The sequence below is a fragment of the Wolffia australiana genome, chromosome 18 (assembly GCF_029677425.1).
Source record: "Wolffia australiana isolate 7733 chromosome 18, ASM2967742v1".
In the NCBI taxonomy this organism is placed as follows: Eukaryota; Viridiplantae; Streptophyta; class Magnoliopsida; order Alismatales; family Araceae; genus Wolffia; species Wolffia australiana.
This window is the reverse complement of record NC_135852.1, coordinates 288,194-360,282: the sequence shown is the minus strand read 5'-3', so window position 1 is coordinate 360,282 and position 72,089 is coordinate 288,194. Positions and strand designations below refer to the sequence as shown.

Here is a 72,089-nt window from a genome sequence, read left to right as displayed (position 1 = left end):
ACAGCTTCTGGCGACTGCAGGCCAGAATTGAAACCCTTACTCCTTGCACAGTGGCTTGCTTGGCTATGGCAAGGTCGATGCCCTTGGACTAGGGTGATGAAAGCGTGCCAGGCCTTGATTGGTTGCCTCTGTTTGATCTTCTTGGATCACCGTAGTAAGTGGAGAAGGGAAAGAATGTAGAACTTGAGAAGAAAAGAGAAGATATAGAAGAGAAAGAAAAGAAAGAAGAGACACAAAGATAGATCAAGATCGTTGTATTAACCCGCAAGTCTTGTGTGCAACATTGGTTGAATATTTATAAGTGTAGGTAGTTATCGTATGTATATATTTGTTGTAACAGTTTACAATGGATATACAAATTTAAAAGTTTGTTTTAATTCTGATTCTTACAACATATACGGTGCACCAATCACAGCCATTGATCGGTGCCTTGTACCCATCTTTTATAACAAAATGTTATAACTAATCTTGTACGCTATAACATCTCGGGTGCACCGATCACAGCCATTGATCGGTGCTATGGTCCCATCGTGTACAAGGGATATATCAAGACTTAATCCTGACTGTTATAACCCCTTATGATTTAATCCTGACTATCTAAAGTTTGATCCTATCTATATTGAATCCTACTCTATGTTTAAACCTATATTGAATCTTATTTTCTAAACTCTAACGAGTATATATTATTTATTTGATTTTTCTAACTAATCTTTTTAAGTACCTATCAAAGATCGGCGAGTTGACTTCCACAGCTATGACACTGTGTTCTTGAGAGGATTGCTTGAGACGCCGAGTTAGCTGACTCCGATAACTCAACGGATGAAGAGACCACTGCTTGATACTCGGCGGAGGCGAGTAGAACTCCTCAATAGCCTCGCTCCTTCAGGCATAATAACATGGTCAAGAACGACGAGAAAGAGGAACACGACAGCCACCACAGGGACAAGCGAGATTGGCAGGAGTGGGATGGTCTCCATCTTCCTCGTTCGCGTCGTCTTCGGCTGCTGTGGCTAATGTATTCGCTTCAATCTTTGGGCCCGTTTGAGTGGCCGGTCTTCCTATTTATGAGATTCTCATATTTAATGCACCAAATATAATAGATATTTCTATATATTTATTTAATGTTCATGACTCTACGGGAGTATTTTTGAAGAAAAGACATTGGATGGACAACATCCTTGCACCGATTTTAAGTTGACCCACGATTTAGAGCAACTCATCTTGTGAGATCAGATTTACTATGACAGTCATCCCATCGTCTTCACTTTCGCATGCTCCTTGGTGTTCCATTGGGCTATGGTTTTGTACCATCCTGCGACTACAAAGAGGACACCAAGGCGAACCATGCCAGCCAAGGTGACCTCGCAGAGGGTGATAACAAGAGACGTCGCCGGACTTCCGCCGGGCCCGGCCAGATCGAGGGCAAACCCTTCCCAGCTACAGTTTACGAGAAACTGCCCCGACTTGACGCCATTTAGTGTTCTCCTAGCCACTTCCTCCACGTCCATGTGAGACGACAACGATATCAGCGCCCTTGTAAGCGCCGGAAACTTATCAAGCCCTGCAACGCGAGAAGATCATGCTGAATTATTAAATGGACAATTGTTCACATTACAATAGATTTATGCCATCAGTTAATCCCTGAATAAAGAGATCCATTTATGAGGACGTCAGAATCAAGATATTTCATCAAGTGTGGGGGCTAATCAGGGAAGACTAAACAAGATTAAGCTTAGGTGAAGATTGCTTTCTGACTAAGGTATGTTTTCTCAACCCTGTCATTTATATTTCTGAATCCCCGTTATGCTCTCTCTAATTACTTCTTAAAAATTGGTTGCACGAAGATCCCTCATGTATTGATCAGATCAAGCTAAGATAACAATAGAAAGAGGAAAGGAACGTACGGTCGAGAGACCCAGGGGTGTCTACGCCCGGGGGGCAGACGAGGCAGACGCGGATGTTGTGGGAGATGACTTCTTGCTGCAAAGCCTCAGCCAAGCCTCGGAGTGCAAACTTGCTGGCGCAATAATGAGTGTACCCGTAGATTCCGATCTAACCGAGGAAGGGAAATTAGGTAAAGAATAAATTGAACTAAGGAACCAAGCCAAAAAGTACTTGCCGGGTCTGGGACGACATGATGGCGATGGAGCACGTGGTAGAACTGGCAGTCTGCTGCATGGCCGGAAGCGCGTGGCGTATCAAGTTGAACGTGCCGACGAGGTTGACGTCTAGCGTGTAATTCACCTCTTCCATGTCCATTTGAACCAACTCCCGCGCGAGGAAGAAGCCATGGTTGCAGACGAGCACGTCTACGGTACCTGCCTCTTGCAAGGCCTTCCTCACGCCGTCCTCGTCTCTCACGTCGATGCTGTAGATTGAAATGTCGATGTCTGTGTCTCGACGGATCTCATCTCGGGCTTCTTCCAGCTTCTTGCGACCGCACGCTAAAAGAGAAACTCTAGCTCCTTGTGCAGCTGCCTGCTTGGCTATGGCAAGGCCGATGCCCATGGACCCTCCGCTGACAAAGACGTGGCGGCCTTTGATCGGTACCTTCGCTCCTCCAGGCTTGATAACATGGCTGAGGATAGCGAGGAAGATGAGCACGGCGGCCAACGCAGAGCCGAGCGAGAGCAGGATAAGTGAAAATAGCTCCATCTTCGTTGTTTGGGTTGTCTCCGGCGCTGGTGATTTATATACCAACTTGGGATATGATGTTTGATTGATGTATTAAACCTTGACATTAGGAAAATGTGACACGTGCTGAACATTTATTTCAAGTAAGTCAAATTCATTAGTGCACCGCCCTTATCATTAAAATCACCGGAGCAATTTTGAAGAGGCCTCCAACGTGTCAGAGAAACGTGTCAGGCCTTATCATCAGGGAAACTGTCATTAAAGTTTTTAAATAGGTTGCTATGTGTGAATGTTTGGCTGGTAGATCTATGCAAGTATTAGCTAGTGTATTTCAATGTCCAATAAGAATTAGACCTTTCTTTTCCTGTTATCTTCCCTAGAGCCTCGCTCACAATATGGCGCTGCTAATAATCTTGTCTACCTACGCTGCACTATTGAACGATCACAACTTATAAAACAATTCGCCTCCCAGAGAGAGCCTCCCAAGGGTTAGGAAGTTTAACACCCTTAACTGGACCACCTATAACTGATTTATCTTCAATCTATCCCTAAATCCCCTTCACATTAAGCCTTTCTTAAAGTCTCACTTAACTAACATTCAATTATTGAATCAGCAGTTTTTAAATGGAATCTAAGAAAGCCTATGATCACTAAAATATCTCAAACAAATCTATCTATAGTATTCTAACGCTATGTTATTGGAAAATATATTATCCTAATAATATGCACTTCTGTTTCAAGCCCAACCTATCTTCATGAAAATGAGCTTCGTACTAACTTCATTGATTTCCTTGGTAACGGAACTTTTCATCAAAAGAGGCGCACCAAGCTACTTAACATGCATTTTTTTTCCTGAAAATGAGATGACCAAAGTTCTGGAAATCAATATGGACATCCCAAATGCTTGAGTGATAAAGACTTACTAGATCACTCAAAAAAATCATCATACTCATTAAATTGCACTACATTGATTCTCCTCCTCTACATTCACTATAAAGTGAATTATCCTAGTCATGGAATTCCAAACTGGTTCAGCTTTGATGCAGGAAAAAGGTTCATTAGGGGGATGGAAGGGTCAATTGGGATCATCTATCCTTAGATAAAGCTAGACATCTTAGGAGAAGAGAAAGAGGAATTGGCCAATATGGGATCATCTATCCTCGCTGAGAACGATTTGATGAAGTCCTTGCCAAGGTAGCATCCCAAAGGAGACAATGTTCTCCGATGATTTCTTGATGCAACTGTATTAACTAGACAACTTATTAGGGCCTAATAATTGACTATACCCTAAGTTACCGTTCTAAGTTAAAGAGGAATAATGATTATACATGCATGGTAATTAATGACGGCAAGGCAGGGCTCTACAAAATAATTATCATATTCCGTTGTATCTAATAAGGCACAAGATGTAGCTTGGCATCATAAAGGTGATAATTTAAACCAATTTATTGCGTGTGTATTGACATTTGATTATGTTGATATATGTAATTAATAAGATTGGCCAATAAAAGTTACTGGACCATTAAAGCCATTAATTAAACTGATCCAGGGCCCACATGGTGAAACGCCAACAAATTTCTTTCAAAAGCTTTGTTATTAACGTACTTTGAAAACATGCATCCAAGCACTAAAAATGTGAATGGCATGTCCGCGATGAATAGAATGCAGTTGTTACTTCCTCCTATCCTTCTCACTATTTTGTCTCTATTGTTCGATGTGTGGAAAAAAGGAGAAAAGCCTTGTTTTTCCAACACTCCAGAAAATGAAACACATAAGTTAGGGCTGTCTCTGCTCGCCAACTACAGAAATTATTATCGCCACAAAATAAGCCCGCGTTTTACTGTCAATTTTATTTCCGCAACTTGATATTATTGCCTGTACCCCAGCGCCGACTCTTTCCCCGCACCAAACTTTTTCGTATTTCATTTTAATATCTGTGCTTATCAAATAGGGTGTGCCTACGGCTACAAGAAGACCACTGCACCGCAATTATCAGTGAGCACGCTGGAAGAATGATAAATATCAACCCAACCTCCGGTAAACGCCAAAAGAACACTGAGTGCCCGGGATGAGACGACAACCAGAGGGTCCTGCGCAACGAAAGAGAAATGAGCTACGCAAGCAGGGATTTGAATAACATAAAAGAGGCCATTACAACACCTACTCGCCGTAATGGCTGACGGGAGAGAGAGATATGTTGTCTGATAAGTTATCTCTGTATCTTCTTTTTCTTAAGTCCCTCGGCATTATTCCATTTGGCTATCGTCTTGCACCATCCAGCGAGAGTAAAAATAAGGCCGAGTCGACTCGCGCCGACCACGGCCATTTCAAAGAGGGGTGTCAAAGGTGAGGTGGCCGGACTTGCGCCGGAGACAGCGTGAGAAAGAGGGAAGCCCAGAAAATTACAGGGAACGAAGATCTGCCCAGCCTTGATCCCGTTGAGCGTTCCTCTGGCCACGTTATCTTCGTCAACTTTAGGCAAAGACCTCTGCAGAATCCTTGTAAGCTTCGTTAACTTTTCAATGCCTGCCACCCGTTAAGATAAGGATTATAATGAAGACATTGTAAACTATTGCTTAAGATATTATGTAGGGAGAGATTAGGGAGCGAGCGAGAGACAGAGAGGAAGATATATATATATATATATATATATATAGAGAGAGAGAGAGAGAGAGAGAGAGAGAGAGAGAGAGAGAGAGAGAGGGCAGAGAGGAAGATATAAAGAGACAGAACGAGAGAGAGAGAAACGGAAAGGAAGATATAAAGAGACAGAAAGAGAGAGAGAGAAACAGAGAGGAAGATATAAAGAGACAGAAAGAGAGAGAGAGAAACAGAGAGGAAGACAAAAGAGACAGAAAGAGAGAGAAAAACAGAAAGGAAGATAGAAAGAGACAGAAAGAGAGAGAGAGAAACAGAGAGGAAGACAAAAGAGACAGAAAGAGAGAGAAAAACAGAAAGGAAGATAGAAAGAGACAGAAAGAGAGAGAGAAACAGAAAGGAAGATATAAAGAGACAGACAGAGAGAGAGAGAGAGAGATTGATGAAAAATGTTTAACATTTTCTTTTTTCACTCTCTCTCCCTTCTCTTTATCTGTGTCTTTCCCTTGTCTTTTTCCTTTCTCCTTTTTCTCTCACCCTCTTTTTCTTTCTCTCTTCTCGCACAGGCCCTTTTTGACTTTTTAATCACTTTCCTGGGCTATTCTACCGTTCTTTTCCCTCACTTATTATTTTTTCTCTCTTCTCTATAACATCCAAATTTTACTTCTCTCACAACCTCTCTCACTTACCTTTCTCTAACATTTCTCTTCCACGGAAACTACCAATACCACCCTTTCTTTAAAACACTTTCCTTGAGCCATCACAGTTTATTTGCTTTGTAATTGCATGTTTTCTTATCCTTTAAAAGGATATGAGCCTGTCTGCATGAAAAATTTTGCATGAGAACTATCATGAAGTTTGTTATCAGAGAAGTGTGATGTTCTGGTGATAATAGTAAAAGAAAAGGCTATTGTGGCATCTGAAATTCAACATACATCAGCTTCTCTTGGGTTCCGCTCTCCCTTTATTCCATGCCTTGTCTTCCTCCATCATCTTCATAACATCTAAATCTTGACCTTATTGACTACACATCTTCGTATCCCCCCCATAATCTCCATCTCGGCTCTCATTTTCTCCCTTCGTCATATCTTCATCCATTACCACGCCTTATCATATGTACCCTGTGAGTTCATTTTGCACACTTCATCTCCATCCTTCTCAGGCTACACGTCAACATTTTATTTCACCAAAAAAATGTTTCACTTCCATTATATCCACTTCCCACACCTTCTCCTCTTACAATCCACACCCGTCTGTGGAGTTGCAGAGCAGTCTCAATCAATGCCATTCAACATCAGTATAGCCAAGCAATTGGCTCTCTTCTCCAAGTTACCTTGCAACACCTTAAGATTGAGATAGTTGTTGGTTCATGACAGTTGTTGATTTCCTCTGAGTGGTTGTTAACTTTGATTGGGTATTTCAAATCTTATATTTCCATTAAGTTAGAAATATCATGTTTTTCCCTAATTGTCCTTATTAAATCCTGCTTCACCAACTCAGTTCCCATTGATAGGATTAAAGCTCCTCATATCACCCTCAGTGAATATTTTGTTAAATTCCAATATTGTGCCCACATCGGAGAGAGAACAAGATGAGAGTGAAAGAAAGGAAGAGAGATAATGAGACAAAAAAGAGAGAGAAGTAAAGTAAGAGAGGGAAAAGAAGCAAAGAGAAGGGAACTCTGAAGATAACCTGGCATCTCTATATGATGGGCCCAATCTAAGCGGACAGGGATAGTTATGGGCTATGAATTCTTGCTGCAAAGCCTCTGGTAAGCCTCAAAGAGCAAACTTGCTGGCACAGTAGTGAGTGTATCCATAGATTCCCAACTAAGTGATCAAACAAACAAAGATGAAGTTAGCGTTGGCCATCATAAAAACTGATTACAAGTCATCCTCTTCCACACCATTTTCCCTCCTCAACATGACAACATAGACAACAAAAGTCTCATGGCCCTCACTGTTACTCCTAAACAGGAAAGTATAAATGATGACAATGAAGAGACACAAATCTTCATTGTCTCTTTATAAGTCTCATCGATATTCTTCAAATAAAGATAACGATAATGATAAGGAAACAGTCTGCCCACACTAGATAAAAAAACACACACATTTGGCCAGAAGATTGAGTGATTGGATCAGGATAAAAATACCAGGCAGACCTGAGAGGAGACAAAGTCATGGATCGTGGTTGAGTGTTGAGGAAGCAAGACATGATCCTTGACTCACTATAAATGACGGCTTCAAGCCCAGAGCCCATGTGGATCAAACAAGAGACAAAACAATATCAACCAATAGAATACATAACAGATCAGAAAGTAAGTAAAGGTCACATACCCCATTTCCAATAGATAAAAATGTAATAAAATGAAGGACTCTGCTACACGGGCAACCGGTTGCCCCGACGGAATCTCGGGCAACCGGGACACGTGGGAAAAAAACCACGTGTCCTGCCCTCATTGGAGGTTCTTAATCCTCTCTTTCTCTCTTGGGCAACCGGTTGCCCCCCGCGGGAAAAAAATTTGGTGTCTCTTTCTCGCCCCGTCTGGCTTCTTTTCAAAAAAAAATTGCCGCCCCTTTCACCTTGTCAAGCTCTCTTCCGTGCGGCCCTCCGGCGAGCCCTCCGCGCTCTCGTTCGTCAGTTGTTGAAGGATCGGAGGGCGACGAATAAGGAGGCCTTTTCGAAGAAGAAATTGGTGAGTTCATCAGTTGTTGAACTATGACTTTATCTTCTCTCCAGCGATCATAGAGTTCGTCAGTTCTTGAAGGATCCTGCGGCCCTCCGGCGAGCCCTCCGCGCTCGCTTCCGTGCATTTTCGGCACACTCTTTCATTGCTGATTTAAAAGCGGGAACGAAGAAAGCTTCCACGATCTCTCTCGTTCGTCAGTTGTTGAAGGATCGGAGGGCGACGGAAGAAGAAATCGGTGACTATGAACTCGATCCGAATGTATTTTGATTGAAAATCAGTCTACGTTAATTCCGTGAACGACACTCATTTCCAAAAATTACTCTTCGCCGATGTCCATATCGTTCAATATCATTCTGGTTTCACCGAGTCGTGCACATTTTCTACGAAAAGGCCTCCTTATCATGCTTTTTCCTCTGCAAATCGTATGGAAATTCATTTGGTCTTACTGAACATATTCTTTAGTTCTCTTTCTGTCTATTATTATCGGTTCGACTTGGTTCAGTAGAACATGCGCTCCGGCGTATTCTCTGCTTAACACTTGTTTTAAGGGGAGGTTGAAGAAGCTGCCTGCGCCGGCGTTGAGAATTTCGTTCGAAAATACTATCCGTCGCATATAAATTTGCTTTCCAAACCATGTAAAGCTGCTATTGGTGACTCTGAAATTGCCATGGATCTTCCTACTAGGGAGGTCTATCAAGAATGTATAATTTTTTTTTTTTTGAGGAAAGTATCCAGAATGTATATTGTCATACAAGTCACACAGGAATGGTTTACAACTATTGGTCAACTGGAAGAACCTACCAAACTACGAGGAGGTTACATGGGGGATGATGATATTATTGAAAGGCAATTCCCAAAATTTCCCATTAGATACTAACTGGTCTTTGAGCAGGACAACACTAATTAGGTTCCCCCTAGAAGCTATCATGAAAAGAAGAGAAGAATGTGCCATTCAGCAGGTGTGAATGATCAGTCACGTGCTGATTCACATGCTAAGCTGGCTGGAGTTGATCAGCAATCAAACACTTTCTTGATTTTTTTTTCAAAAAAAAAAATCAAATTCTTTCTTGTTTTCTTAATCAGAGCTGTGGCTTGTTTGATCTGCTGTAAGAGAATCTCTTCAGATGGATGACTAACACTTCAGGCAGTCTCCACAAATCTAGTTTTTTGCTTGCTTGCCTCTGTTCTTTGCATCTCTGGCAGTACCACATTTCTTCGGGGACAAGGGGCTATTCCTTCAGGAACGCCTCTAGAGATGCATACAACGAAAGGGGCTCGCTACGGGACTTCTTAGCAACAGGCCCATACTTAAGAACTTCATGTAAATTTTCCAGAACTGATGTATCATAGTTATGGAGATCCTTCCAAGACCAATCAATGAAAATGCGCATAGAAGACAAAGAAGAAGGTGCCCTGACTATTTTTTCCTCTCAAATTGATAGATCAATGTAAACATTGTTCTCACCAATCATGTGGAGAGGTAATTTAGAAGGAATTTCTGGACTTGGTGTCTGGTGATCTTCACTTGACGAATCACTCATACTTGCATAGTCTAAGCATGATCCACTGGGTCTTATTCCTTTTGTTCTGGATACTGGTTTCACTTTTGTGGTATTTTTTTGTGAACGCACGATCGGCGACAGCATTTTCTGAACAATCGACTGGATATCTCCCCTTGTGATTGCATCATTTCTTATGATTGATGTGACAAGTGGCGTGCCGTAGGGTCTCCAAAAAACAGAGCCAGTAGTACTTCCCAATTCCCACTCTTCATGTCGATGTATCAACTGAAGATAAACAGCATCGGCCGTCTTTTTAGGAAGCCTATAAGCAGCAAGATGGTCATCATCTTTTATGGTGGATAACAAGACTAATGGATCTTCCAAGAAATGGTGGATCAAGTGCCCACGTATCTCAGCAAGCAATATCCTTTCTCCATTCTTCACAGGGCAAGCAGTGCTTATAGCTTGAGTTAGTTCTTTACACTGGCCTTGTTTAGGCACACTCACAGTGCACAGAGTAGGAGGTGCACTTCCATCACTAGCGAAGACTGTGACAGTCATCGACCGACTATGCACCGACTATAACGGCAACGACAGGTACATGAATGGATCAAATGTAACTGAGACCTTGTCACAAACAAGACACACCAGCGTTGACTTGAATTGACCCTGACACACATCAACAATAATTGAATCATTGAGTGAAATATGATTTGCCCAGAACTCATCAGCGACCTCTTCGTCTGGTCACCCATCAACATCAATAGTTTTTATATACGGCTTATGCTTCACGCGATTAAGATCCTCGTGAAGTCCATCAAGAAGAAATGCTAGAAACTCCTGTGAAGCAAACTGACTATAGCCACTAAATTGAGGTGCAAACCGAGCAAGTTTGGTCTCGAATGGCTGAGGAGAAACAGGTGTGCAGCCAGGAGCCCATAGTTTAGTAAGCCAGTAAGACCAATAGAAGCTCCACGTGTTCCCATGCCGTTGGTTCCCAGGGAATTATCCATGTCACTGCCAGGAGACGCCAGGTACTGGCCTTGATGTAGCTCTGAACTGCAGCTTCTCGAGAAATTTTTGCTAGCAGATAAACCTCCAGCAACTGATAAGCTTGACTTACTGGGCTCTAGAAGCATGTGAGTGGCATCTTTATCTACAAACCCATTATCCTGCACAGAACTCATACATCTGCTGTGTGTTGATCCATCGTTGTACTCTTCCACAAGAATCTCTTGGTCCATCTGTATATTTGAATCGTCAAGTGTTTTATCCATGTTGTCCATTAGGGTATGCTTGTGCTGACCATAATAGTCCCAAATGGAGACCTGTTCTGATAATAAATCAAAAATCTCACAAGCTTTTCTATGAAGTTCGCCCACAGTTTCCTTTTTAATGATTCTAATAACTGCACGATTCCCCTTTGGCATCATAAGCAATTGAAGACGCAAAGGGTAGACTTCAATGGCCAGCTCAGGTTGTTAAGAACCAGAACTTATAGTTTTTCGTGCTAATATGGGACCACCTACATACCATCCATATAATTGCTTCCAAACTCCTTGAGGCAGCAGTATATAATCACGACCTTCGACAAGTGCGTCATGAAGCTCTATTCCCACATTAGAAACTTCAGGTGTGGACTCATTAATAAGATCCGAGTTATCAATGACTGACGGCCTCTTGTGCGCAGCTGAAGAACCCTCAAGATAGTGAGATCCGTACGCGGAAGATCCATTATTCACTGAACTTCCTACTTCCTGGTTTAAGTAATCTTGCTGATGTTCCTTGCGTCAAACAAAGACATAGACCAGAGCGATTAGAGAAAATATCTTTAGCATTCGGAAGGTGCTTATCAATACTTCTCCTCCTGCTATTTCGTTCTATTTTCTGATCTTAATTTCATTCTATTTTCTGAGCTTATAAATATCTGTTTCGTACCCTTTTTTGTATCTTCTTTTCTGTTAGCGAATATTTATTCTTGTTCAGCAATAATGATTTTTTTTTTAAGTTATTTTTCACTGATAAGAATCATTTCAGTGTGACTGATTTCCGTCGATGCCATGCTACATGATCTGTATTGATAGTCAGGAAGTTTTGTAACATATAGAACATGGATCAACGTTGTTCCGTTTGGCCTGCATCATCCAGTGGTGTTCCAAGAAGTTTGAACAGCAATAGTGACTTGATTTTGGCTTCGGTAGAAACTCAGGCAGTATCTGTTGGAGATGTCTTTGACACACTCGAGCAAGCACGTGAGAAGTGTGCCGAGTATGCCAAATGCCCCTTTGGTCAGAAGAGTTCCAAGCACCTGAAATTCATTAGGTTTCTTTGTCTTCGCGGTGGTCAGGCACCGACGAAACAATCCTCAGTTTCTATAGAGTTTCAAAGAGAGAGGAGGACATTGAAATGTCAGTGTCCACTCGTAATTAAGCTGCGTTTAAATATAGCATTGGGTGTCTATGAAGTGTATCAGATAAATAATCAGCACAATCACGATCTTTTTACTGAAGTTGAATTGGCCCATATGCAACAAAGTCGCTTCATTCCGGAGAAAGTTAAAACGATAATGCTAGAGTTAAACGAACTTGGCATGCTCAATTGCTCTCAAATCAAGACGTTGATAGAGCATGAGCATTTCCCAGATGTCGCAGTTACTTGGACAAGCAGAGACATTCAGAATTTGTTGCAAAAATCTTCTAGTAGAGCTCACGAGACTAACGAATTTGTCAAATTATTGAAAGAGAAGTCCAATCACGGTTGGTCCTTCAATTTCCAATTGAACGATGACACACTTCGCCTGGAGAGAATTTTCTGGATTTCACGTAATGGCAAAGAGAAGTATGTGCAGTTCAACGATGTTTTAGAAATCGATGCTACATACAAGACGAATCGCTTTGGCATGCCTTTGGTGTTGTTCACAGTGATCGATAACCACGGTTTAACAGTGTTGACTGCTGGTTGTCTTTTGTCCAATGAGCAATTTGAGTCATACTCTTGGGCTCTTCAACAATCTCGATCATATACGAATCTCGATCCCATCGTCTTGTTTACAGATGGCGATGCGGAATTGGCCCGAGCTACTAAGGACATTTGGCCAAGTGCAATCCACCTACTGTGCAGATTCCACATTTCCCAAAATATCACTCGTGCTATAACTAGCTCTTTGAGGGACGATCTCAGCAGATTCTTGAATGATTTCTGGAGGGTCGGCTCCATTGAAGACGTTGATGAGTTTGAGATGGAATTTTCAACATTGAAGTCGAAATGGCAAGCGACAGAATCGTATCTTCGAGTTCTCGAGGGAAAAAAGAAGCAGTGGGCATTTGCATACACACTTGACCACTTCGTCGCAGGTGTGTCTTCTACGCAACGCCAGGAGATGGTGAAATGTCAAATCAAATCTGCGTTACTGTCGAATTCGTCTCTATTACGCATTATTGATGGATTCGATGTAGTCGAAAAAAGGTCGCGAGAGAAGTTGTCCCAAGCTAGGCTTTCCACCAAGTTCTCCCCATCATCAATGGATCCTCTAATTAATGACGTCCTTCCTTCACTGAAAAATTATGCCCAGGCTCTTCTAAAAACTGAATCAGGAATGTCGCTTTCATATACCTGCGTTGTAGATGATTCCAACGGTGAGGGATACTTCTTTATCAGTCACAAAGATTTTCCAAAAAAATTTCGTGTTGTGAGGATATCCATTGGCTCCGTTGAGCAAAGTACGTGCTCTTGTAGGAAGGCGATTTGGCTCAGTATAGTATGCAGGCACATGCTGTGTTGTTTTCTCCACAATAACATATTATCATGCCCTGTATCAATGTTTAATCATCGCTGGAAATCTGTCTGTGAAATAGTGGATGTTCAGTCTGCGTTCATCGATACTGCACTTGCTACGCGACCCAGCACTGAAGTCAGGGGTACACAAGGAATGTCCGAAGATCAACGTCTGTCTGAACTAACGGCTCTGACGAAGCCCGTTTTACACCGTTCAATTGGAACCGAGAGCACATTTCAGCTTTACAAGGCATCAATGATTGTTTTGGGTGAAACTATTGAAAATAACCTACATATGTCACATAGTGCGTCATTTGATTTAGAGGAAGATATTGTTAGAAATCCGTTGAGGGCTCAGTGCAAGGGACGACCCAAAATAGGGAACAAGCGCTACATAAGCATGGCAGAGCAGCTGCAAAGCAAAACGAAGCAGAGGGGTATCACTTGCTCTAGCTGCGGGCAAAAAGGGCACAACACCAGAACGTGTACAAGAGTATGATTGTCTAGTAGTCAACTCCGTCATCACCTATTACGCAGGTACTGTTTGTTATTCTTCTATTTCTTCATCCATCTTATTTCATAAATGCTGTGAAAAACTTGGAGTTCTGTGTGATTCGTCGTTTTCAAGCGATTTTGTATTGAGAAACAGCTAGCCAAATCTTGGGTTTTTATTGCAATGTTCATAAGTTTCACAGATTTTTGCCTTCACTTGCTCATATATATGTTTACGGTGATGACGGTCTTTTGACGGGCGCGATCACCGAAACGTCAGATTTCAGATGATATATTTGTCCTGGACGCTAAGTTTATTTTTGTTTCAATAAAATTGTGGACTTCTTTGCGGTTCGTCATTTTCAAGCAATTTTATATCAGGAAACAACAAACTTAATCTTAGGTTTCTCTTGGAGTGTACATCTTTCTTGCAGTTTTTTTCCCTCACTGTCTTTCACTTTAAATGTGCCTGCAGTACGCCACATTCCTCTCCTACATGCCGTCGGTTTTCGACTCCACCATCTCTCAATTAAGTCTGCAAGCGTTCCGATCTTTATAAATGATAGATAATTCGTAATTTCAATATAATTGCCCAGTTTTTTTTACATTACGGTCTAACCCTTTATTAACATATTGCGCAGGCTCAACATTTTCATGTTTTCAAGCCGAGAATCATAGTCTAGAAGAATTTGACAACCATCAGAAACTATGCGATCGCAAGCCCAACTTTGTCGCGACAATGCTAGCAGCACGCAAAGTCGGCTTGGCGGTGTCGATCGAGGACACCGAGTCTCTACGTCGCCAAAGGAAGAGGAGCCAAGATAGCACATCTAGTCTCCTTCTCCCACTAACTCGACCACCATTATTGTAATAACTGTATGTTCCGTATGTTCGCGTGTTATAATATCAATTACTGATTTCTCTTTCTCATTTTGAGTGGGACTAGTTGGGGGGAGAGCGGAGACTTCTTTAAAGAATAATTATTTATAGAGATAACAAGGTTAGCCCCACGGGCCGGCATCGAATTACATAAATAAAGTGAGCCTTTGTCTCTATCAGCTCTGCTTCAAAACAAGTAAACGACGCTTCCACCCTTGCTCGGCCTGCCGCCGCCTCCTCCTCAGCGCCCGTCGCCTTCACCCTCGCCTTCGCCTTCGCCTTCGCCTTCGCCTTGTCTTAAGTCTTTCATCTATGGACACATGCACCTTTAATTAAATTCTGTTGACCGCTTGACAGTAGCTTCAATTGTTTTTAACATCAGGAAACCAATCATACCTGAAGAAAGAAATCCAAGTCACTTTTGAACACTCCAACCCCAAAATCAAATTTTTTTGTTAGAAACTCCACGAAGATTTCCCCTGCACATGAAAACTCTCCAATATTAAACACATCTACGTTACATAATTACCCTGCATTATTAAGTTCAACAAATATTAACGTGGAATTCCATGTGATATAAAACTTTGTACCCACCATCCAAAGTGTTCGCATATGAGTTCGTTGAAATTCAACATAATAAAAAGGACTCACTACCCAGCATTCAACCAGAGAGGGGCACATTTTTAGCCAAAGTCATCAATTGTAAATAAAACATACCATTACAGCCGGGTTGTGTAAGCATCTTCGAAGGTAGCTGGATTGGGAGCAGAAGAGATCAGGATTGAGTGTAGAACGAGAGGGAAGGGAGTAGAGAGAAGGAAGAAAGGGGGTTTGAACAAAGAAGGGAATTTGAATCAAGACAATAAGAGATAGAGAGAGAGATTTTTGCATCATTCAACTTTGGAATCCGTTGCACATATTGTGCAACTGATACACAGAATTGTGCAACTTTAACCAGTAAATAACAATGTGAACCTATTAGAAGCACAAAGAGCTAAAGAAATCTCACTTTTTTGCCAGATGTTACGCTCCCTGATGCAGCCAGCTTCTCTCGAAATTTCCTGGACTTACCTGCAATGATTTTGTTTAGTATCCTCCTCCTAACAACTTGTTTTAAAATATATAGATTATTTTTTTTGTACTGAATTGTTTTCACAATGCTACTCCCTCATATTACAAGAAGAAAACTACCAGGACGATGCAAATCCAGAGGTAAAAAAGAGGAATGCGCTACAATCCCGCTGAGGATATATCAGACCTACAAGACACTAGCAAGAGAAAGAGAGAACAAAATGAGTCAGAGGAGTAACCACCCCCACCCATTAAAGAAACAGTTCGTAAGTTTTTCCTACTCACAAAGGACTCTTTAGAATGATACTGAGACTTGGCTCCAACAATCAGTTCTCCAATAAGAGAGAAAACCCATGAAGTATTTGACTCCACTAAGAATACTCCATACGCTTACCACCAAGTTTATTGTAAGCTTCATCAGAAATGGTATACTTCTGTACATGGGATGTGTCCTCCAGCCACCCTCCAGAGGTTAAAGACGATGGATCAAGATCCACAATGTGTAGCCGATACCTGCCATCAGACCAAAACCGGGAGTAGATGAAACCACGACAGATCAAGGAGCAGGAAGAATCAAAAGAGGTATAGAAAGAGAAAAGCAGCACCCATCTGGAGGAGAGAAGAACCCTAGAGGTCTCGAGTCGTCAGAGAGATCAGAGATCTTGATCCCTGAGTGATCATAGAGTTCTAGCCGCATGGATTCAACAAAAGTGCCGCATTTCTTCCATAGCTTGACTTTCACAGCGGCAATTGTTGTCTGTGGAAAAGAGGAACTTCAAATGACGTCAAAAAAATAACAGATCATGCCATGCAGATCATCAATTGTGCTGCCATTTGAGAAACTATGGAAGGAATCACAGGAGGAGGGTTACATCTCCCCAGAAGCGGACTTCGTCGGAGAAGGTCTTCAGATTGAAGTGGGTAATGTGGAGGATGACGGAATCATTTGCAGGTATGTGGAGTCGAGAACCCATTTGAATGGGAATGGCACTCCTTGCTGCAGATCTGAACAAGCAAACAGAAAAGCCAAAAATAATTCAGTACAGAATAAACACTAGAAGGGCTTAAGAACGTGGTCACGGGGGAGAGATCGGAATTGGCCGTCTTTGGATTGTTCTTTGCCATCTGACATGAGCCTGCGACGAAGTTTCTTGATGGGCAGTTGGAGCTGGATTCTGATGGGTATGTTGTGACGAAGCCTGGAATGACGAAGACCAGCGTTTGTACGAAAGACCAGGCAAGACTCGAGGAAAAAAAATCCTTCTATTTTCCTCGAAACCAAGAAAAAAATCGAAAAACCCAACGCAGAAGTAACGAAAATGGAAGCAAAATGAGTTGTATTCGGATGCTAACCTGTCTCCCCGCGATGTTCTCTACGAGCGCCGAAGCAAAATTGCCAAATAGAAGATAAATCAAAGAAAACACCACGCCTATGCCAGAATCCACGCATAAACCCTAGATATACCGTTCGGATCTGATAGATCGGACGAAATACTGAGATGAAGAATCGAACGCGGTACGAACAGCGCGAGATCTACGAACAAAGCGCAAGCTCGCTCGATCGTTCTTCCTCAGATCTATCAAATTCTTGGCGTAGAAACAACTGACGAACGAGAGCGCGGAGGGCTCGCCGGAGGGCCGCACGGAAGAGAGCTCGACAAGGTGAAAGGGGTGGCAAATTTTTTTTGAAAAGAAGCCGGACGGGGCGAGAAAGAGACACCATTTTATCCCGCGGGGGCAACCGGTTTCCCAAGAGAGAAAGAGAGGATTAAGAACCTCCAATGAGGGCAGGACACGTGGTTTTTTTGCCACGTGTCCCAGTTTCCCGAGATTCCATCGGGGCAACCGGTTGCCCGTGTAGCAGAGTCCTAAAATGAAATAGGAAAACAGCCAATGAGAGATCACTAAACGAATAACCAATAGTTGATGAACACATGCCCCATAAAAAGAAATGTTAAAAACTGAAATGAAACAGTCATAAAACTAAAAAAATGTTGCAATGGCTAGAGCAAATGGTGCCCATTACATCTTAATGAGCACATGTTGCCTTCTATAGCGTAACAGTAGCTGTTTCCCATTATTGCCTTAACAGCATGGATATCTACATAACCATGCCTATAAAATGCAATCCTCTGTACACTTTTGAACATGTTTTCAATATACTGATTCTTATCTCTAGTTCTCTATCTTGTTTCTATGTTTCTTCCTCCTGTTCTTCTTGTTATTTTCACATGGTATCAGAACTATCTGCCATAGAGCACCACCATGACACTAAGATGCTTAAGTCGATGTCCAAAGCTGGAGTCCCAAAAGCTCCATAGAATGCTGTCATGGAGCGCACAACTACGTCAAAGATGCTCCCTTTTTGTATGTCAATTCCTTTAATGCTGAGACTGAACATATATGGCTGTGGAAAATACTCTTTATTTCATTGATCAAGAACTTGGGGCTTAAGAAAATCAGTGACCAAGATCCTCCCTGTATTGTTTCTAGATGAGAAGGGGAATATCCACCTAAATCCAGATCATGAAACGTGGAGTCGTATAGATCTGCATGTCGTCATGTTGATATCCACATCACTCTCAAAATCTATGCTGCCATATATTGTAATAGGGTGTTACTAATGATATCTGTTATCGGATATCACGATATCCATCATCTGAAAAAGTACAAAATGAGTCTAATAATGATAACCAATAACAGTTTAGGGAAGAAAATGGATAATGATAACAGATATCGTTAAGCAGATTACGATATCGCAGATATCGTTGAGTTAGATAATGATATCAATTATGAAATGATATAAGTTTAGGACAACCAATAACATGAAGCCCCTGTCTATCTCTCCTTTCTCTCTCTCTCTCTATCTCTCCCTCTCTCTCAGTCTCTCGCTCTCCTTACAGTTCTCTTGCTTACCCTCCTGCTCTCCCTCTCTTCCACTCTATCGCTTTCTCGCATTCTCTCTCCCACTATCAATCTCTCTCCCTCTCTCTCTCTCTCGCATTCTCCCTGTCCCTCTTTCACCATCGCTCTCTCTCTCTCTCATTCTCCCCGTCCCTCTTTCACCATCGCTCTCTCTCGTTCTCCCTGTTCCTCTTTCACCATCACTCTCTCTCTCTCATTCTCCCAGTATCTCTCTCTCTCTCTCTCTCTCTCTCTCTCTCGCATTCTCCCGTGTTGAGACGATCCATGCTCTCGAACAGACAAGAAGAAGAAGAAGAAAGATTTTGAAAGAAAGAGTGGAAGGAGAAGAGAGAACACGAGAACAAGACTAATCTTTAGATCGTATATTATTATCCGCAAGTTTAAGTGTTTACATGAGTTGTTTATATAGTTAATACGTAATGTAAAAATAGTAAAGAGCCGTTAATTTACATATCCGTTGTAACGATCCCAACGGATATATAAATTCAAACGAGGCTCAATCGTTGCTGTTATAATGCATAAGGGTCCATCGATCTTAGCCATTGAATCGATGGACCATTGCGAAAGCTTATAACGGTCACGAGTAATCGTGACCCTTATAACACTTCTGAGACCACCGATCTCGTCCGTCGGATCGGTGTGCCACAGCGACAGTTAGTCCTATCTATCTTCATCCTGTCTATCTTTTAATCCTATCTATCTTGAATCCTAACAGCTATCTTTAATCCTATTCTATGTTGAAACTTATATTGGATCCTAATTGCTATCTCTAACGAGTATACAATAGTTAATTATTACTATCTAATCTTAGTTAAATCCCTATCAAGCCATCCTCTGACATTGGCGAGTAAAACTCCTCTTATCATCCCGGTCCCTCTTTCACCATCGCTCTCTCTCTCTCTCTCGCATTCTCCTGGTCCCTCTTTCACCATCGCTCTCTCTCTCTCTCTGTCTTATTCTCCCAATCCCTCTTTCACCATCGCTCTCTCTCTCTCTTATTCTCCCGATCCCTCTTTCACCATCGCTCTCTCTCTCTCTCGCATTCTCCTGGTCCCTCTTTCACCATCATTCTCTCTCTCTTATTCTCCTGATCCCTCTTTCACCATCGCTCCCTCTCTCATATTGAGGAGTTTTACTCGCTTCCGCCGAGTCATAGCTGTGGAGTCAGCTCCGGAGGCAGCTCAAGTAGTCGTCATTTCATCCGCCAAGTAAAGATGTGGAGTCGGCTCAGCGATCTTCCGATAGGGACTTAAGAAGATTAGTAAAATCAAATAAATAATATATACTCCTTAGAGATTAGAAAATAGGATTTGATATAGGTTTAAACATAGAATAGGATTCAATATTAGATAGGATCAAAATATAGACGGCCAGGATTAAATAATACGGAGTTATAACGGTCAGTATTAAGTCTAGATATATCCGTTATACACGATGGGTACATAGCACCGACCAACGGTTGTGATCAGTGCACCCGATATGTTATAACGGTCAAAGATTAGATAACAAGTTTGTTATAAAAGATGGGTATAAGGCACCAATCAACGGATGTGATCGGTGCACACGATCTGTTATTACAATCACGATTAAAACAACATTTTAAGCTTGTATATCCATTCTAAACTGTTACAACGGATATATATATGATAACTACTTATACTTAAGTGAAAATGCAGGTTAATAGAACGATCTTGATCTACATCTGAGTCTCTTTCTCTCTTCTTCCTTTTATATCTCTTTTCTTTCTTCTTAGTTCTACATTCTTTCCCTTTGTCTCTTGATATGGTGATTCGAGAAGATCAAACATCTCGTTCTCCCAGCCCCCCCCCTCTCTCGCATTCTCCCGGTCCCTCTTTCACCATCGCTCTCTCACTCTCTCTCGTTCTCCCGGTCCCTCTTTCACCATCGCTCTCTCACTCTCTCTCGTTCTCCCGGTCCCTCTTTCACCATCGCTCTCGCTCTCTCTCGTTCTCCCAGTCCCTCTTTCACCATCGCTCTCTCTCTCTCTCCTTCTCCCGGTCACTCTCTCACTCTCTCTCCCTCTCTCTCATTCTTCCCACTCTCTCTCTCTCCCTCTCTCTTTCTCATCCTCCACGCCTCTCCCTCCCTCTCGCTCGTTCTCACGTGCTCTCCTCTCGCGATCTCTATCTTTTGCTCCCTCTCTCTTACTCTCTGCTTCTGGCTCTCCCTCCCTCTCTCTCACTCTCTTTTGCTCTCCCGCTCTCTCTCTCTTTCTCTCGCTCCAGCTCTCTCTCCCTCTCTCCCTCCCCCTCTCTTTGCCTCTCTCTCGCTCTACTCCCCCAATCTCTCTCTCTCCCGCTCGTCTGTCTGTCTAACTGTTGCTTGTTCTTGTTAAATCTGTTAAGAACTCGAATCTCTGAGGCGAGTAGAATAGAGGATGGAGGAGAAGAAGAGAAGAGAAGAAGAAGAAGCAGAAGAAGCAGAAGTAGTAGAAGATCGTGATTATTTTCCCTCAAAATTAAAGGATGACATTGGTTGAGTATTTATAGTACGTATAGATAGTTTGATAAAAGAAAGTGTCCGTTGAAGGATGTATCCGTTGTAACTGTATCTTCATCCTTCACGATCGCCGAGTTTGCTTCGCTGACTCCTTCCTTAACAAAATCTGACCATTACCGAGAGTGCAATCAACGGGAACATTTTAAAAATATGAGAAGACAGTCGACGGGATACCAAGAAACTTTTCTGTTACTTAGAATGCTATAAAATATCCCCCTTTGGGCAATCTTTATATCCCACTCTCTGAATAATATGGTCAGTAATTTAAGTTGTCTTCTTTCTCCTTCTTTGTCTACGCTGTTCTGAGTCAATCGAGTCTTCTTGTCCTTCCTCAATGTTGTGAAATCACAACAGTTCTCCCGATCTCCTTCTCTCTTGCGATAGCGAGACGTACTCTTATTCGATAAGTGAATACTAGTACTCTATAATAAGGAATACTGATATGTTATAAAAATACTATTATTTGATATCCGATGTCCGTTCACGATATCGGAGATCGAAACAGAAGAATCTCCAAACTTGAGAAATGCTCCCAGATAACAGTTATGATAACAGCTAACGTACGAAAAAATTTCATTATCTCTTACCGTAATCCGATAATAGATGACGGATATCGAATACAAAATTATCGATAAAGAATGAAAGCAAGACGAAACAACATCCGATGTTGTTACCCAACGTCCAGTTTCGTATTCGTTATCTGAATGATAGCATCCTATTTTGTAAGATGAAACATATCAAAAGAGGCATGGAAAGACATTTGCAATAATGTTGCAATGAGAAACAATTCCAAGATTATGCATTGATATAGCAAACTCGATAGCATTACAAAGGGGACAATGGCAACAGATGATTATGTTCAACAAGTTAGAGGTATGAACGATGAACTATTAGTGGCAGGTCAAATAGAAGATGAGTCAGTTCTGATTGTAAATTTTTTTTATAGGATTGCGATGCGAATAAATCACATCTGTTTCAGGTTTAATCACTCATGTTGATGGCATGTGCCTCAAATATGTCATTTCCAAGATAAAAGAAGAAGATGAGATGATGTAGCAAAGCAATATAAATGTTGACCATAACTTTCTACATGTGGAAAAACCAAGCTTGATTCAATGTGTCTGCTGATCGAGGATGGGATAGAGGAAGAATCGACCAAGAGGGCACCAAAAGTGATATGCACCAAGATGTCAACTCTGTTGACAATTTGGCGGTAGAGTATATGACTGCAGAGAGTGCTTCAACTGAAAATTTTAAGGATGGCATGTTCAATCTTATACCCAAATTTTCCAAGGGTCACACAACCCTAGAGGTTGGGGGTATGAAACCTCTCAAAGGCACCCCTACTCTGATCAAGTATACATAGCTAATGCTCCGACCTCAAATGCAATCAGATCATAAGTTAATTCAACATATTTTCCTCTTTAAATGAAAAACATCTCATATGTTCCAGAATTAACAAAGAGTTTACTTTTTGTTTAAAAACAAACATCATATAATAGTAATTTTTTTGAGTTTCACGTGTCACCTTACTTGGTGGACAAGGTGACAGGCCAAGTGCTACTCACATGGCTTCTAAAAGATGGTCTCTACCACTTGACAACTTCATCAACTTCACTAACTGCGCTGATAGGTGTGAAGCTGTCATTTAAGTCAAGGATTATACCTTGCTTCTTCAACTGGGAAATATCTTGAAGAGCTTCAACTTGATCCCAAGCCAACCCTCTATTACCACCTGATTATGGATTCCTGAAAACCTTTCGTCACTTTGTTACCCTAACCTATGACCATATGCTCTTCATAAAACTACATATAGGTCAGAACGATGTGTATTGGTGAAAAATCTTTGTTGTTTTAATCAGATTAAAGTCTCATCTATAGAAATTTTATTTTTGCTGAAAATATATTTTCATATTCGCATTCTAAAATAAATGTATGTGACTGTTAACCATCAAACTCAGTATCCGCCTATAGAATAGTAGGTACTTACCAGATTCCAGTGCAATTTTTCCTAAACGTCTCACAAATTAGTTCTTCAAAAATCCAATTAATAAGTCCCCTCATTACAATATGCACCAGCCAGAAAATTCTGAAGTCTCATCCTCGATTCAACCTGAATCTTCAGAAAAATTTGAGCCACCCAAACATATTTATGCTGATCTTGCAATTGATCTTACTGCATTACCAGAATCTTATAACATGTATTATTGACATAAACCACGAAAGGCTAAAACACAACCAATTAACTAGTTATCCCCTATGTATCTCGACCATACTTGGTCCAAAGACAACCAACTAACTATAAAGTTGCATCACAAAATTCACTTTGGGTTAAAGCCGTAGAATCGAAGTTCATGACTTTAATAAAAAATAATACCTGGGATATAGCTTCTAGATCTCCTAAAATCAATTTGTTAGGATGTAAATGAATTTACAAGCTTAAACTTCATGCCAATGGGCAACTTGATAAGCATAACGCTAAAGGTTTCAATCAAGAGGAAAATTTGACTATTTTGAAACATTTCTGAACAATTTTGAGACTTCTTCTAGCTGTAGCTATCATAAAAAATTGGGCAATTCATCAATTGGATGTATCTTATGCCTTCTTACACTGATCTTTAAATGAAACCGTACATATGGAACATCCCCCCTGTATTTGTTCATTCTAATTTTCCGAATCATGTTTGTTAGCTCTTCAAAGCTCCATAAGCCTTGAAGTAAGCCCCACAAGAGTGGTTTAATATATTAACATCTGTCCTCTCCCAACTAGCATTTAGTGGATCTAAAACATACACTTCATGATTCTTCAGAACAGTATCCTCTTCTCCCATTTTTATTCTAACATATGTTGATCATATTGTGATTACTAGTCCATTTCAGAAAATATACAAGTCATCTAGTCTCTCTCTAATACCTTTGGAAACAGGGATCTAGGAAAAGAACAGTATTTTGTTTGGGATGGAACGTATTCTTGATTCTCATGGTTGTAAATGTCGGGTTCTGTGCCTTGGTTCGTCCATAAAAAACACGTTCCATGGATGCGAAAGCGTGTCAATTGATTCACAATCGATCTTTAAAATAAAACATTTAAATTACCTTTTGGGGAACTTATTCCACCCTTGACCAGTCCAGCCTCTAGAAGTATCCTCGCAATAACTCGGCGCTTGGATCTCCACGTTTTCTTCTTCAACTCTTCTTGAAAATCTTAATGATCTCCTCACCATGAAGACACTCTTCCTTGGATGAGTGGAGAAGAGAGTGGAGAAAGGGAGGGGATCTCAAATCAGGCTTGCATGTGTGCTTAAAATGATACCCCTTTCCCTCTTTATATTTCACTTGAGGTTTTTCTCAAAAACCCTCTAAATTAAAATATATCCACGAATCCCCTTATGACCTTGTGCGTGTGACCCTCTAGGCCCATGTATCGTTCTAGTTAGTAACTTTAATGGCCCAATAACGTTTATTGACCAACCTTATTAGTTAACTATATCAACATATAGATTAATTAAATAAGGATCAATTTAACCCAATCGATTAAGTTTCCAGCCCGTGGGGGCCCAAGCTACACCTCGTGCTCTAGAAGATATCGAGTAGTGCTTGAACTCTCTCATGGAACCTTTACCATCATCAATTACTGTATATGCATAATGCATCATCTGTGCGATACTCCCAAACGACTTAGGGTATGGTTTATCGTCAAACCCTAATCTGTCATTCGATTAGTACTGATGCGTAATGGGGATCAATGGAGAATGCCTTCCCCAATATCCTCACTACCCTGTCGAAGAATTTTTCTGCATCGTCTTCCTTAAAACAATCTCCTCTCATACCTAGGGAGGATGATCTCGTCTTGACCACTCAATCATCTTCGTAAGCTTCTTACTACATCTGATATATAAATTATTTGAATCCCATCGTTAGAGGCTTGTAAGTCATAGTCAAAAATGTAGTCGTCTACTCACAAGATGTCTTTGGTGTCTCAGGTCAATGGATCACTTATACAACCATGACTTAAATCAACCTGATTGATGTTTAGGTATAATAGCATTCAGAGATTCCTACAGATCAATTTAGTGAACTCTTTCGTCCTTAGTGTTTCCACACTAATAGCAACAAGATCAGCTATTCTTATTGTATAAGTAGGAACAACTAATGTTGTTCAATGTGGATAATTCGAAGTCCATCTCGAAAATCCATTAAATAGGAATATTTATAATACATGTTTAAAAAATAGTGATCGCTGTATTATGATCTCATCATAATTCACTAATTCATTGCGCGTATTCATGGACTTCATTATAAACATCACACGGAATACTAATGAACACAAATATTTTATTCAATGAACTTAAATAAACATGGTAATGTGATTGGCTTGACGGCCACGTAATATCCATCAGTAAATTGTTGCAACAAAAGTATCTAGCTTATGCCATCCAACAATATAATATGGAATTGTGCAAACTAGCATTGAATCCATGCAGTTATAATCATATGTATTCATAATTTGAAAATTAGGGTTTTGACTTATCGTTGATATTTTTGATATTATTAAATGAAAAGTACAAACCTTTACTCCCTTAATAAGCCTTGTTAGTGATGAGTACTGGTAGTCTCCATAGGGAATGATGATTAAGGATTTAATATTCTTTATATACTCATTTTTGAGATGAGATGAGATACATAATAAATATGAAATAAAGTGACGAGAAAATGTGAGGCGAGTTAGTGATATTAAGTTGAGGATAGTAGTTAAAGTTAGAAGATATGGATAATTTGGATTTGAGAAAGTCGAGTGAATGCAATAATTAAATAATAAAAACGTGAAGAGGGATGAGAATGTGTAGAGAATGAGTCATGTATGATAATTGATGAGTAGGTTAACAATAAGGTGATACGGTGAAGGTGGTAAGACATAGTTTGGAAAACTTATGGGGATGATGTGGTAGAGATATGTGGTAGTGAAGTTGACCAAAGCTACTAATGATGTCAAGAAAGAATGATGTAAGTTGAAGATTCTTACCGTAGATCTTCACATTCAGCCAGGGCCAGGATTATTTTCAAGCACAGGTAAGTTCCCATTCTTCTTTGTTGCCACTTCTACACACCCAAGACTTTAAGAACATAGTTGATGGGTTTCAAAAAATCAGTATCTTTGAATCTGCCCACATGAGTAGGAGTAACAAAAATGATGAACCAGAGGCTATGGATGAAAAGAGGGGGTGAAGACAAAGCATCCATGAAAATTTCCTCTCAATCCTACCTCTAGGTCATTAAATATCGCACTTTGCAGCGGGAGTAATCCTAGCCGTCCATTTTTTCTCTCTCATCAACGTTGATTGATTCTTCTTTTTCTAATTTTGGCTAAGTCATCCGATCCTTATAAAGCTAATGGTTGGCATGATCCCCTGAACGTTAACACTTGCATGTTTTGAGAACACCACATGTACCGTAGGAGAAAAATACCAAAATGGCATTACAAATTATTTTTCTTATCTTTTCACAATTGTTTTTTTCTCAGTTTAGAAATCACAGTTATTGTGATTCGAATCATGCCTTTTTTCTATTGGTCCATTTGCACCTCCAAATAAAAATAAAGATAGTGCCAACTAATAATTAGAGCATTATGACAGCGGGATTTCTGATGTCATAAATGTGCCTTTTCACAATGATTACTCCAGCACATCATTGGAGCGGGGTGTGATTGGTTTTCATTCGACGAATTGAATGGTGACACTTGTCAGACGTAGATTTAACGCAAACAAATATATTAATGTCATTATAAAATTCATAATAAATAAAAATATAATAAGTATATATTCTGACTTATAAATTCATACATCCTTGAATTTGAGTTATAAAACTTCATAAAAAACATAGACGGAATAAGAAAATAAATTCTTTAGTTATATGATGTCAGAAAAATCTTTTAAAATAAGATGAAATCCACAAAAATCAGAATATTACTCTAAAAATAGATTTAATCATTTAAATATTTATGACATGTTTAAATATCCCAGAAATAACCCTAATAATTTATGTGTTATCAATGTCAAAATGAAACCAAATATGTTGACCCAAAACTATAGAAGTTTATTGTGTGAGCACTACAATATGCAACCATGAAATGGCCTGACATTTCTTATGCAAGGAATAGACCTTGTCAAATGATGCATGATCAAAATCCAACATATTGGACTCAAGTGAAACACCAAGCATGCTATCTCAAGGGTATTATTCAACTTCAGCTAACTATTTTTAAGAATTCTAATCTTTCTTTAAATTTTAACAACAACACTGATTGGGGGTAGACATGGTCGTTCTGTTCTTTTGGTGTGAATTTGTGCGAATTGTTCGTTCTGTTCGGTTTTCTGAACAGATTAAAAACAAATTCGAACAGAACATCGAACAGACTCGTGTTCAGTTCTTTTGTTTGCTTTGTGCGAATTTTCGTCTAATTTTGTGCGAATGTGCGAATTCTGTTCGTTTTTGAAAAAGAAAAAGAACAGAACGAAGAACAAGGGCCTGTGCGGTTCTTTTGTGCGAATTGTGTTCGTTTCAAACGAACAGAACAGAACGACCAAGTCTAATTGGGGGGATCCCAAATTGATCGAAGATTGACAACTGGTTTCCTCATTTACTTGGGAACTAATCTTGTATCTTGGAGCTCCAAAAAACATCCAATTGCTGCACACTCTGGTATTAAGTCTAAATATAAAGCCTTACCAAATGCTATGACCAAAATCCTCTGGTTGCAATCTCTAATTGTGACAACATTGGTGCAACATTCCTGGCTGGAACCCAATCTTTCATGCAAGGTGATAACTTGCAAATTATAATGTTAAATTGATGTATATTACATTATATTTATGTGTCTTAATGGCCATATTTGCATGTTATCATATATAAATGGATATAAATTACTTGCATTGTGATTTTTATGATTGTTTTGAATTTTTAGTATTTTTTACATGGTATTTGACCTCTTTGCATTGAATAATTATTTATTTCAGGGCTTAGAATACTTTCCTAAAGGTTGGTAAGGGTTTTACGATTTTTCTAGAATTTTTTCCATATTTTTTTATAATATTCTGACCATTAGTTAGCCAATAAATGATTTTTTTTTATTTTAAAAATATATATATTTATTTATTTGGTATTATAAAAACACATTTATATATACAATGACTTGGCATCCACGTCATTCACCTGAAATTTGGGCGAATGAGTGGATGCATTTAAAAAAAGAGCATTATTGGGTCATTATGGCATCGGAATGCGCGATGCCATAATGACCGAATGATTTTTTCAAAAGTAGAAATGTGGCACGTGCGGCGAGGTAAAGAAATGATTTTATTTGTTAACATTTTTGTGCAATAAATGCACGCATAGAATCAATCTCCGTGTGCATTTAATAAACAGGAATATACCTCGTATAGTCGATTAGCCGCGTGCAGTGATTGCACGGGGCTAACCGACACACGTGCATTTCCATAAATAAAAGCATTCACATTGTATTTAATACACGAGACAGTCGATTCGCAGCTTGCATTAAATGTACACACAAATCGACTATGCGTGTATTTAAAAATGCGGTAAGTTTAACTTTTTTTATTTCTTCTTTTCCTTAAAACGGAACTGACAAGGCGACGTGGCACAATTTTAACCACCCAAAAAGTGCATTTGTTGTCTTTATCATTGCGACCTGTGGAAGCACGCAATGACATGTCAGAATGAGATCCAAGGACGATGAGAACTAGAAAAGAAGTGCCATCCAATAAGAAAAGCCATTTTTAAAAAATAATCAAATGATCCAATGGTTGAGACTATACGCTAGTAAAATGACGATATCTTAAGATCTAGCTGTCCGATTGAGCTGAAATTTTGGGGGCATGTTTGTCGTTTCCCCCTCTACGATCCACATGGTTGGATTTTTAAATAGAGGGGAAGAAGGCGAAATTTACTTTTTGAAGCTCTCCTCAAGAAGTTGGCCAGGAAGGACACATGAGTTGCTTTGGAAATCAACAGATCCTTATTCATCATTCAAATTTGTGAGTTTCTAATTTGTATTTTGAACTTCTTCTTGAAAGATTCTAAAACACCATGGCATGGGCAAAATGTACATGCCCTTGAAGTTTTTTTGAAATGAAATTAGCATTATATTTTGATTTTGATTCAAGATACAATTTTTAATATTAAGTTCTAAATTGATTCTGATCATTTCTGTATTTTTAGATTTTTAGATTAGGCTCGAATTTCACTTTTACCCCAAATTCTTCTACTTTATCTCTCTAGGTTAGATTTCCTGTTTTCTCTCTCTAGATTACAAAATTGATTGTTTACAAATTCAGTTAAACACATAAAACACCTAAGTCTAAAATTTCATAAAAAAATCTTCCATCTTCAAGTCCAATTTGAAAACCCCTTTTGTGCTTATTAATTCCCAATTTTAATATATAAAATTGTCTTATAAAAATTATTTTGATTGGGAAATAGGTAATCTGAATAAATCTGATCTTATAATCAAAATTATCCGGTCCAAGTGTCTTAACCAAAAATATTAAAATCAAAATTAAGTTTCTACTTAATTTTGATTAATTATAAACATATTTAAACATAATTAAGGTTTATTGAATGCAAAATTAATTCATCCTTGTATTAATTGATTTACAATTGGATAAAAATTATTGCTTAGTGCCTCCTTGTGGCTCGACCCCTTGCTTGCTATATATCTATATATAATATAATATAATATATATATATATATTATTTAGTGATTAAGGTTTATTATAAGTTTTATTCCACAAGTCATAAAAGCCCAAACAACGACGTAATTACACATCAATTTTAGGCTTATCACAAGGGCCTGGAGATTGATTCTAACTTTGTCTAGGATCAGGTGGCCTCTAAATTCTTCCATTCTATTCCATTTAAAGCAAAGATAAACCCTGATGCAATAACTAAGCATATCCTGAAACAATGGTTTAGCTGGCTTCGTACCAAGCTAAATCTCAATCTGCGTGAGCTTGAATAAGGGTTTTGAATAACTAAGGTATGATCCTTGAATCAAATCAGGACTTCAGGCTGAGGCCCTATATGGGCCAAGTTAAGGCCTTACATCCAGAGCCCATCTGCATCAAACAAGAGGCAAGATAATGCTAACCAATAACAGAACACAGAAAAGTTGAGGAAATAAATAAAGACAACATACCCCATTTCCATTAGAGAAGAACTATGAATAATGAATTTGGAAACCAACCAATTAGTGATCACTTAATAAAGAGCCAATAGTTAACTAATACGTACCCCACTAAAGGAAACATTAAAAATGGAAAGGAAATAGTCATAAAACGAAGAAGAAAATTTTTAAGATGCTAGAACAGTTGTTGCCTGTTACATCTTAATAGGCATCTGTTGCCCATTAGTGTAACCGCAGATGTTGCCCCTAAGGCCTTAACAACATTGAGATCTGGAGATCTGTGTATATAAATTAGAATTATATGTACCTTTTTTTACCAACTTTCTATTTCTCTATTTTCCTTCTTTGTTTATTCTTCCTGTATTGTATCTTTTCTTCATAGTCCTTTTCTTATTTTCTCATAGAGAACTCTCACTACAAGTCTACTGCACAAAAGTTGAACGTACCGATAAGGTTTACGTCCAACATGTACTTTACCTCTTCCATGGCCATTTAAACCACTTCTGCCATGAGGAACAAGCCTTGGTTGCATACCCGCATGTCAGTGCTGCCCACTTCTTGTAGGGCATTCTCGTAGGGCATTCTTGGTTCCTACGAGACAAGTTCAGTCTCGTAGGAACAAGACTGAACTTGTCTTCGGACACTGATCAAAACTGAACTTTTCTTGGCGGACCTTGTCGCTGGTTTCTTCAAGATTGTAGGGGCTGTGGGCTAGAAAGGAAACCCTAGCTCCTCCTGCATAAACTGTTTAGCTATGGCAAGGTAGATACCCATGGACCCAATGGAGATGAAGATGTGGCAGCCCTTGATTAGCACCCTTGCTCCTCCAGGCTTGATGACATGGGCGAGAACGATGAGAAAGGAGATAAGACATTTGGAAACTCTGCACCACATCACCACCCAACTCAGCATCCATATAAGACTCTTAACAAGATTATCTAGTAAAATTGTAACACGTACCCTATACTCGTTATGAGAATTTAGGGGCTATTAAATATAGAACCAAAGATATATGGCACGGATTAAATATAGACAGGTCACGAGAGTGGCCAGTATTAAACATAGACAATTGAAGATCCAACGGACAAGATTCATCCTAACTTCTTCACCGAATGAGCTGTACAGCCATGCGACAAGTCCGAGTTGTCATTCCACCACAAGCAATGGTGTTGACAAAGCTTAACAACGATAACTTCCAAACTTGTAAGAGTGCTGTGCTTCAGCTACTGAATGGGTATGGTCTCATGAGATTTATTAAAGATTTTCCTCCATCGGTTTCTATTGCAGACAATCAAGGGATCATAGTTGAGAATCTACTCTTCATGAAGTTGAGGACAGACAACCAGGTTCTTAGATTCCTGCATCAAACAATTTCTGAGCCAGTTGCGCCATACATTAGTAGAGACAGATTCATAAAGAAAATTTGGGAGAAACTAGTAAGCATATTTGCTGGATGGGGTCAAGCTCTAATAATGGAACTTCAATGTCAATTCCACAACATGAAAAAAAGTGCAATGAGCACTAACGGATATGTAAGGCATTTTAGATCGGTTGTGGAAGCTTTGAAAGCAGCCGAGCAAGGCCCATAGGAGTCTGATATAGCTAATACATTTTTAAGAGGACTAGATTCTCCATATGGTCATTTGGTTGTTAGTACAAATGCTAACATTACTCATCCGAAGTTTGACAAAATCATAACCCACCTCAAAGCACATGATGTATTCCTTAAATTTTCAAGAGAAGAAGAAAATATCACATTTCCCTCAATTGCAAACAATGCTCACACACAGAAACAGTATTCATCAAATCCCTATCTAAGAAGAGAAAATAAAGGAAAGCGGGGATTACTGCAACATCGTCGGCAAAGAAGGGGAAGAAATTGAGATTTCAACCCTGTTGCCAACTTCGTTCACAATTGAGACATATAGCAGAGAATTTCAAAAACTTCAAAGAGGCTTCCAAAACTGGAACCATCCACGTGCAATGGAGAAGCTCATAATGCTCAAGCAAAAAATACAAGTTCAGAAGAACATCATGCATGGTACCCCAACAGTGGAGCTACTCATCACGTAACTTCAAACCACATTGCCATCAAAAAAAGTTCAGGAAAATCATGGGAATGATGCACTGCAAGTAGGTAATGATGCAGGTTTGATAATTCTATCTATTGTTTTCCAAAATTTTCAACTTCAAACTAAACTTTACATTTAATATATATATTTCATGTACATGATATCACTAAAAAGATATTATCCATAAAAAAATTCATTGTGGATTATAATGTATATATTAAATTTCATGTTTCCTGTTGCCTTGTGAAGGACAAAGGTACACACCAGATCCTTCTTAGAGGAATAGTTAAAGACAGCTTATACTAGCTTAAGCCATATGACTTGAATAAAGCTGCTTTAATTAGGGAAAAGGCATCAACAGAAACATGGTACACAAGGCTTGGAAATCTTCAGCAATGCACCCTATTGTCTATCATTAGAAAATTTGATTTACCAGCTACTCAACCAAAAAAAACTTTGTATGTGATTCTGGCAATATTTCTAAGTCTCATAAACTTCCCTTTTCATCCACATATCACACATCTTCAAAATATTGAGAGAATATCCACTCTGATCTATAGGGGCCTTCTTTTACTCTTTCACATTCAGGTTATTGATATTATGTGGGTTTCCCTGAAAATTTAAAGTAAACATTAATGGTTTCATCCCCTCAAAATAAAAAGTGATCTCCTTCAAGTCTTTGGAGAATTCCAAACATGAGTAGAGAATCAGTTTAGTAGCAATATACTTTACTTATAATCTGACTGGGGTGGAGAATATCAAGCTCTCCACTCAAACTTAAAAACAAAGGGAATTGTCCACAGAGTATCATGTCATAATACACCAGATCAGGATGTGCCTGCTGAAAGGAAACATGGACATTTAATAGATACTGCACTTTCATTACTCAAATAACCTTACATGCCATCAAAATTATGGGATGACGCCATATCTTTTGCAGTATTTCTGATAAATTGTATGATTACTCATGTACTTAAGAATAAATCTCCTAAAGAAGTTATATTAAAAAATCCACTAAGGTGTTCCTTATTAGAAACTTTTGGATGTTTATGTTTATATGCTGCTAATAAGCTTGACTCTAGATCAGAAAGGTGCTTTTATGGGCTATAGCTCTCTGATCTGGGGTACATGTGTCCCTCTCTACACACAGGCAAGTTATTTATTTCATGCCATGTGCTTTTTTATTAAAATAATGTTCCCTTTGCCTTCAATCTACAATATAATAGCCCTGGTATACTCAAAGCTCATCCATCTACTCCCAATACTACTTACCTTTTGAATAACCCAATAAGCTCAACGACATGGGAAAATTCACATGTTGTTACATTTGATGAGCCTACAGCTGAAGTATCTACAACTTTAGACAATTCAAATTCTAATACATCTAAACCTACAGCCAAAAATATTTCACAAATTTCGACTCCATCTACTGAAACAGTTAAATCTGATTCTTTGCTAAATAGATATCTGGAGCTAATTTTCACCTTAGATTGTACTCCAGAAAAATGAATTGTTATGAAACTAAAACCCTTCATAATATTTATCATCTAGCCAAACAATTGAGTAATGAAGAGTCTGAAGGTCAGCATGGCGAATCTTTGAATGTATCTTCAATTCGACACCCTCTACCTTGATGTTTTACATTTAATCTTATTGAAATAGTTGAACTTACCTATTTTTCCACAGCATCAAATATTTTACATTGGATGCAAGCCATGGATACTGAATATCCAGAATTAATATCTAATAATACTTGGACATTGGTACCTTGGAATTCCAATCTCCATGTAACTGGATGTAAATGGGTATATAAATAAAAATATAAACCTACTGGCGAGATAGATAAGTATAAACCACACATATTGTAAAAGGATACAACCCACAGGAAGGATTCAATTTCAATGAAACATTTAGTCCAGTGATTAAGCATACAACCATTCATTTGTTGTTGTCTCTGACTATACAGTGTTTATAATATACATTGATTAGATGCGTCTAATACATTCCTACATGGAGACTTAAATGAAATAATTGATATGAAAAAATCTCCAGCATTGAAGGATAAGGTGTATCCATATTATGTGAGTTATTTACACAAATACTATATGGACTTAAACAATCTCCCAGAGTGCGGTTCATTAAAATTGCATTTTTTCTCTTATCACTAGGCTTTATTGGATCCAAACTGACACTTCATTGTTTTTCAAACTACAAGCTTATCCAATTTTAATAATCTATGTAGATGATATTCTGATCATAAGAACAAATACGACTGAAATTGCAAAAGTAGTGAAACTTTTGAACTCCTAGTTTGCCATTAAGGAACTAGGACCAGTCCATTACTTGATTGGAATTGAATTTATCAAACATGGAAAAGGTTGTCTTTTATCCCAGTCTGAATATATTGCATCCATTCTACATCACGCCAACATGGAGCACTATAAGTCTTCATCTACACCGTGTGTAGTTTCTTCCTCTATGGATAATAAAAAGTTCTCTAATCATGACACTTTGTACCGACACATAGTGAGATCTCTTCAATGTCTCACTCATACTCAGCCAGATATTTCCTTCGCAGTAAACAACGTGTGCCAGAAGATGCATTAACCTTTCAACAATGATTGGCTAGCCGTGAAGCATCTTCTCCAATACAGAAAATGCAGTATTTGGTGTGATTACTTATTCATTAAGGCTCATGCTTCACGATCAATGCATTTAGCAATGCAGATTAGGCAGGTGACAGTGCTGATAGACGTTCTACAGGTGCCTTCTTAGTGTACATGGCTAAGAACCTCAACTCTTGGAGCTCTAAAAAGAAACCAAAAGATGCTTGTTAGATTACAGATGCGGAGTACCAAGCATTAGCCAATTGCACATCAGAAATCCATTGGATATAATCAATCTTTAGAGAAATTCAAAGATCTACAACAAGTCATCCTGTATTGTGGTGTAATACTATTGGAGTAACATATCTTGCAGCCAATCTGATATTTCATGCCAGAATGAAGCACATCATGTTGAGAACAAGTCAGGTTCATCATAAGTGACGAACAACTTGCACATGCATTGACCGAGCTGCTGCAAAAATCAAGATTTCTAATGGTGAGGGACAAGCTCAACGTCTTTGAGTCTCGGCAGTTGAGCTTGAGAGGCGGGGCGGTGATAACGGAGTTGAAAACACAGTGCCCCATCAGTACCCAGCTCAGCATCCATATACGACTTTAACAAGATTAGCTAGTAAAGTTGAGACACATATCCTATACTGGTTATGAGAATTTAGCAGCTAGGATTAAACATAGGATCAACGATAGGTGGCTCCGATTAAATATAGGCAGGTAACGATCTAGTGGTTAGGTTTGGCCATAGATAGTTAGAGATCCAATGGACAAGATTCATCTTAATATTAACTATTATATCTTGTTATAATGTCTATGATTAAGTTATAGGAACTAACTATGTTAACACTATTAGTGATTTGGATAAATACCAACCAATTGTAACATCAATTTTTATGGATTAAAAAAATCTTTATCTCACTATCTCTAATGTTCTCTTCTTCCCTTCTACTGCATATCTTCTCTTCTTGTTATTGAGAAATATTTCCTGTTCTTTCAAAAGGTTGGCAGAATGACCACCACAAAGCAGAGGGAGCAGGAAGGGAACAAGATATGTTCATCGTTTGGGTAGTCTTTCCACTCTCTCTCTCTCGTATCCATAGATATCCCTACGTCTACTCTATGTCAAATCGCTCTGCATCTGCTAACTCTTATATGTCTACTCCCTCTCTCTTACCTCTCTCTATTTATCTGTCTACTCCCTCTCTCTCCCTCTCTCCTTTATCTCCGTGTCTGCTCCCTCTCTCACCGTAAGGGTATCCTCCTATTTCCCTCGTCAAGATTGTCATGTAGTCAGATCATCAGGTAGGCTACTAACAAGATCAAACATCAGCAACTGGCCTAAGAATAAACCTCTTAGAAATGAGCCAGATAAAATTAAAGACATATCGGCTCATAAGTGTAGGTGTACACTTGTTAACTGATAGACCGCGGTGATAGAAATCCTCTCATCTTCCAAGGATGCTGATGAGACTCAAACAATTGGAATGGGACAACCTTCTAGAATATAGCTTCCTGATCAATTTGATTTCGCAATACTTGTGTATGTGTGTGTCAGATATTTATTGACAGAAATTAAATGTCATTTTATTATTTGTTATTTGATTTTCCTTTTATTGTTAAGGAATTAGAATATGCTCCATAAAAACAACATAAATTTTTTATTCACCATGACATCATATTCTATAGAAATGCTAAATCCCTAAATGTCACTTTTTAACCTTGAGAATTTGGATAAGAATCTTCCCTTAAATCTGTCTCCCGAACAAATTGCAAAAGGAACTTCCTTGATCATTTAAAAGAAATTTCTGAAACTCTCTTGTTGTGTGCCGGTGGTATATCTCTTGACAACAACACAAGAGAGGGATTTTATTCTTCGTATGAAGAGTTGAGCTCTTTGATAATGATTAACCCAGATAAGGGAAAAGGAGTTCATCTCAACCATGACTCTTCTAATCAAGGTAAAATAGTTTCCGAGGTTGTTGTTCATTGATAGAGTTTCAGTCAGAGAAGGCTTGTTTGCAATGGGCTCCTATCTCCTCTGAACATTCCAAAGATTTAAAATATTCCAGATTGAGTGAAAAAGCTCCCAGCTTTGTTTTCAGCAAGAAAGAGTTTATCTCCTAATATAAATGATTCACATTCAAAGTTCAGATCAGAACTTATAATGTTCAATTTAGCAATAAAAAGCTTCTAATCGTCTAGTTAATTATAAATGGGACATCAAACGTGTTAAAAAAACCTTTTGTCTTTGGTTATGAATGGGAAAGGATGAAAGATTATTTTTACCATTATGAATTACAAAAACCTTATGATGGTGCACGCCATCAAGGATTGTCAGCGATGCCGTTCACGCCACCCGCCACCGTCATCGAAGACCAGGTGAAAGAAATGCTCAATTATCTTGGTTTGGTCTTCATCGTCTCTTGTCGTGTTTTGTGTTTTGTTTGTGTTCATCACCCCGTTTTCTTCGTTCTGCGACGCGTCTCTACACATGTCGTTGTCGTCACAGGGAGGGATCCTTAGCCAATTTGGAACCCCTCCCTTGTGCCCTTTTATTTCTTTCTTTTTTTTCATTTTAATTTCCCTTCTACTTTGTAATGAGGGGCCCCAATTTATAAGGGCCCCCTTAATGGACCTCGTCTCCCCTTTTTTTTTATCCATTTAGGGGGCCCAAACCTCTCCCCTATATAAAGGAAGAGGGGGGCGCCATAAAAAATCAGACCAGGAAGAAGAAGAAAATCGTTTGTTAGTCTCTTGGGCTCACCATTTAGAAAATAAAAAAAGGGAAAAAGGAAAGAAAAAAAGAGAAGAAAGGAGGAGAGAGAATGAGAGGAACGGAACAGGGACTGGTTTGCACCGGTTCCGTCCTGCCCGTGCGCCTGTTCTAGGGCTCTGTTCGGAGCCCTAGGCGGCCGCCGCCGCTGGCGCGCTGCCACCGCGCTGCCTCGCATCTGCCGTCGGGCTACCCCAGACCAGCGGGCGCCGCTAGAAATGACGCCTACACCGCTAGAGGCGGGCGCCATCGCCCCAGCGGGTGGCGCCGCAACCAGCGGGCACCGCACCCTGTCGCAGGCACCGTCGCAAGCCAAGCACGCCGCCGCAAGCCGTAGGCACCAGCGCCAGCAGTGGGTGCCGCCAAAAGCAGCGGGCGCTACCGCAAGCAGCAACGCCTTCGCCAGCAACGGGCGTCGCCGCCAACAGCGGGCGCCGCTATAGCCGCTGGACAGGCCACAATCGCTAGAGCGGCCGGAGGCGCCAGGCGCCGCCGCAGCCACCGGGAGCAGCCGCAACTGCTAGGGTGGCTGCAACCACCGACGCCGGACGCCTCCACTGGGCTATGCCATTGCCCCCTGCGCTGCCGCCTCACTGGGTACTGCCATTGGACACCTCCACCACGCCCTGCGCCCTGCGCCCTATCGATCATTGCCAACCCACGACACCTAGATGAACGACGCCCTAGGACGCTATTCCTCACCGCCCCGAAGAGGTCGTCGCCCCGAGCGCAGGACGTCCTCAACGAGTATTTCGTCAACCTTCATAAATAGCTCCAGCGCTACTTTGCTTGTCAAGCCACCGTGATCTCTCCGGCAACTCTCCGCCCCACTAGCTCTGAATCGCAGCTGACCATCGACGATACTGCACTACGAGCCACTGCAGACGAGGTACGATGTCCTCTCCCGTCGCTCGTTTATTTACTTCCTGTAGTATACCCTCGTCTTGACTCCACCATGCTCAGGCTAGGTAGGTGAGAGAGGACGAACTGAGAGAACTACGGTTAACTGAGTGTCTTATCGGTACGGACGAGGACGTCCGTTACGTGCGAGCCCTACGGATAGATTCTGTTCGGCCGTAGACGCCTTGTCTTTTGATGTAATTCACTCAACCTATCTCGCTCACCTATGTCTCACCCCAGCGCCGTGGAGGCAAGTCCACGCGCGAATGGTGGAGTCACGGCGCAGCAGGAGGATAGCCACGGCGGGAGGACGCGGGGGTCGCGCACAGGTGAGCGGCGACGTCAGTCCGTTGCACCCCAGACTCGCGCGCGCAAGCGGCACTGTTTGCCTACCATGCACCGACGCCACGACCCGCACCCAGAGACGACGGCACCGTCGCCACCGAAGCTCGTGCCCATGCGCCAATGCCGTCACCCGCGCGCAACCTCGCGGCATGATCTGCCGCCGTCGTGTGCCTACCCGCGCACCAACGCCACCGCCTGCACGCAACCGACATTGCCACGTCGCATCTGCCATTCTTCCCTGCTAGTAAATCCTCATCCACGCCTCAGCCCCATCGTCTGTAACGACGCCGCACCAGGCCGATGAACAAAACCGAGACGTCTGTCCCCCGACATTAACGAGGTACGTCGCTCGGTCACCGTCTCTTATCTTTTTCAGTGCATTTTTGGTTTGCCTCTACTGCGCTCAGGTTCGACGTAGGTGAGCGAGATAGGTTGAGTGAATTACATCGAAAGACAAGAGCGTCTTACCTTTTTGGTACGAGTCTGGTTCGCCCGCCCTGTGATAGCAACGTCCGGTGGGGTCAGCCCATTCGGCGCCATGGCTGTCCTCGTCTTGGCGGACTAGGTTTGAAGGGTCTACCCTACCTCACTGGGCGACTCCGTCGATTTCCCGGGCGTCGGAAATTCCCACGAGTCGGCACTTGCACGTACCATAATTTATCGCTTTTGCATTCCCATCATCATTCGCTCATTCGCATTCACCATCGGATGACGCCCCGCCGTAGTCCAACTTTCCCCACCTTTCATCGACACCGAACGATCATATTCGGTGTCGATCGGACGACGTCCCAACGACGTCCAGCATCACCTTATGGTATTAAATTGAATTTCAAAATGTTATCATATAGAGAAAATTTTTCAAACTTACTTCATCGACCGAAAAAAGTGGGCTACTATGGTCAAGTTGTTTTCCTATACATTGAATTGAAAATCTATGGTCGATCAGAAATGTTTCACTGATAAATGCTTTTTCTTGACACTTTATTTGTTATGATGGATCATAGTTTTGATCCAGGATGATGGACCCCACATGAAAATATTATAAAACATTAGTAATATATGCTTACCTGATGTGATGGATTCCAATCGAGATGCCTTTTGATAAACATGTAGGCTCAACTTATGGATATCCATCCCCTTACAACGAGGATACATGTCTCTCAACGACAATAGACATCACTATCTCATACTTGTTCGCATTGTGATGATGACCACACTTATGATGAAACAAATGCTGAAGCACTAGCCGGTGGTACACCAATTGAGGAAATTGATTTAACAGCCAAGGGGTCGACCATTGCAAGCAGGGACTATGTACTGAGGTCCAAGGTTTTACAGTATTTCAGGAAGACGGGACCTCAGCAGTATGAATGCAAGGTATGCACGAAGGTTAAGCCCCTCCCCTGAGAAAGGCCCTGATTAATAGGAATATGTAGAGCAGTAGAACTTTCTTTTAGAAGCCTCTTCAGACGTTTCATCGTGCTATTCATGATGAGTTGAAGGATTACTGTAGGGAAATAAATCTATTGCTGACCTATTATATGGTGGCCCGTGCACTAGGAACGACCTCAATGGACTGGATTCACCCAGGAAGTGAATAACATAGAGCTCAGGCGGCTCATATGCGTTGAGGACCTGCCATGAAGTAAATCATGCAACAACAGTATTCTATGATGTTCTTAGTTCTTCACATAGTTTTACATGCATATTCCAAGTTAGAGATTAGTGGATCAATCATTTACAGAAACACATGGTGAAAAGAAGAATCCGTTGGCTCAAGAACTCGCCAATGTCAGCCATATCTCCCTAACCATGGATGCGTGGACATCAAAACATAAGATTGAACCACATGGCATCACTATAGATTGGATTGATTGTGAGTGGAAGTTGACAAAACGGGTGCTGTCTATTCGAGAACTAGTTCACAACCATTCTAGGGAGAAAATGACTACAGTTGTCATGATTGTGCTTGAAGAATGGAAGTCACAGCTAAAGTATATAGTGTGCCAATATATACATGAGTTTTTATGTAATGTGATGGTTTATTTTGTGTTACAGGTTGCTTCAATTAAGACCGATAATGTTTCGTGCATCAAAAGAATGATCAAAGTATTCTTGGACAAAATAGTGGATATGAACTCGTGCTTCACACCAGTACACCATGTTCCTTACTTTGCGCACATCATTATCTAGTCGTCCAAGCTAGGCTATCAAAGCATTGCATTCGAGGACATGCCTTCCTAGAGGACACAAAACTGACATGACTCAAGAGAATAATCCAATGAGGGAGTCATGTGGTACAAATGTCAGTTCTTTCTATCATCGGCAGGCTATGCCATACGTTTGAGAGTTCATAACTACACAACAGATCCAAAAAAATATCACAAGTTATGCACAACACTTGGGCTTCTCAATAGCAACAAATTGCCCCTTGACATGCCAACAAGGTGGAATTCCACCCAAACAATGTTGGAAACGACAATGGAGAAGAGGCACACCTTGTTCACCATGGCTATCCTCAGTCTGCAACAACAAAACCTCCACATTACTGATGACGAGTGGGGCATGTTTAGTGAGTTCATAAAAATTTTGAAGTCATTCGCTGAGCCTACAATCTTATCCACGATGTGACCATGTTGACAATTCCTATAGTTGTAGTTGTTACTTTGTTATATGCCCACTTACATTGATGTCACTTATGTAGAACAGAATCTATTGTATGCGCTTGACAAAAGAGGCATGTGTTTCACTCATTGTTGCTATCACCCTTATGTCAACAAAGTTGTCCAAGTATACATCTATGCTAAAGCACACTATAGTCCTAAATGTTGCAGCCATACTTCATTCTTCTGTAAAATTAATGTATACGGATACATTACAACACTTAGTTGTCTTTAGTTACGTATGCCATATGCTTCAAACAATGACAAAATGAGTAACTAACCATACATGTCAAATTGGTAGAAGATAAGTATTAGTGATGCCAAGCATGTCAACTGATAATTTTTCAATATGATTGAAGCTCTACATGATGTACGATTCAGATCATGGGTCAGCTGTGTCTATAAATGAGTTGGATGACTACATTGTCTCTTATTTACATCATATAACATATTATCCTGGTGGAAGGAAATCGAGGAACAAAAGTTTTTATCGGTTTTGCCAGTCTCCCCCAATTAGAGAGATTGTTCTTCACTAGTCAGGCCGTCGTCACATACCACAGATACATTCTGAACACATAAAGTAATGAGGTATTGACAATTACAAAGTGTTGGTTGTGGCCATAGAAAACCAAGCAGCGTGCACTATACACTACTGCTAACAAAAAATTATGGGATGATGAATTACTATTAGCACAGTAAAGAACCATGGCCAGTTCTTTGTTAGTCAGATTTAATCCTTTATAGGATTCTTAATTCATCTTACTCTTGCAGATTTGCAGATGCCAAAAAGTGTTGTGAGGGAGCATGAACCAAAGGGTTCATAGAGAAGAACATGGTTGGATAATTGCGACGGATGTTTCACTAATAAACTTGCAGATGAAAAAATGAAATGACGCTTTTGCTGCACGAAACAAACTTCTACTCATCACTCGCACTACCATTAATTATGTTGTTCAATAATATGGATATTCTTCATCTATCACTTCATCACATCCCCTTGTCTCACATTATTGACATGGTCTCAAGCACAGAACTCACCCATATGTATGGCTAATGACATCATCGACATGTGATGTCTTCTCACTCTGTCACGTTGCATCATGCCGCTGGGTCAGAGTATTGAACTGTCCTCTAGCAGGGACACCATCCATCATTGTCGACAACGTCATAGACCTGTGATGTTGGGAATGTTCTCTCACTCGGTGACCTAACATCATGATGTTGTCTCACGGTATTGACATAGGCTCCAGCAGGGAGTCGTCGATCCACGTGGTTGGCAACATCGTCAGCATGTGATGTCCTCTCACTCAGTCACATCACATTGTGTTGTTGGGTCACGGTATTGATGGCTACTAAGTGGGGACGTCGTCCATTTGCACGGTCGACAACAGCGTCAACATGTCACATCAGAGACATCCTCTCACTTGGGCATGTCATGTAAGGTTGTTCGGTCACCGTATTGATGTGGCCTCAAGAGGGGATGTCGTCCACCGGCATGCTCGACGAAGTCATTGGCATGTGACATTAGGATTGTTCTCTATATAGCCACATTATGCCATCTCATCAGGTTAGGACATTGATGTGGCTTGAAACAAGGGCATCATCTACTGATGTGCTTGATGACATCATCGGTATGTGACATGGGGAACATCCTCTAAGTCACTCATCTCACATCGTCTTGTCGGGTGACTCTATCGTTCTGGTCTTGAACATGGATGTCATCCATCAGTGTGCTCGATGATGTCATTGACACATGACGTTGGGGACATATTTTTCCCTCAGTCATGTCACTTAGTCTCCATCTTTTAAAAAAATTAAACATAATTTCATCTAGATAATTATGCAATATTTTTCAATAAATGTGATTTCTAATTCTCCCATCTCAACTCATTTTATTATACCTAGGACTCCAAATTATTCGTACAATTAGTTAATACATATAATTATATATATTTTACATAATACTGGCTGACTTATTATTATTCCTTCCAAACTCATGCCTTTGTATTTCAAAATATTTCAACATACTTTTATGTACGTCATCATAAATGATTTTGAGAATGTATGAGTTTCCTCTAACCTTATTCTTTTAAAAATTAATCCCATTCTCACACATTTTATTTTATTGCCGAACTGTTTGATTTTGCCCAAACAGTTAGAACAAACCTTGGTTCGAACTCCATAGAATAAATGTTGATCAAATAAATCGAATATCTTGTTTAAACTCGATCTATAATCTTGCTCTGTCAAAAGATTTGATCTGTTTGGATTGAAACTTTACTTGATCGATCAAAACATTTGATTAACATTCGATCCATTCGATTCGGTCCAAACTCCAATCCCTAGTACCACTGTACCGGCTGTTTTCATTAGCCAAATTTTCATGTATTTCCTCTTAAAAATCATGCTTATCGACCTATTGGGATGGGACGGGGCATGGACGAAAATATTTGACACAGGACCAACTCTGGAAGGGATGATTCATACAAACTTCTCAAAATGGGGAAGGAACGATCTTAGTTTGTCCCGTCCTTCATCTCAATCTTCAGATGGTGCACTGTATTATCGGATAGAGTTTGCACTTAATTAGGACAGGCTGGAAGAAAATAATAAATATCGAAGGACCTCCATTAAATGCCAAAAGGACATAGTGCCCGGGATGAGACGACAACCAGAAGATACAGCGCGACGACAGAGAAAGAAGCTTTGGAGGAAGGGAATTGAAGAACATAAAAGAGGCCATTCAAACACCTACTCCCATTAATCGCTGAAGTCGGACAGAGAGATAAATTGTCTGATATGTCATCACTGTATCTTCGTTCCCTTAAGTCTCTCGGCATTATTCCATTTGGCTATCGTATTATACCATCCCCTGAGAGTAAAGATAAGGCCGAGTCGGCTCACGCCGGCCAAGGCCACATCGAAGAGAGCTTTCAATGGTGAGGTGGCCGGACTTCCGCCGGAGAAAGCGAGGGAGAGAGCGAAGCCTTGAAAATTACACGGAACGAAGAATTGCCCAGACTTGATCCCGTTGACCGTTCCTCTGGCCACGTCATCTTCGCCCACTTTAGGCGAAGACCTCTGCAGAATCCTAGTGAGCTCAGGAAATTTTTCAATCCCTGCCACCGGATAAGATCAGACTTGTAATGATAAACGTCTTATGGAGGGGGGGAGAGAGAGAGAAAGATAGGAAGAGAGAGACGTAGAATGAAAGAAAGAGAGAAAGAGACAGTAAGAGAGAGAAAGATAGGAAAGAGAGACTTAGAATGAAAGGAAGAGAGAAAGAGACAGAAAGAGAGGAAGACAGCGACCTGGATGAAAAGAAGAGAGAAAGATAGGAACAGAACGACATAGAATGAAAAGAAGAGAGAAAGATAGGAACAGAGAGACAAAGGATGAAGGGTAGATAGAGAGACGAGGGAAAGGAGAGAGAAAAAGGAAGGAAGAGAAAGAGAGAAAAGGAAGAACATAGAGAGAGAGCAAAAAGAAGAGAAAGAGAGAGCGAAAGAAAGGAAGAGAGAACGAAACATAGGAAGAGAGAGACATCGTATGAAAGGAAGAGAGAGATAGAAAGAAAGGAAGAGAAAGAGGGCGAATTTGCGAATGAAAGGACGAGAGAGAGACAGAAAGATATAGAGAGAGAGAGAGAGAAAGGAAGAGAGAGATAGAACGAAAGGAAGAGAAAGAGAGCGAAAGAAAGGACGAGAGAGAGACAGAAAGAAAGGAAGAGAGAAAGAGAAAGAAAGATAGGAAGACACGGACAATGAAAGGAAGACAGAGATAGAACGAAAGGAAGAGAAAGAGAGAGCGAAAGAAAGGAAGAGAGAGAATGAGAAAGATAGGAACAAGAAGGCATAGAGTGAAAAGGAAGAGAAAGAGAGTGCGAACGAAAGAAAGAGAGAGAACGAGAGGGAAAGAGAGCGAAAGAAATAAACAGAGAGAACGACAGGAAAAGGGAGAGCAAAAGAAATGAACCGAGAGACCGACAGGAAAAGAGGGCAAAAGAAATGAACTGAGAGAACGACAGAAAACAAGAGATCGAAAGAAATGAACAGTGAGAACGAGAAAACGAGAGAGCGAAAGAAATGAACAGAGAGAACGAAAGGAAAAGAGAGAGCGATATAAATGAACAAAGAAAGAGAGAGAGATAGATAGATAGATAGAGAGAGAGAGAGAGAGAGAGAGAGAGGGAAAGAAAGAGAAAGAAAGGAAAAGAAAGTGAGACAGAGCGAGAAAGAAAACAAGAGAGAGAAAGAGAGAAAGGGCGAGAAAGAAAACAATCGCCAGAAAGAGAGAAAGAGCGAAAAATAAAACAGGAGAGAGAGAGAGAAGGAGCGAGAAACCAAAACAAAAAGAGAGAAGAAGAAGAAGAAGAAGAGAGAAGCGTACCGTGAAGATAACCCGGCGTCTCTACGGGAGGGCGGCAAACCAAGCTGACGCGGATATTGTGGGCGATGACTTCTTGCTGCAAAGCCTCTGCCAGCCCTCGGAGAGCAAACTTGCTGGCGCAGTAGTGAGTGTACCCGTAGATTCCCAGCTAAGTGATCGAAGAGTCAGAGACGAAGTTAGTGTCGGTCTTCATCGAGGACGATTACAAGAAATCCTCTTCACCCCCTTTTGCCCTCCCCACGACGACGACGTAGAGGAAGAAATTCTTTTGGCCGTCGTCGTTAGTAGTGAAGAGGAAGATAAAATAATAGACGACGAAGCGACCAAAATCTTGATCCTCTTGTTATAAGCATAGTGGTTATTCTTTTAATGTAGACAACGATGACGATAAGGAAACAGAATGGGAACACACGGTGAAAACGCAGGTTTGGATCAGGATAAGAAGTACCAGGCCGGCTTGGGAAGAGACGATGGAGATGGATCGCGGCGAAGAATCATTGCCGGAGGCCTGCTGCATAGCGGGAAGCGCGTGGCGTATCAGGTTGAAAGTGCCGACGACGTTGATGTCCAGCGTGTTCCTCACTTGTTCCATGTCCATGAGAACGAGTTCCCGCGGGACGAATATGCCCTGGCTGCAGACGAGCACGTCGACGGTGCGCGCGTCATGCAACGCCTTCTTCACGCCCTCCTCGTCTCTCACTTCCGCGCTGTAGATTGAAACGTCGGCGCCTGTGTCTCGACGGATCTCGTCGCGGGATTCTTCTAGCTTCTGGCGACCGCGGGCTAGAAGGGAAACCCTTGCTCCTTGTGCAGCGGCCTGCTTAGCTATGGCAAGACCGATGCCCATGGACCCGCCGGAGATGAAGACGTGGCGGCCCTTGATTGGTACCCTCGCTCCTCCAGGCTTGATAACGACGCTGAGGACGAGGAGAAAGATGAGTACGGCGGCCACCGCAGAGCCGAGAGAGAGCAGGATGAGTGAGAATAGCTCCATCTTCGTTGTTCGGGTTATGCCTGGCTCTAGTGATATTTATACCCTATTTGGATACCCAGACTGCTGAATACTGGTGGCGATGTTGCTCGACGTATTAAACCTTGAGATCAGGAAAACGTGATAGCTGCTGCACCTTCATTTGAACTAAGTGAAATAATTCAATTGACCACCGTCCTTATCTTTTAAAATATTTCAAACTGCAACTTGCACTATAACCACAGGAGCAATTTCGAAGAGTCCTTTGCGCAAAAGTCCTTGGTTTTTTAGGTTGAGGAGGATTGATCGTGAATTGTGTCATTATAGTTTGAACAGATAACAAATGTGTCAAAGTTTAGCTAGTAGATATATGTTAATATAAGTTGGTGTATAACAGTGTCAAACAAGAACTAGGAAGGATAGTTTTTATACAGGTTCACGATGGTCCCCAACCATTGATTTTGCTTTATCTTCCCCAGAGCATTGCTCAAAATTTAACAATGTTAATAATCTCATCTACCTATGATAAACTATTGAATAATCACAAGATATCTAACAATTAATCTCTCAGAGAGAGCTTCCCAAGGTGCTTGAGGTTTAACACCCTTGTTGGAAGAAACCCCAGGATGCTATGATAAAATGCAGAATATACCAGCCTGGACAAGAGCAATACGGCAGTGTAAAGAGATAGATAATAAACCTCTATGTATCACCAGCGTGACATCAACTTCCAAGGTCCCCAGTGCTTAATGTAGGGATGCCATATGCTGATGTATCCGAGTTCCACCTTAAACTTCCAACACAAGGGAGTGACTGCCAAGGAATGTAAATCAATGTAGAGAGCAAAGAGAGGGCAAGAGATAAAAAGAATGAATACCCATTGGCTGTAAATCGGGTTAGGGTTTACAAAGGAGTGGAGTTAAGTTGGATATTTAGAGATGTCTAGAGCCCATTGAGTGTATAAAAAGGCTTCATGAAAGGTTAAAGAATCTATTCATTTCAAATTTGTGGAATTTAAAAAGGCTGAAGAAGACGAGTGATTAATGGTGGAGAAGATGAGAAGAATGAGGAGGAGAGAACTATACATGAAGATGTTAGTGAGAGAGAAAGAGTTACATATGCTATAGAAACCTAATGATAAGGAGGAGGAGGCACTAGATCGAGAAATGAATGACCTTAAAGGGAAACTAAGAAAAATCAAACTAAGTACCACCCACAAGATATTATTCTTGGTAGTTCTATTGATTGAACTAGAAACTGATCAACCTTTAGCCACAATGTAGATGTAGCCTTTACATCTCAAATTGAATAGAAGAAAGTCAATGATGCTCTAAACGATTAAGATAGGTTAAATGCTATGCATGAGGGAGTTAGTTCAGTTCAAAAGGAATAAGGTTTTGGAGCCCCAAGAACTAAGGGTAAGAATTGATGGAAATATATGTGGCTGACAAGCCAATCACATATTCCATATCTCCTTCCGTGTTCATAAATAAAACGTATTCATTATACTGCACGTGTGATGCTTAAAATGAAGTTCGTGTATACATGATCAAACTTAGTAAATTATGATGAGATTATAATATAGAGATCACTACTCTTTAAGCATGTGTTCAAAATATTCCTATTCGAAGAATACTAGAGAAGGACATAAAAATATATGGATAGAATAGCAGTATTTATCCTCACTCATATGGTGCGTGTGGCTGGTCCCATAGCCATTATTGTGGAGACACAAAGGATAGATAGTGGGTACTCTTTAGTGGAAAGAGTTCTCTAAATTGATCTGTGTGAATCCCTGAATAGTATTATACCGAACTGTTAATCAGGTTGATTCACGTTACGGTTGTGTAAGTAGTCCCTAAACCTGAGACTTCAAAGATGCACTGTGGATGGAGAGTTGTACTTTGACTTACATCCCTAATCATGGGATTCTAGATAGTCTTAGTTCGGGTGCATCAAAAAGTTCCAAAGACAATTGAGTGATCAAGATGGAATTGTACACCCTTGCTATAAGAGGTGATAGCTCAAGGACGATGATGTGATGAAGTCATTGGCCAAGGCAGTGAAATATCTAAGAACAGTTCTCCGATGATTTATGAATGCGTCAGCACTAACTCGGATGACCGATAAGGGTTTGACAGTTCACCATACCCTAAGTCTTCCTAGGAGTGTCAAGTGGATGAGGGACTGTACGTACATGGTAACTGATGATGAACAGGTTACATGAGTGAGCTGATAAACACTCTTTTGTATCTTTAGAGCACGAGGTGTAGCTTGGTGCCCCATGTGTTGGAGACTCAAACTATCGATTGGGTTAAACTGACATAACATTAATTAATCTATCTGGTGATATAGTTAATTAATTTTGAAGGCCAATAAAGGTTATTGGGCCACTAGAGTCACTAATTGGACTGATATATGGGCCTAGAGGGTCACACGCAAAAGGTCTTTTAGACGTTGGAAAATATACTTAAGTTTAGGGGTTTTTTAAGAATAATACTGATGTAGTATATATAGGGAAATGCCTTCCCCTTCTTCTTCCTTCCCCCACACCTCATCTCCACTCCCGATGCGATCAGGACGGCGGAACGGCGACGACGGAGTGTGAATGGGGCAAGTCAATGAGAAGGAGGAGATCAAACGTACCAAGGACATGTGTAAACAATATTGTATGTAAACAGTAATGTGCAAATCCGATGTTATGCAAATCATTTTCACAGCTCATGCAAAATGACTTTGAGATGAATCTAATGGGGGAACTGAGCTATTTCCTCATATTTCAAAGTCTACAAAAACAACATTTCATATTTATATGCTAAGAGAAGTACACCAATAAACATTTGAAAAAGTTTAAGTAGAAGATTGCTAAGTCAAAATATTGACCAACAATCTATAGACGCGTAGTTGGATACCTACAATACTTAAAAGCTAGCTGACCAGACATAGTTTTTAGCATATGTCGTTGTGCTAGGTTTAAAATTGATCCCAAGGAATCCCATTTAAAGGGAGTGAAGATAACACTATGGTATCTCAAACGAACCAATGATTTATGTATTTGGTAAGCTAAAAATCAAGAATTGACATTCGTCAACTTTTCTGATTCAGACTTTGCTGGATACAAAGTTGATAGGAAAACATTAACATCACTTTGGCATTTATTTGGGGATGTCTCATATCATGGACATCTAAAAAGCAAAATTCAATTTCTTTATCCACGACTAAGGTTCAATATAAAGCAGGTGGACTATGTGGCGCTCAAACTCTATGGGCTAAGCAGCACCTAGAAGACTATGGGGTGACATTGAACAAAATACCTATTATGTACGACAATACAAGTGCCATCAATTTGGCCAAAAGCTCCATCATAGATTCACACACAAAGCGCATTGAAGTGAAGCAACATTTCATTAAAGATCAAATCACTAGAGGTGACATTGATCTTCACTTCAGGGCAACTCAAAAGCAAGTTGCAGACATCTTCACTAAATCATAAATTTAAGATCTATTTAGCCATCTATGGAAAGAGCTAAGCAAAGCCCATGCTAGAGACTTATGATAACATTCTATTATGCTACAAGTTTCAACCAACACATGTTTTAGATCCAATCCATCAAGGATAAGACTTCAAATATGATGCTCCTATTCATATTCAGAATCTTATCAAACTTATACTTTAGGGGTATCTACTCGTAATCTACACAAATATTCAACTCTTAAATGTATTGATATTAGATTTTTTATTGCTTCTACTTATAGGGAACAAGTTATCTATATAAATTCTTAATGTAGTCATTCTTACGCCAAATGATGATTTGTTTTTTCTGTTTTTCTTTAAGATTCTCACGAATCTGCATCTCAAGCATTCTCGCTAACAATTGGATCTAACCATGTATGTCGATCTCCAAAGAGTAGTTTGAATTGCCGTATTGATGCAAAGCTCTTTGCTAGGGGTAGCTAGAATGTAGGGGGAGCTAGAAGGTAGGGCAAGCTATGACTTAGGGGGAGCCCTCCCAATATTTTTGATCATGTTCAAAAAGGGGGAGATATCAAATGTGTGATTTCCTTTTAATATAATTAATTTGGCTCGATGGAAATATGGAATGTCGCTGGCAAGCCAGTCATGCATTCCATATCTTGTTCCATAATCATTAATAGAACATATTCATTATACTACATCTGTGATACTTATAATGAAGTCCATGTATACATGATCGAACTTGCTGAACTATGATGAGATCGTAATATGGATATCACTTGCCTTTAAGCATGCATTCTAAATATTTCTATTCAAAGGACAATCGAGAAGAGGATCCAAATATCCAGATAGAAGAGTACTGCCTACCTCACTCATATGATGAGTATGGTTGGTCCCCTAGCCATTAGTGTGGAGACACTAAGAATAAACAATGGGTGCTCTTTAGTTGAAAGAGTTCACTCAATTGATCCGTACAAATCCCTAAATGCTTTTTTATGAGGGCAAATTGGCTAATAATTGTTTTAGTAGTGTTTTTATAAATTTAACTTTAATCAAATCAAATAATTTTGATAAAAGTATAAATCTCACTCGAACATAGAGTCTGAGTAAGTTTGTCTCCACTGGGACTGACACTTAGAGAAATATTTTATAATTGAGTTACCAGTTAATAGGCAATGGTAGTGAAAATAATGATAGAATGTATAAGAATAAATAAGTAGTTTGTAAGTAAAGAGAAAAATAGGTGAATAGATAGAAGAGAATATCATGTAAAATATTTATCTCTTCTTATAGATACTAGATAAAGAAGTGAGATAATAGATATTAGATTTAAAGACGATATTATTATAGTTAGTGCAGAAGTAGAAAGTTACTTAATAAGAGTAATTAGAAGTAGAAAGTTACTTAATAAGTGATTATTTAACAATAAGTTAGTGATTAGAAGGGTATAGAGAGAGATTAAGAGTGAATAAAGGAGCTGCTAATAGTAATTAAGAAGTGTATATATTGATATAAAAGCGTCTAGAGTTATGGAATACTACTTATATAGGTATAATATTTATTATAGACTTAATACATGTATTTTTATATGTTTTTAATATTTTTATAGTCGTTTCGGGATGTAAATGGGTAATTTAGCGAATCACCTTGGAGGTGTTCGACCAAATGCCTGATAGAGATTGCCTTAGTATATATGTATGTATTATAATCTGTATTTTTTATATGTGAAAATTAGAGAAATAGAGGAAACTTTGTTGACACCCGAAAGGTGTTTGACTAAATGCCTCGGAGAGGTCAAGATAGGAACAGGTAAATAATAATATCTATATGCCTAGAGTTTTGTAATCTTTATTACAATGAACCTATATAAATCAGTAAGTACTCCTCAAACACAAAAGGAGTTCTATGGAATGCTAAAACAAACTCGCGGTAGCACTTTTTAATCAAAATGGGCTAAATCAATGTCTAAACTAGTTTGAAATCCAGACTTTCCTTAAACTAAATTGCAAAATGATAGAACTACTAAATGAAAATGAGAAATGTGAGATTAAAAATGATTGGTAACATCCCATTATCATTTTAAGGTTCATTTTCCTCCATCCATCGCATCAGTCCTCCATCCGCTCCATCATTCTCCATCATCCTCTTTCATTTTTTTCCTCCTGTTGTTTTGTTCATGTTGCCATTATTTGTCTCCTGTTGCTGTCACCATCTGCTCTTTGGCTTTCATTTGTTCATCTGCTTTTGTTCTTCCATCTTGTTCATTTCCTCTCTATTTGGTGCAAGCTCCTGAGGTCTCTCCCCAAAAAGGTGCTAGATGTCTGGAATGGTCATGTTTGGTTGTCAGTGTGGTCGGTCAGGTCGTGGTGTCCTTTGTCAGTCCGTCTGTGTTCCCTATTGCGTGGCTTATCCGAGTGGCCTTGCGCTGGAGTGCCCCCTGAGGGCAGGTGGCGGGCCCCCCATTGCCCCCAGCCATTTCATTGGCCCCCTAAGGTCCCACCTTATGTGCCATTGACCAGGGCCCCCCACAGGTGTGATCCTGGTACCCCATGTCTTGATCCCCTCTCCGCCAAAGGAGGACGCTCCGGGACGCTCAGGGCTGCCAAACTGCGTTGCGAAAAGGTCCAAAAAATAAAAAAATGAGACTTGAAAAAAAAAAAAATGAGAAATGAAAGAAATTAGATAAGATTCTGATGAGAAGATGGATTTATTAAATGGAATGGATGAGATCATAAAATTTAAATTAAAATACAAAATTTAAATTAATTTAAAAACAATTTTAGTTTTAATTTTTATTATTTTCAGTTCATTATATCAGCTCACAATAACAATATTATTAATATTATTATTAATAAAAACATTATAAAGAATATATATATATATATATATATAATATATATCAATATTATATATAATATGATATAATATAAAAGATAAAAATAAAAATAAATAAGAAATATATAAAAAAATAATAAAATCCTATATATATATAATTTTTTATCTCCTTCTCTTTATTTGTCGGTCCTTTTTGCTACTCTATGTGTAGCTATGGATACGCAGCTATCTAGGGTGCTAGCTGCTGGCGGCGGCTGCGGCGGCAGCGCTTTTGTGGCTTCATTTTTTGGCTTGGGTGAATTGTTGAAATTGAAAGATAATGCGAGAAATAATGAAAGAAACACAATTTTCACAGATGAAATTTTGAATGAATGATGATTTTTAGTTGATAAACCAAAAATTGTTGAAAACTCGATAAAAAAAAAAATTAAAAAAGAAAAAAAACAAAAAAGAAAAAGAGAAACATAAAAGAAAACAAAAAGAAGAACTGAATCAAGAACTGATGCCTGCTGAATGATTTGAACGATGGGCTTTTCGGTTCACTTCCCCTTTCTCTCCCCTTCTCTCGTCCTTCTCTCTTCCTTCTTCTCAATCGCTTCTAGGTGCTGTTATCAGCAGGGAGGTTCTCTTCCCCCCCTTCTTCTTCCCCCCTCCCTCCGGATCTATGTCCCATGGACATATATATAAATGATGGTGGGGAGATATATTCTTGGGGGGCTCGGGAGGAGCAGGAGGGGATGGATGAGATGGTGATGGAGAGGATGGTCATGGGGGTTCCTCATGGCTGTCCGATTGGACTAGCGGTACCCCTCCCCTGCCAACAACTTTCTCCTGCCAGTGGCGTCGACGGCCAGAGGCACCAATGGAGGAAATTACCCCTGGTTGTTCGATCCTCCTTATAACTGTCCAATGGCTGCAATTAAATCGCAGCCCTGGACCCTCTAGTTGTGCACTCTTGTTGCCACATCACCACGCCTTTGGGCTTCCCCGACAGCTGCCTCGTCACTAGGCTCTCTCCTGATTCACCCGCGCTAGGTCCGGCATCCATGTCATCCTCTTACAACCAATAAGAAAGCCTGAAAATGAAATAAAAGATATTAAATAGGACAGACAGATCTTATCACTCGATATTCTTTAATAAGATCAGGCGGACGATATCATATCCGTCTTTTAAAAGGAGCCCAAAATGATACGGGCTTCGAGCCAGGTTTGCTCGAAGCCCAGTTGTGGTTTTCTTTCACAATTATATGAGATCGCGGCCAATGGGGCGCGTGATTGCTTGATTGCTCAGTGGCTTGGCTCACTGCAGTTATAATGAGATCTGAATCCTATATCAAAATTTTCTAAGTACAAGGCATATATAATTGCCAGCATATTCTACTAACTTAATCAAAATAAGAGCCATACCTCCTCTTTGAATCATGTGATCCTTGGTGCGGGCCTCTTTGGGCTCCTATTGCTTGCGGCCGCTGGGCGTCTGTGCCAAGCGCTGCGCCTTGTTGGCTGTGGGCTGGCTTGAGCCCCACACTCGCTGGCTTGCTATTGGCTTCGGCTCTACGCGCCTCGTTCGCTCTTTAGCCGGCCCAATATACAATCTTTCTTATTTATTTATTTTTTTAATATATATCTTTCTCTTGTTTCTTCTTCATTCCATTCTGTCTCTTTCTTTGTGTGAATTTGTTTCTCCAACTTCGTCTTCTTCACTGTAATAGCATATATACTAAATAGAACATTAAAAATTAAAATTGTATTCAATATATTTTTACTAATAAATACTTGAAGTTGTAGAACATGCATAAAAATGACATAAAATGCATTGTTTCATTACTTGCTCTACTTAGAGCATGAAATGTAAAATTTTTATAAAATTGGAGAAAATACATATGAAATGATCCCAAAATGATTTTGAAATATGTATAACTACATTACACATTTTGGGTCTATAACTAACCCCTTCAGTTGGCATGCTACTAATAGAATATATAAGTTGAGCATTATTATTATTTTATAGGTCTCTTCCTCCTATTTCCATCTTCAATTTTGACTTCTTCCCTAAAAATCTAGGATGTATCTCACAAAAATTAACAATGTCTGAAATATATTTTTACTAATAAGTTCTTGGAATTACAAAGCATGTAAAAATAATATTAAAAAATTATTTGTTTTCTCACTTGCTCTATTTAGTGCATAAGATGCAAATTTTAAAGTTGAAGATAATGCACCTGAAATGAGCCCAAAATGACTTTAAAATGTGTACGAATACATGCCACATTTGGGTCTATAAGTGTTATCCCCAACTTTCATGTACATTGATTCATGTCATGGTTAAGTAAGTTGTCCTTAGACCTGTGATGGGGGACCATCTTGACTCATAGACCTAATTTCTTTGTGTTTGTTCGCACCTGTTTGGATCCCGTAATGGTCCTACATTTTTGTACTTGTGCGCCCCCATGTATGGGCATGTATGTGGAGCTCTCTGTTATTAGGGGCCTCTAAAAGACTTACTTGGGCCTTCTCCCCTTTATTTCTAAAGGAGAAGGCCTATATTTGACACTATAAGAGGGGGGTGCCCATGGTAAGGAGGAGGAAAAGAAAGAAGAGTTGAGAAAATGTAGCCCTTGATGTTTTCCTGGTTATTTTTATTTGTTTTTTTTATTTAGTTTCTTTAGGGTTGGGTCTAATTATGAAAACCACCCCTCTCAGAGGAAAGGGGGAAATTAGGTCACTTTCATCGACCCTCACCAGAGCTGTGCCGCGGCCATTGCTGGCATCGCTATCATCGCCGCTCGCGCGATTTCCACGCTGTCAACAGCCTCAACTGGGCAGCCAGCCACAGTAGCACCCATCGCCACTGGCCAGGGCCGCAGCCGCAAGCCGCCGCCACAACAGCCATAACTTGTGACCATAGCTGCACCCCGCGGTTGTGACCGCAACCTATAGCCGTAGTCAGTTGTGGGCGCAAGCCACGGCCACAATAGCGGCAACCGTAAGCCACGGCTACAGCCGTCGTCCACGACCGACCGGCCAACGACCGCCAGGCCATCCGCCACCACCAGAAGCCACAGCCACCGCCGCAGTCGCAATAGAACCTACAGCCGTAGCTGATGCCATGTCTCGTCCGTGTGCCCGCTGTTAAGCCCGCTACCACCCCTACTTGCGCTGCTCCGCCTACCTGTGCTCGTCGCCATCTTCACCACCGACACTGTTGCACCAATCTGCATCGCCGCACCTACCTACGCCATCGCGCCACACGTGCCACACACGTGCCTAGCCGCGCGCCTTTTGTTCTTTAGAGTAGCCTACAGGGGAGCGATCACCAGACAACATGCCGCCGCCAATTCACCACCACCAAGTACATGCCGCCGTAGGAAGAACAGCTGTCACCGTCACCACCAACGCCTACCTCCATCCGCCAATAGCTAGCTTTAGTCATCACTCACAACTGATGTCATTGTAGCAACGCCTAACATCGTCGTCGTTGAAGTCTGATGCATATCCCCTTACAATCGTCATGTGTTGCACCTTTGCCCCATCCAATGCCCGCCGCTATGGTCTCCTAAAGTAGTTTCAAGGGAGACGTTCATCAGACGACCTGCCGCCGCCAGTTCGCCATGAAGTATATGTCGTTGTAGGAAGAACAGCCACCGCTATCGTTGTGACGCCTATCTTTGTTGGCTATAGCGAGCCATAGCCGAACCTCACCATGCCACCATTGCTGACGCAGCCGCCATGCATCACCGCTCTACTGATTAGTTGCCCTCCGTTGTGGTTTAACACGAGCTGCTTGATCCTGGCACGTCGTGTTACATCAACTTGAGACACCAAAGACATCTTGTTCGCGAGCAAGTGTACTTTGATTATGATTGGAGAGTCTTAATTCATGGGATTATAAACATTCTTAGTTTGGGTGCGTCAAGAAGTTCACGAAGATGATTGAGCAGTCAAGATGGTATCATCTAACCTCGGTATAAGAGGAGACCACTCACAAATGATCATGCCATGAAATCCTTGGCCAAGGTAGTGAATTATCTGAGAAGAGTTCTCCCATGATTTTCAAATGCATCATTACTATCTAGGAAGATCGACTAGTGTTTCATACTTGACCATATCTTAAGTCATCCTAGGAGCATCAAGTGTGTGAGGAACTATATGTACATGGTAAGTGATGATAAATATGTTCCATCAGTGAGTTGATACATACTTCTTTGTTTCTTTTAGAGCACGAGGTGCAGCTGGGCACTCCATGGAATCGAAACTCAACCTAATGATCTTGTTAAACTGGTCAAGCCTTAAATAATCTATACGATGATACAGTTAATTAATTTGGAAGGCCAAAAAATGTTACTGGGTTAGTGGAGGCGTTAACTAGAGGGATAAAAAGGATTAGGGCATCACACGTAAATGGTGTTTGGACGTCCAAAGATATACTTTATTTTCTGGGTTTGTATGAAATAGGTGAAGGCCTTGAATGAATATGACCCATGCTAGAAGTTTTTAGAAGCCTCCCTTCTGCCCAAAACACCACCTCACTCCTGATGCGATTGGGACAACATAATGACAATGAGAAATGGCGAATAGAGCTCGTCAAGGTGAAGGACGAATTTCAACGTGTCATAGACCATGTAGACACATCTAGAGGTAGCACACATGAGCAGCTCCACATGTCTCACATACAAATCAATGGAAACATAGATGCGTGGAACGCGTGTATACGTGTACAAGCTGCGCAAATGAGCAGATCGACTTGTCTTGCTCTAGGATCCAAGAAATCACAGACACGATTTGTGCATAGGTGATTTCTTTTATGTTTTTGTTGATGCCATTATGATTTTGTTTTGACTACTTCGTTGCATGGAATCATTATGTTCATCGAGATCAAGGCCTCTAGAAACAAATAATATCTCCATTATTTTTATTTACTATAATCATCTTAATTTTATCATTCTTAACTCATATTTTTCTTGTCTCTCAACTATGTAATTTATATGTATCTCAATTTTCTTATATATAACCATTTAAAGATTGTTAAATTTTTAATTACTGTTCCCTATGGACACAATCCACACTCATCACTGGATTGCTTTACCGAAGTGAGTACAGGTTTATATTTAATTGATTGAACTCAAAACAACTAAAAATTAAAACCCTCAATCTGGGTTTATTATTCATCATCTTGGTGGATCTATATCATAACGCATTATACCTCTAATACAAGGAATAAAACTGTAATATTGTAGGTAGGTAAAAAGGAGGAGAAGGAAAAAGATAAACAAAGCAAAATTCAATTGCATCGCATTATGCAGACTCATAACTATAGAAAAGATAGATTTAATGATAAGGAAATACAGTATCCCTGTTCCTTGAAAGTCAGAATATTTTTTGCAACATCAGTAGCCTTTCATTATATTATATCAATATAATTCTAAAGTTTCTCTTAAGATATTTGGGCTGTAAGGCCAATGGTGATTTGCCTAAGAGGTAAGTGTCATTCTCTTTTAGCAGCTTCCTAAATTTCATCGGGACTAAGTGTGTAGTTTCATGTGGAGTGGAATTATTCTTCTTCTTTTACATAGGGGACAAAATGATACACTAATAGAGGCCAAAAAAGAGAAAAAACCAATAAATAAAGGGAGTAAGGGGATGAGAAAGAGCATGAGAGAATGATAGAGAGATATAATAATAAACTGAGAAAGGGGAGGAGACAATGAGAGAAAGCTACAAGAAAGACTAAGAGAGATGGCTAGATAATGAAACAAATCTAGAACATATGATGTAGACAAAGGATGACAAAAGAAGAGATCTATAGAGAGAGGCTATGAAAGAAAAGACAGACAAGAGAGATATATAACAAAAGCTAGAGCTAAGGAGGAAAAAAATGGAAACAGAAATGAAGAACAAAACAAAGAAACCAGAACAACGACGAGGGTACATAGAGAGAGCAAGAAAGAGAGAGTGAGAGACTATGCGAGAGAGCAATAAAGTGAGTAAAGAACTGGTGGAAAAGTGTAAATAAATATATATATATATATATATAGAGAGAGAGAGAGAGAGAGAGAGAGATTGAGGGAATTAAAGATAGAGACAGCAAGAATGATAGATATTAAAATGGTTCATTTAAAAAAAATCTATACAAATTAGATTCACCTTGCTTTGTAGAAACTGTAGTAAATATTTAAAATAGACTTTTTTGTTCACTCCTTGGACAAGAATGAACAAATCTCAAATTTAAGGGTTTGAATTCATCGATTAGTGAATATATTCAATATTCATATTCAATACCGTTATTGCTCTAGAATCTTTCATTAGTGATGATATATGATTGTGTCTTTAGGAATGATGATTATGATTAAGGAATTAGTGTATAGTGATGAGTGACCGAGAAGTGATGAATATGAAGTAAAGAATAGAATATGAGATACTCGAGTGAAAAATGCTATAAAAGTTTATTTTTTAACCTTAAATTAAAAAAAAAAGACTAATTGAATGATGCAGATTGATGTGAATGGTGAGGTAGAGAATGGGAAGGAATGATGATCGATCCATTGCGAGTCGATATGTAACAGTAGAGAAGAGATATGAAGATGAAAAGAAAAGTGATAGTGAAAAAACGATGATAAACCCTAGTTAAGCCAACATGATGTCGGGAAACAACATAACAGGAATAGGGTGCTTTGCAGATCCTCATGTTGTGTGCAAGATCACAAACAAAAAGAAAGTGCTGGTAAGCCCCCCCTCTCCATGCTTCTCCCCACACACCCAAGACACAGTTCAGGATGAATTTCACAGTGATCCAGACCATTATATATAGATCCAAGGGTATGGATGGAAATAGGAAGGAAAGACAAGATGTATATCATCAGACTAGTAAACAAGAAATATATGAGATAAATTATGTGGGTCAAAACATTGTTCAAATAAAAAATTATGTTAGTCAAAAAAAGATCGAATAACTAAAACAATATAAAAGTTGTTGAGATAAGTGTGGCATGTAGATAAAAAATAAAATACAATGGATATAAGACACCAGCATAATACCAATTAAGAAATAACGAAACATTGGTTGTGCAAGGATATATTTAGAAGTAGCCGCCGAACCTGCACAAAAAAAGAAACAAAATACTTGATTATGCTAATAAACATAGACAAGTAAAGAAAACCTAGACACGTAAAGCAATAATATATCAGTTGACTTATATTGGTAAAAAAAATGAAATAACTAAAACAATATAAAAGTTGTTAACCTTAGTGTCATATATAGAATAAAAATAAAATACAATTGAAACAAGATAACACCATAATACCTATTAATAAATAACAAAACATTCTTTCTGTAAGGATATATTTAGAAGTAGCCACTGAACCTGCACAAACAAAACCAAAACAAAATAATTAATGAAAGTATTTAAAAACAGAACGGAGTATATGTAAACAGGGGAATTGAGATAAATAAATCTATATTTAGTGATAGAAGAAGGTATCTATCATTACTAGTTTCCCAGAAGCTTCGTGTGGTGTCCTTCTTTTTAAATATTTATGTGACCATAAAGGTACCTTTAAAAGTAGAGAATGAATGTATAAGATCAATTATATTCAAGAAATTATGATCAAACAAATAAAAATTTATAAATGTATTAGACAGAACCATTGTATGCAAAATAAACTTAAAATGGAACTAAAACAAAGAAAAGTATGAAATATATAATAGTAGAAAGTAGGAAATTTTTTGTGCAAGGATATATCTAGAAGTATTGGATGAACCTGCAGGAAAAAAGACCAACAAATTAGTTAGTGCTCGCCAGAAGAAAAGAAAAATGCACTATTCATAATAAGTGAAAGAGAGACAAAGAATTTCACGGAGAGCGATATCGAGATGCATGAAGCATAAGACAATTGCCTTGAATTGTCATGCCCTGCCCTTCGTGCCCCTAATTTTGTGGGATGTATCCAAAAAGGTACCTAACAATAAAAAACAAGAATGTATCAGATCATACATATGTAATAAAACAATATAAGACAACCAAAACACTATAACGGTCTTTCAAAACAACTGAGTTATACATAATAAAAAACATTAGAACAAATTTAAAATATAAAACCATATAATAAAAAATAAATGACAAATGCAAGGAGATATCTACAAATAACAGCAAAGCCTGCACAGAAAAACAGCAACACTGATTAGCAGAGGTAAAGACAAAATAGAAAGCAATATATGCCAAGCAGCGGGAAAGATAAAAAATATATATCGAAGGATATTAAGATGCACCAAGCATAACCAGTTGATCTGAAATGCCATGTTTTGCATGTCTTGCTTCCCCAATTTTTTATGTCATTGTAAAGGTACCTAGACAAGTAAGGTAATAATATATGAGATGAATTATATTGGTCGAAAACAAGATCAGATAACTCAAAAAAGTTAAATTAAGTGTCATATATAGAATAAAAATAAAATACAATTGAAATAAGATAGCATCATAATACCAATTAATAAATAACAAAACATCGTTTGTGCAAGTATATTTAATAATAGCTGTCAACCCTACACAAAAAAGAGAAACAAAACAATTAATGATGTTAATAAAGAATAGAACATAGTGTATGTAAAGAGGGGAATAGATATGATGAAATCTATATTTAATGAAATAAAGAGGTATCTCTCATTACCAATTGCCCAAAAACCTTGTGTGGTTGTCGTTACCGCAATTTTTCATAGGACCGTAAAGGTACCTTTACAAGTAGAGCATAAATGTATATGTTCAGTTATATTCATCATAACATGATGAAACAACTAAAAAATAATAAATATATTCGAGGGAAGCATTGTATGCAAAATAAAATTAAAAGGGAACTAAAACAAAGATAAAAGTATGAAAAACATTATAATAGAAAGTAGAAGAATGTTAATGCAAGGATATATCTAGAAGTGTTGGCTTAACCTGCAAAACAAATTGCAACAAAGTAGTTAGTAATCGCAAAAAAAAAAAAAACAAATGCACTGTATGTAATAAGTGAAAGAGAGATAAATAAATTTTATTGACGGATATCGTAAGCCATTGAGCATAACATAGTTGTGTTGAATTGTCATGTATTGCCCTTCGTGCTCCTCTTTTTGTTGAATGTATCCAAAAAGGAACCTAGAAATTAAAAGCAAGAATGTATCAGATCATACATATATATATTAAAACTAAATAAAACACTATAACAATCTTTACAATAAGTGAGTTTTTGATGTCGGACGTCGTCGAGGACGTCGTTCGGTCGGCACCGAGTATGTTGGCTCGGTAGCGATAAGAAATAGTGTTATCGAACGTCAATGGTTTTGTCGTCCGACGGGTAACCCTAAGGGGTCGATATAACTATGACGTGATGAATGGGTGTCCTACGTGTCGTACGTGCAGGCTCTGACTCGAGGGAGGTGTTGAGCTCCAAGCTTGGACGGGTCACCGTATGATGGCGACGGTAGCCTCTCGAACCTTGTCGGAGCGACGAAGGCGTCTACGGCCAAACAGAATCTATCCGTAGGGCTCGCAAATAACAGACGGTCTCTTTCGTACCAGTAAGGCACTCAAGTATCGTAGTTTCTCTTATGCTTCATGCATCTTGATATCGCTCTAGATGAAATTTTTTGTCTCTCTTTCACTTATTATGAATAGTGCATTTTTATTTTCTTCTGGCGAGCACTAACTAATTTGTTGGTCTTTTTTCCTGCAGATTCAGCCAATACTTCTAGATATATCCTTGCACAAATATTTTCCTACTTTCTACTATTATATATTTCATACTTTTCTTTGTTTTAGTTCCATTTTAAGTTCATTTTGCATACAATGGTTCTGTCTAATACATTTATAAATTTTTATTTGTGTCATCATGATTTCTTGAATATAATTTATCTTATACATTCATTCTCTACTTTTAAAGGTACCTTTACAGTCACATAAAGATTTAAAAAGAAGGACACCACACGAAGCTTCTGGGAAACTAGTAATGATAGATACCTTCTTCTATCACTAAATATAGATTTATTTATCTCATTTCCCCTGTTTACATATACTCTGTTCTGTTTTTAAATGCTGTAATTAATTATTTTGTTTTGGTTTTGTTTGTGCAGGTTCAGTGGCTACTTCTAAATATATCCTTACAGAAAGAATGTTTTGTTATTTATTAATAGGTATTATGGTGTTATCTTGTTTCAATTGTATTTTATTTTTATTCTATATATGACACTAAGGTTAACAACTTTTATATTGTTTTAGTTATTTCATTTTTTTACCAATATAAGTAAACTGATATATTATTGCTTTACGTGTCTAGGTTTTCTTTACTTGTCTATGTTTATTAGCATAATCAAGTATTTTGTTTATTTCTTTGTGCAGGTTCGGCGGCTACTTCTAAATATATCCTTGCACAACCAATGTTTAGTTATTTCTTAATTGGTATTATGCTGGTGTCTTATATCCATTGTATTTTATTTTTAATCTACATGACACACTTATCTTCACAACTTTTATATTGTTTTAGTTATTCGATCTTGTTTTGACCAACATAATTTTTATTTGAACAATGTTTTGAGCCACATAATTTATCTCATATATTTCTGGTTTACTAGTCTAGGTTCCTCTTTTTTCTCTCTCTTTTTTTACTAGTCTAAGTTTGAGTAATCCTAGCCCTTGATTTTCTCTCTCTCTTCATCATCGTCTTTGATGCTTCCTCTTTTTTAAATTTTTGGATTAACTGTCAAATCCTTTAGATTCCTTGCCCTCTTGTCTTCTGTGCTAACTTTTTTTGGAGCTGCCACGTGTACCTGTAGGGAAAAAAAGACAAAAGACAAAGAGAGACAAAGAAGAGAGGAAGAAGACAAAATAGTATTTTGTCTTCATCCTTTCTTTGTCCATGTAAAGAGAGAGAAAGAAGAGATGAAAAACACAAAATAGTATTTTATCTTTTCCTTGTCCACGAAAAGAGAGAGAGAGAGAGGAACAAGACAAAATATTGTAATTTTTCCCCTACAACATTTATTGCAAAAAAAGGAGAGAATCTTACCGATTGGTCCACATCGCAAGACAATTCAAAAAATCATAGTTAATAAAATTAAAGTCCAAAAAATACATATATATATTGACTAATAAAAATCATATATTTCCAAATGTAATGTCCATAAATTTTATAAAATCATATTCTAACTCAAAACCTATATTATTTTAGAATATATTGTCAGAAGAATCCCCAAAAATAGTTAAACTTTCAGAAAATTCAGAACATCATTCTAAAAATAGATTTAATCACTTTAAGCTCTATAACATGCATATATAATAAACTTAATGCAAATAAACACATAGATAGGTGACAACACCCGAAATCTGGTATTTAATTCAAGTACTTAGCATCAATTTTAGTTTTTTAAAGAGATTAAAATATGTTTGTTATCATATATTTACATGTTCATAATTTATCCAAGTGAATTCATATTTTCCCTAATTATCTGTTAATTTATGAATTTTATGGAATTTATTTAAGCTAGAACTAATTCTACTTCAATGAAAATGGCAGGTTTAAAAATTAGTTTTAATGTTAATTGATGTGGGGAAGTATTACTGAATTTTATAGATTTTTATAAATTTTAATTGAATTTGTAGGTAATTTATTCGAGGAAGAACTGATTTTTTAAATAGAAAAGGATATATTATAAGGAAAAAAAGAGTTTTAAAGAAATTTTTAATGTTGGAGGGATTTTTAAAAATTGCTTTTGCAATTATGCCCTTAAAATAGCTCTCGGTCGCCCATTGCAGGTGTAAAGATGCAATAAAAATAGTGGTAGGGTTTTCATGAAATTAGTCAAGAATTGTTAATGGATTTTTAGGAAAATATGGAGGAGAGAGAAAGTGGAGGGGCATACATATAAATAGTTTTTGAGCGGCGTCCATCGCGCGCGCCCATTTAATCAACGACTTGTCTGCGCACATACGGGAAATTTTCTGTCTGTGCGGTAAGTTCACCTCATGTGTAGTGCATACAAAACGCATACACGGGAGGTGACATGTTGCCTTGTGGTTCGCAGAAACTTAAAAGGCGCATAGATACGTGCAAATTGCTCTGTATTGTGTATATTTTTTTTGTTTTTTCTTATTTCAGACAGGGGATACGTGGCGCGCCGAGGAAGAAACCGCCATTTTTAATCTAAAAATTTGCAGTCAATGAGAGATCGACGTGTGATTGCATGTAAGGAAAAACATTAATTAAATAAATGAATATTGGTCCAACTGCTATGAGTGGTCAAAAATCATTTATTAATAACTTTTGATCTTGAAGTCCGATTGAGGTCAAATGTTTATAGATATGCTCGTCTCAACCTTCTCGATATGTTTGTATGGAATCATTTAGGTAAAGGCTACAATTGATTATATAAATTAATTACTTATTGGAAGTAAATGGTAACTTTTACCATTTTACCTAATTATAAAAGCAGAATTTTGAGTTGAGGAGGTCACTCTGGAAGGGGCTCTATCACATATGCAAGACAGAGAGGAACACCAGCCTGGATCAACCCTACTTGGTATTTTTTGCTTCATTATATTTGATTTTTACTGTGATTTGGATTAAGTGTTAGTGAAACTTTTGATTATTCTTCTTGATTTTGGTCTGAATTGCTAAACCGCTAGACTTGAGCGAAATGTATAAGTCCTTACTAGGATCAAGAGGAGTGAGCATTGAGTTGATCTAACTACTCCAATTGCAAATTAAGAACGAGAAAAAATTATAAAAATTTTGAAATTCTAGGATGATTAGGGTGTGTTTATTAGTAGTTAATGAATTTGGTTTCCAAATGCCCCCAAAACAAATTAAGACCAAATCTCCTTCTTATCCCGTCTAATTGACCCATTTGATCATTTTATTGGATCAATGAAGTCAATCTAGAGCTCCTCACTTTTTCTATTCTTCTCATCTCTTCTACCCCCCCTTTCTAAACTCTTCATTTAATTAGGGTGATTTTATCTTCATTGAATATTAAATTAATTATAATTAGAGTTAAATTATTCAAGCAGATCACTAATTGAATTACTTACTAGCTTCCCTTGGACGATACCCATACTTATTACTATACATATTAAGTTTGGGTTTTACAAATTTTATTGTATCAGCTAAAATTAACAATGGTAAGGGACTATAAAATTGCACAATTCACCCCCTATTTTTGGCTTATCAATAGGGTTCCGTTAAGGTACTGAAAATGCATATTATCAATGATCTCATCCATAAAGGAAGGAGAAATGCCTAGAATGCCAAACACGATATTCTTCTATTTTCCAAACTAGTTTTGATGGACCTTGTCCTCATATCTTGCATTAGGTTTGCCTGAATCGTGAAATAATGATTTAGATCAGCTTAATCTTACACTGAAACTTATCGTTGGTTTTTTTCTAGTTCACTCTTTATACCTTATAAATCTCTCTGTTTTACATAATAATCACATATCTGATTATATATCCCCTTCGATTTGGACAGAGTAGTCCAATTCTACTTTATATTGAGTTTAAAAGGGAGTTTAAAAATACTATGTCATTAGTCTCATTAAGTTCCCAGTCTAAGACTACAAGGGCATGTATAGGAATAAGAACCCGGGCGTAACAAGAATAATATTGTATGATCAGCATTATTCCAAGTGGCCAATGGCATTTCAACTCAGTATATTTCAGTGATCAATAAAAGTAGTAGTTATACCACCATAAAATATACAACAAACCTGCAAGGTACTATGACATCATATCTACAATGTACGATCAACATGATGTATCATAACAGACCACCCAGTTCAACATAACCAGGACACATGTGACAACAAGGAAAACTGTGTTAACGATGTATGATTGCATCTTATTTAATCATTTATTTGAAGTGGTGAAAACATATTATCAACTATGAGCTTCCACTATATGGTCGTTTATGTAGGAATAATAACCGGGACTTAGTCATGGCAACATGATTTAACGATTTCATGATAGATGATTTCAAGACAGACGATTTCTTAGATAAATGTCAAAGCCAAAGCCACGACCTATGGCACGGACTAGTTCATAATTTCACTTTAAAACTTATTTCCTATGGGAGGATGGGTAATTATGTCCACTAAGGCAGAATTTAGGATACTTCAGCCCATTGATGTTGTTGGAATAGCACGGACTCAAATTGTTAGGCCCTTCTATTTAACTCATATTCTACATGTATGTATTCCATCACTAACTTATGTCCCAACTAATTGTTGCAGGCCCTAGTGTTAGTGAGTTTCTTGGATGCATTCGCCATAGAGAGTCTCACATTGAGTGAACATCGAGCTAGAGTAGTTGATCCGGAGGAGAAGAAATAAGATCATCCCCTTGGAACCTAATCGGGATGACAAAAAGGTGTGCATCCTCTTTTTATGTTTATAGCTGTCATACATTTCCAACTCAATTAAACACATCCCAAACTCTTGGCCTATAAAAAGTAAAGCAGTTGATATTTACCGTACTACCACCCCATTCAGCAATCCGTGTTGCACTAACACCCACCATGGTTGCAGGCTTTGTATGCCAGCACCTGCAACTGCCACCCATAGATGATAGGTTAAGGTAACGTGACTATTTTAATTCCATTTTTACCCTTAAAATATCTTAAATTTCCCATAAATCGTATGAAATCAGTCAAATTTACCTAAATATACATACATATATATGTTTTATTTAAATTAGCTGCTATTATTTTCGTCGAAATGAATACATAGATAATCTTATAAATTACAAAAAATATAAAAAACTTCAAAAATGAAAAAATACTTTTGCAAATCACGTTGTTGGATGTTTCTCACTTTACTAACTGACGTATTGGATTATTCGTTGCATAGATCAAATTATCACTAGCTGGGTTCGAATTACATTTTGGCCCTAATACCTGGTTAATCTCTATGCATATGTACAAGAGAGTCTAACAAAGAGGCGCCTCCTATGATTTGCGAGAAAAATCATCAGAGACAATGTGGCGCAAAATGAACAAGATTAATAAAAATAAATAACCATTTTGTGTACTTACTAGTCATGGGGTCTTTATTATAAGATCCCCGATCTCTTTTGGCATCTGACATCTGCTTTCTATTATTTTGTTTGGTCCTCTTCTTTCTATTTCCCTTTCTTAAAACAACGTGAAAACAAAGGCCATATCAAGTCGTCTTATAACACCCACCCCTTGTCGCATATGAAGAGGGAGGTTTCTGATGATAAATTCAAGTCTTTATCCTTTGGGGTCACTTCACGCGTGGTATACATTGTTCCACACCTTAAGTCTGCCTGCACACCGAGCTTTTTTACAAACTACCGTAGTAGACATGTTTTTCTATCCAACTATTTTTTAAGATATTTAATTTCTATCCTGCATTACTTTAATATCTATCGTCGAATGCTGTCCTTGGTAATTCCTCTGCGAATGTGTGTTTCGTTCTCATGAAATGTATGTCTTTATTAGAAGAGTAGGAATTAGGGGAGGCTACGTTTGGGCTTTGGATATCTTGTCGCACCATTGACTTTAACATACTAGACAACTTGAGGCGGCTATCAGTAAAAACAAGTTGGGTTTGATGGGCCCTCAATTTTCGCAGAACGGTTGTTTGATATGTTAGATACTGTTCAAGGTCATTTAATTTGAGCCTCATTAAAGAAAACAAGGCCCATCGGTACATATCTAATTATATACCGCCGTAACATGAGTGACATATTTATTCGTTCATAGAAAACATCTCAATCTATTAGATGATTCAGCCGTAGCTAGTAACATCTTCTTCCTGCCGAAATCCTGTGGGCTTAGCACATTGGGTTCGAGGTGGACTGACGGGGAACCAACTTAATATTCTATTGGTTTTACTTGTTTGAGTTTCCGTAGAAATTAACGAGAGGATAAAATATCACATCGTGATTCGATGAACTGGGCATCAATTCTACATCATACCTTGTAGGGCCGTATCCACAGTTAAGGGGATCTCCTCTCGTTAAAATTTCGATAAGCGGTCTCACAATATGGCAAACTATTAGCTGTCTTCTGACTTTCGGCAATATTTTATTTCGTTATAATATTTTATTTCGGTGACGATAAGGACAGCGTAGGAGATAACGACCGCTACCACAGGACGGTGGGAGCTTAGAACGTGCGAGAATAGATCCATTTCGTCGGTTGGGTCGTCGCCCACTTTGTAGGCAATAAAATAACCCTTTCTATACCCGGGCAGCTAACTGCAAGTCACGAGGGTGGATAGATGTATTGAATGAGAGAGCTACATTTGCGTGAGAACTTTTTAATTGTTTGGTGAACGTCATTAAACTAGACTTTAAAATATAATATTCAACTCTGAATAATCATGTGCATAACAACTACAGATGTCATATAGTGGATAAACTAGTCAAGTTGATGCAGCCATTGAGAAACTTTTAAAACAATTTATCTTTACAAAGGAACGATAGAATTTTCGTGCCGTGATCGACGGATTCAAAATACACGTTTTAAACTTATTGGAAGTCCGCCCTCTCGTCGATTAGTGGACCATCAGAGCACATTTGACAATAAAATATCACTTTAGTCCTCCATATTTAACAAATATTTCATCCGTAGTACTTATTAAAGTATTTTATATTTTATGATAAAAATACTTACTTCCGGAAATAAATCAGTCATAGAATCGCGATGACTGTTGCCAGTCTTGTTGAGTAATTCTTGCGCCGTTGGTAGCAACTTGAAGCGGGATAGAAGAGGGTGTTTAAAAGTAATGGCAACATGAACACCATTTCGATAGATTAGTTGGCTTCTTTTTATTTCTATATGACTTTTACAGAATCGCGACACAGTAAACCAAGGTTATCAAAGATACATTCATGCTTATCAGCGCGAAATAAATATTTTTCTGTGTTCATACACATGTAATCAACATTTACAAGATAGATGCTTTCAGTTAATTAAGTTTGGCGTATGGAAGTAAGTTTATTATAGCATTTTGTTTACTTACATATGATATCTTTTTGGTAGTTAATCTAGCTATCATACACGCACACTATTAATTGCAATGCTTAAGGGTATTTTTATTGTTAAATAAAAAATGGACACGATGGATCATGGCAGACCACTCAGTTCAATAAGTACGGTTTTGCCAAAACCACTGAACATGACCCTGATTCCTCAGTCATAAAGTTAAATAAAAAATGTTAAATATCTATAAATGCGCTTTATTTTAGTCATCTATTTACATTTGCTCACATATATTATGAATTATATCTCAATAATGAGCCTCAATGGCATTCTCATCCCTGTAGGAATAATCGTTGGGAGTCAGTCATGATAGCTCGATTTGCAGATTTCATAAAATATAATTTCACGACAGACGAATCCTCAAATAAACGATTAAAACCAAAGCCACAACCTGCCCCAGCTTATGTAGCCTCATACTCACGGAGGAACTACTTCATAACTTGACTTTAAAAACTGCTTCCCTGTGTTGGAGGATGGATGGGGATGCCGATCAAGGCTGAATATAAGACATTTCAGCTTATTAATTTTGTTTGAATCAGATCCAAGTGCTGAAGAAAATCGGCTTACTCTAATTTAGTCATCTTCTTGGATCCATTCGCTCTAGAGCGTGTCACATCGCGTGAGCATCAAGATAGATCTGTTGGCCTGCATTAGAAGAAACTGAGCGATCTCGAGATTTTGCGCAGATGGAGGTAGGAGAAAAGGAAAGGAGAGTGGACACAGAGAGGACGAATGGCCTAGGCCAAAGATCTTGATTTACTCCGCAAAGAGAACTTTTAACAGTATGTTTATATTTATAATAATAATAACGTTATATAGTTAATTACTGCGTTTTAATCATAACTGTTATAACGACGTATAACGGCTATATTGAAACAGACCCTAGTCGTTGGATTTGTTGCCTATCTACGTTTGATCCTATTGCTATATTGAGTCCTATCTATGTTTAATCCTGACCGTCTATGTTTAAACTTATATTCATCTTAGCTGCTAAATTCCATAACGGATATAGGGGTATGTGGCTCAATTTTACTACTCTAGTCTTTAAGTTAAGTCCTATTGGTCCATACCTGTCGATCTGGCGCCACGTGGTCGGTCGAACTGGTGCTGACGTGTTAGGAGTTTTTAACTCCCTTAGCAGAAACAAGATCATCCCCTTAAGCCCAAACCTGGGCGACGAAAAGTTTTGCGTCATCTTTTCAAGTTTTTTGCTGTTTATGTTGTCATTAGCGCTAGGTTATTATCTAATGAGATCGCTTAGGCCCACACATTTTGCATGTGACAAACCACACCTCAAACTCCTCACATGGAAAGAAAGTTAAATTTTACCGCATATTAGAACCTCGTTTCACTACTTGACTCGCATTGCCACCTCACATGGTCTGGGGCTTTGTCTCCCATTACCTTCAAAGTAACTATTTTTTATTCATTTCTTACCCCTAAAATTTGGAAAAAGTTTTGTTTAGGTATAAAATCATACAATTTATTTAAAATCGATTAAACAATTGTTCAATTTATTTAAATTAACTGCAGTTAGTTATCATTGAAATGAATAGAAAACAAAATCTTATAAATTAAAAATATGTAAAAAATAGAAATATATGTTTTGAAAACTACTACGTGGTTGGATGTGTATCGTTTTAGAAAGTAACAACTTTCTAAATTGTTCCACAAATCAAATTTCTAAATTACATCTGAACCCTAATATCTGGTTTATCAGTATGAATGT

General features: G+C 39.0%; 3 protein-coding genes and 2 pseudogenes across 7 annotated transcripts; 1 reads left to right on the top strand and 4 right to left on the bottom strand.

Moving 5' to 3' along the window:
- Positions 1–977: 977 nt before the first annotated feature.
- Positions 978–2,674, bottom strand: LOC144715110 (3-dehydrosphinganine reductase TSC10A pseudogene; annotated as a pseudogene). Its single transcript, XR_013584532.1, has 2 exons — positions 1,905–2,674; positions 978–1,561 (listed from the first exon to the last, which is right to left on the bottom strand). The product of XR_013584532.1 is annotated as a 3-dehydrosphinganine reductase TSC10A pseudogene (transcript).
- A 6,326-nt stretch (positions 2,675–9,000) lies between these two features.
- LOC144715282 (ubiquitin carboxyl-terminal hydrolase 5 pseudogene) lies at positions 9,001–11,947 on the bottom strand (annotated as a pseudogene).
- A 42-nt stretch (positions 11,948–11,989) lies between these two features.
- Positions 11,990–13,696, top strand: LOC144715281 (protein FAR1-RELATED SEQUENCE 11-like). The gene has a single exon (XM_078590212.1). The coding sequence runs from the start codon at positions 11,990–11,992 to the stop codon at positions 13,694–13,696; it is 1,707 nt and encodes a 568-aa protein (XP_078446338.1).
- A 958-nt stretch (positions 13,697–14,654) lies between these two features.
- On the bottom strand, positions 14,655–17,348 carry LOC144715320 (tubulin-folding cofactor B-like). Of its 4 annotated transcripts, XM_078590253.1 has the most exons (9): positions 17,105–17,348; positions 16,993–17,012; positions 16,512–16,838; positions 16,245–16,396; positions 16,034–16,152; positions 15,578–15,639; positions 15,286–15,322; positions 14,965–15,047; positions 14,655–14,878 (listed from the first exon to the last, which is right to left on the bottom strand). In XM_078590253.1, the coding sequence occupies exons 3-9, from the start codon at positions 16,611–16,613 to the stop codon at positions 14,810–14,812; spliced, it is 624 nt and encodes a 207-aa protein (XP_078446379.1). In that variant the 5' UTR covers positions 16,614–16,838; positions 16,993–17,012; positions 17,105–17,348; the 3' UTR covers positions 14,655–14,809. The 4 variants fall into 4 exon arrangements, with proteins under 4 accessions (XP_078446379.1, XP_078446380.1, XP_078446377.1 ...); XM_078590254.1 differs by having other exon boundaries at positions 16,471–16,838; positions 16,993–17,348; XM_078590251.1 differs by having other exon boundaries at positions 16,993–17,348.
- Positions 17,349–44,256: 26,908 nt separating this feature from the next.
- Positions 44,257–47,092, bottom strand: LOC144715194 (3-dehydrosphinganine reductase TSC10A-like). Its single transcript, XM_078590106.1, has 3 exons — positions 46,492–47,092; positions 46,044–46,191; positions 44,257–44,773 (listed from the first exon to the last, which is right to left on the bottom strand). The coding sequence occupies exons 1-3, from the start codon at positions 47,035–47,037 to the stop codon at positions 44,460–44,462; spliced, it is 1,008 nt and encodes a 335-aa protein (XP_078446232.1). The 5' UTR covers positions 47,038–47,092; the 3' UTR covers positions 44,257–44,459.
- Positions 47,093–72,089: the final 24,997 nt, after the last annotated feature.

What these genes read in the sequence shown, in the direction of transcription:
- LOC144715281 (XM_078590212.1), top strand. Translation starts at nt 11,990, where the DNA reads ATGCTAGAGTTAAACGAACTTGGCATGCTCAATTGCTCTCAAATCAAG.
- LOC144715320 (XM_078590251.1), bottom strand. Translation starts at nt 16,613, where the DNA reads ATGGGTTCTCGACTCCACATACCTGCAAATGATTCCGTCATCCTCCAC. An exon ending in AGCTTACAATAAACTTGGTG is followed by an intron (nt 15,640 to 16,033) that starts GTAAGCGTATGG and finishes AAATCATTGCAG; the next exon opens with GTAAGTCCAGGAAATTTCGA. An exon ending in GCGTAACATCTGGCAAAAAA is followed by an intron (nt 15,323 to 15,577) that starts GTGAGATTTCTT and finishes CTCCCAATCCAG; the next exon opens with CTACCTTCGAAGATGCTTAC.
- LOC144715194 (XM_078590106.1), bottom strand. Translation starts at nt 47,037, where the DNA reads ATGGAGCTATTCTCACTCATCCTGCTCTCTCTCGGCTCTGCGGTGGCC. An exon ending in TCTCTTCCCAAGCCGGCCTG is followed by an intron (nt 46,192 to 46,491) that starts GTACTTCTTATC and finishes TCGATCACTTAG; the next exon opens with CTGGGAATCTACGGGTACAC. An exon ending in GACGCCGGGTTATCTTCACG is followed by an intron (nt 44,774 to 46,043) that starts GTACGCTTCTCT and finishes ATCCGGTGGCAG; the next exon opens with GGATTGAAAAATTTCCTGAG.